The 69,758-nt window shown below is 41.6% G+C and overlaps 1 protein-coding gene and 1 long non-coding RNA gene across 5 annotated transcripts; both read left to right on the top strand.

The window, feature by feature from the left end:
- The first annotated feature begins 24,239 nt into the window (after positions 1 to 24,239).
- LOC105047953 (probable serine/threonine-protein kinase SIS8) lies at positions 24,240 to 50,089 on the top strand. 4 transcript variants are annotated; one of them, XM_010927111.4, is made up of 14 exons: positions 24,240 to 24,982; positions 26,797 to 27,237; positions 31,013 to 31,116; positions 37,740 to 37,882; positions 37,958 to 38,974; positions 41,562 to 41,617; positions 44,456 to 44,524; positions 44,644 to 44,744; positions 45,752 to 45,830; positions 45,916 to 46,014; positions 47,579 to 47,647; positions 48,518 to 48,567; positions 48,681 to 48,857; positions 49,452 to 50,089. In XM_010927111.4, the coding sequence occupies exons 1-14, from the start codon at positions 24,497 to 24,499 to the stop codon at positions 49,531 to 49,533; spliced, it is 2,973 nt and encodes a 990-aa protein (XP_010925413.1). In that variant the 5' UTR covers positions 24,240 to 24,496; the 3' UTR covers positions 49,534 to 50,089. The 4 variants fall into 4 exon arrangements, with proteins under 4 accessions (XP_010925413.1, XP_010925411.1, XP_010925410.1 ...); XM_029265442.2 differs by adding an exon at positions 26,057 to 26,131 and having other exon boundaries at positions 24,856 to 24,982; positions 37,740 to 38,974; XM_010927109.4 differs by having other exon boundaries at positions 37,740 to 38,974; positions 41,577 to 41,617.
- LOC140859104 (uncharacterized) lies at positions 46,021 to 46,460 on the top strand. The gene is made up of 2 exons (XR_012142541.1): positions 46,021 to 46,186; positions 46,314 to 46,460. It is a non-coding gene; the product is annotated as an uncharacterized lncRNA (long non-coding RNA).
- Positions 50,090 to 69,758: the final 19,669 nt, after the last annotated feature.

The following is a 69,758-nucleotide window of genomic DNA, read 5'->3' as shown; positions in this document are numbered from 1 at the left end:
ATCGAAGGGTCCCTGCCGGACACAAATCCGGTCAGTGCGGACGTTGTGTTGCAGGTGTTCATTCCTGGCAACAGATGATGGAGAGTTGGCCGTAACAGATTGGCGCGCCAGGTAGGAGGAAAGAGAGACAATATTCATCATGGCGAAAATCAGAGCCCAACATTCGACTACAATCGGATCAGTGAGACACTCTTCCCATCGGGAATAGGTTCCTCCCCCTCTTCTAGTAGCAGAGCCTAGTTCCTCGGTCTTGTGGTCACCACGGACGTTCAGATCGCTGCAGTCGTGCAATAGATGACTGTTCTTACGGAGGCGGTCAGAAGCCTCCAGCAGCAGCAGACTCAGCCACCACAGTCATCGGCGGAGCAACCTGTAGCGCAGTCGGTGCCATCCAGGCACAGCCGCCGTCATCCATGGCGATCACAATCTCCTTCACCAGAGCGGCCATTTCGGCTCTCTCATCGAGATGATCAGCGGTACTCGCGGTACTCTCGACGTGCCACCCACCATTCACGGCGTCCCTCTCCTTCTCAGTTGGATCGAACAAGGAAGGAAAAGCGACCGTGAACACCGTCTGCTTCCCCCTCTAACTCATCAGGAGGTTCTACCTCCGGAGTTTTCCAACGGCGACTTGATGATTATGAACGTAAATTTCAAGAGATCAATCGCCAACTTGCTCAGCTCCAAGTGGAAGGTCGAAAGTTCTCTAACGACTACGACTTTCACACTGTCCAGCCACTTCTCGACACATCTTGGACCAACTGATCCCATCTCGGTTCAAGATGCCTCAGGTGGACCCATACGATGGATCCATCGATCCGATTGACCACCTTGAGAGCTATAATGCTCTCATAATGATTCAGAGGGTCATCGACATCTTGTTATGCATCTACTTCCCGACAACTCTTCAAAAAACTGCTCGAGCCTGGTACTCTGGACTTTAGTCGAAAAGTATATATTCTTTCGGATAGCTGGAATATTCTTTCGTGGCTCACTTCAGCACCAATTGAAGGCCGTCATGCACTTCTGATAGTCTCTTCTCGATTAAACAAGGAGAGACTGAAACATTTTGGGATTTCATGGCTCGCTTTAATGCGGCCATGCTTGAGGTTAAAGACCTCAATGAAAACATGACTATCTCGACCATGAAAAGAGGTATGAGGAGATCTTGATTTACATATTCTTTGTATAAGACTCTCCCTCAGACTTATGCTGAACTTTTGGAGCGTGCATACAAATATATGCGCATGGAAGAAGGAGCTTCTGACTGGCGCTAGACAGAAGACAAAAGTCAGAAGAAGAAGAAACAAAAGAAGAAAGGTGCTCCGACCGAATCAAGTCGGCCACCATCTAATAAGCGGACTTCACCCCGACGATGGAGTCCAAGGTCGAGTTACGGCAGGTATAACTCCTATACTCCTCTTTTCGTCTCTCGTGCGCAGATCCTTACGGAGATTGAAGGAGCGGAATATCTACGACACCTCCCATCGATGAAAGCGTTGCCAAAGAACCACGATCGAAAGAAGTATAGTCGGTTTCATCGTGATCACGGTCACGATACCGAACAATGCATCCAGCTCAGAGACGAGATAGAAGTCGTGATTCGACGAGGCTACCTCGACAAATATCGGAGAGATCCACTGACTCAACTTCTTGCTGATCGACGATCTCAACTGCAAACTGAGGAGGCTATAAATAATCAACCGACTGCAGGGGTGATTAACATGATCTCTGGATAACTGGACAAGGGGGCAACTTCTGAAGATGAGTCGGCAAAGTGACGACGACTCGACAATGTAATAATTTTTTCGAAAGAAAATATTCGGAGAATTCAGACTCCCCATGATAATGTTGTTGTTGTTTTGGCAACAATAGTAAACTATGATATAAAAAGAATCCTTGTAGATAATGGAAGCTCGACTGATATTTTATTTTATTCGACTTTCTTTCAAATGCGACTGTCAAATGGCCGACTCAGAAGAGTTTCAATACCATTGGTCGGCTTCACACGAAATGCTGTCATAGTGGAAGGAAAAATTTCTCTCCCCTTAATCACTGGGATCGAGCTAAAACAGAGGACTGTTTTCATAACGTTCACGATAGTTCAGGTACCTTCGGCTTATAATGCCATACTCGAATGATTCGGGCTTAATGCCCTCAAAGCAGTGGTTTCAACATACCATTTGTTTGTTTGATTTCTGATAAAATATGAAGTCGGAGAGATGCATGGAGATCAACAGCTTGCCCGATGCTGCTTTCTCGTCTCCACCCAGAATAATAAATCTGAAGACTCTTTGCTTGTTGACAAGTTGGACCAAAAAAAAAATCAAGAGAGGGGTGAACCGGTTGAGCAACTGATTTCCATCCCGTTAAAAGAAGAAACTTCTGAAAAAATGGTCTGAATTGGATCACAATTGTCCGACTCAGAGCGACAATAACTAATAAAATTGCTTAGGGCCAATGCCGATATTTTTGCTTGATCGGCCACCGACATGCTCGAGATTCCTCCAGAAATAATAACTCACCGATTTAACATTAACCCAAATATTAAGCCGGTGAGATAGAAGAAACGACTTTTTGCTCCTGAAAGACAAAAGGTCATTGATGAAGAAGTCGACAAACTCCTTGTAGCAGGCTTCATCAGAGAAGCTACATATCCCGATTGGCTTGCCAATGTGGTAATGGTGAGAAAAGCTAATGGAAAGTGGAGGATCTGCATCAACTATACTGATCTGAATGTAGTTTGTCCGAAAGATAGCTTTTCATTGCCAAAGATTGATCAATTGATCGATGCGACTTTCGGCCACCGTCTTCTGAGTTTCATGGATGCCTTTGTCGGATATAACCAAATTCGTATGGCACCAGAATATGAGAAGCACACAGCTTTTGTGACCGACAAAGGCATATACTGCTACAAACTAATACCTTTCGGTCTGAAAAATACTGGCATTACCTATCAATGGCTTGTCAACAAGATCTTCAAGACGTAGATCAGATGGAATATGGAAGTATATGTGGACGACATGCTAGTGAAGAGTTTTCAAACTTTAGATCATGTTCAGGACCTGGAGGAAGCTTTCAGCATACTCTGACGGCATCAGATGAAATTAAACTCGATCAAATGTGCATTTAGAGTAACCTCCAAAAAATTTCTTAGATTTTTTGTTTCACAACGAGGGATCGAAGCTAATCCCGAAAAGATCAAAGCTATCATCGATATGAAGCACCCGAGTTCAAAAAAAAAGATACAACAACTTAATGGAAGGATTGCCACGCTCAGCCGATTTATTTCTAGGTCAATCGAGAGATGCTTGCCATTCTTCAAAACTTTACGGCAGATGAAGGATCTCTTATGATCGGATGAATACCGACAATCCTTCGAAGACTTGAAATAATACTTGGCTTCTCCACCTTTGCTCACAAAACTAAGGGTCAGAGAGACATTGTATCTCTACTTGGCAACTTTGGTAGAAGCAGTCAGTTCGGTGCTCATCCAGGAGGATAAGAACCAAATTCATCGATCCATCTATTACACTAGCAAAGAACTTTACAATGTCGAAGTTTGTACTCAAGGACAGAGAAAATGATCTACGCTCTGATTATATCAGCACAACGATTTTATCCATACTTCCAGGCCCATCCAATTATAGTTTTGACAGATCAGCCGCTGAAGGCGATCTTACACCGACCTGACACATCAGGTCAGATGGCAAAGTGGGTAGTAAAGCTTGATGAATTCGATATTCAATATCGTCCACGACCGTCCATGAAGGCACAAGTCCTAACTGATTTTATCGCCGAACGTACCATATTCGATAATAAGTCAGAAGGCACAGATGAGAACACAATAAAAGAGGATACGACTCCCGACCCCAACCTAGGATCGATCTGGGTGCTGCACATTGACGGAGCATCTAATGCACAGGATAGTGGAGTCGGCCTTATACTCACAAATTTTGAAGGGGTAGTCACCGAATACGTTCTTTGGTTCAATTTTAAAGCATCAAATAACTAAGCCGAAATATGAAACACTTTTGGACAGCTTGAAGATAGCCAAAGAGCTCGAGATCGATAGTTTGAAGGTCTTCATCGACTCACAGTTGATTGCTAGACATATCAAGGGTGAATTTGAAGCCCGAGATCTTACTATGATGAAGTACCTTCAAAAGATAAAAAATATTACGGCAAGCTTGAAATATTTCGAGATCTTTCACATCCCTAGAATCGAAAATTTTCAGACCGGCATACTTTTACGATCGGCTACTACTGCTTTCAACTCGCTGGGTCGAACATTTGTTGAATGTCTCGAGTAGCCGAGCATTGACAAAGTCGAGGAAGTATTGCAGCCTACTATCGAATCGAGCTGGATGGATCCGATCGTCCAATACCTAACTGATAGGATCCTTCCCGTGGATTCCTCAGAGGCTAAATGACTTCGATGGACAGCCTCTCAATATATGATAATAAATAGTCATCTATACAAAAGGTCCTTCTTTCTCCCCTAACTGAAGTATTTGGGATCTACATATGCCGACTATGCACTTAGAGAAGTACACGAAGAAATTTATGAAAATCACTTGGGGGGCAAGTCTCTAGCTTATAAAGTTCTACGACAAGGATATTATTAGCCCACCATGAAAAAAGATACAGCTGAACTCATCCGAAGATGTGAACCATGTCAAAAGTATGCGAATATACAACATCAACTGGCTAGTCAGCTGACATTGATTGTTGCACCATGACCTTTCGTACAATGAGGGCTTGACATACTTGGTCCTTTTCCTCCGACATCTGGTCAGAGAAAATTCATAGTGATCACTATCGACTACTTTATCAAATGGATAGAAGCCGAACCTCTAGCGCAAATCACCGATGCAAGATGGAAGACTTCATTCAGAAATTCATCATTTACAGATTCAATTTGCTACACACCATCATCACTGACAATGGTCGACAATTTGACAACCAAAAATTTAGAGAATTTTGTACGAAGTTTCATATTACGCACAAACTTACTTCGGTCGGCTATCCGCAGTCAAATGGTGAAGTGGAAGTAACCAACCGGACAATCCTGCATGGGCTAAAAATCCGACTGAATGAAATCAAAGGCCTCTGGATGGAAGAGCTATATCCGGTCTTATAGGCGTATCGGACAACTCTCCGCATACCGATAGAAGAATTCTTTTTCAATTTAGCTTATGGAATAGAAGCAATGATACCGCTCGAGATCGGATTGCCATCAACAAAGGTCGAACAATATTATGAACTGAGCAACTCTGAATGTCGAAGAGTCGATTTAGATCTCCTTCCAAAACTCCGACAGCATGCTCAAATTCGGATGGCTGCATATTGACAAAGGATAGCCTAGAATTATAATGCAAGAATTAAGCTGAAGGTCTTCCAGACAGGAGATTTGATCTTAAGAAAAGCAGAAGTATCAAAGCCTTTGGATCAAGAAAAACTATCTCCGAACTGAGAAGGACCTTACAGAATATCCGAGACTCTTAGACCAGACGCATATCGACTGTACACTCTCGAAGGGTCGATGATTCTCCGAACATAGAATGTCGATAATTTGAAGATGTATTATCAATAAAGTTGTTGATATGTACATTATTTAAAATACAATCAAAATTTCAGAATCATAAGTCTTTGACAAGTTTTATCAACTACTGACTAAATGTCGGCTTTCATTCCCAAAGCCGAGTTGTTTCCTATACTTAGACATGAAGAATCAACTACTTCATTGACAACTGTATCTCGGTTCTCCTGCAATAACTGCCATCGACTACAGGCTTCGCTACAAGAATCGAACTGCCGACTATATTTCGGTTCTCAATGTCGGCTTTTCATTGCAAAAGCTGACTATAATCGAAAGATTAATATGCCGACTTAGTCCCAACTAAGCAGAACGGAAAATGCCAAAATATCCAAGATCGGATTGGAATTATACCAACTAGGCTATGGTCAGTCGAAAGATATTCGGCTTGCCACCGATTATCAGATAATTTGACATACAAGTCCGACCAAACATCAAGCACGGGATATTCGATCTACAATTATTATCCTAATTTTGTTAAGTACGTCAAATGATTATGTGACTAACGGATATTCTACAAGTCCTATCGAATGATCGAACAATCAATTAATGTTCGGTGATTATTCTATATTGCAGATATTGCAGGCATTATCAACAAGCAAAACAAGAGTCAAAATTTGGAAGAAGATGCTTTCATTCATTATCAAAAAAAGTTACAAAATTGGACCAAAGTCCGACTACAAGTGTCAGATTACAAAAAGAGAAAGCAAAATATACCGACTAAGCTTCGTCATCGTTCTTTTGCTCGAGTGTAGCATCTCCGACTTGAACAATTTCGGGCTCAGTCGGTGCTTCTTCTTGAATCGGAGCGGCTTCTTCTTTAGCAACTCCGTCTTTCGATCTTGGAGGGACGATGCTGCTCAAGTTGAGGTCCGGATATAATTTTTCGATCGCATCTCGACCGTCTTCATACCCGACATAATATGAAGTGAAGCCATTTTTAAGGATCTTTTCTTTGTATTCTTCTGAACCTCGAATATCCTCAACTACCTGACCCAGTGCTTCTCTTGCCGACTCTGCTTCCACCTTGGCCAAATCTGCATTGGCTCGAGCAGAGGACAATTCTTCTTTGGTCTGTGCCAACCTTTCCAGGCTGGCCCGATGACGTCCATGTTCGGCTTCGAGCTCTTCAATGCATCCATCTCGCTCTCGTCGAAGTCGGTGGATAGAATACTTCTTGCTCTTGACCTGTGATTCAAGAGCCGAAATTGCCCCTGAGCCGATGCAAATTCAGCCCCCGAGGATGCCAAGTCGTTAGTGAGTCAAAAAATCTCCTCCTGAAGTTTGGCTTTCCGCTCTGCTGCCAACTTGAGTTATTCAAGTGCAGTCATTTTCTCAACATCGGTGGCTGCCACCTTATTCTTCCATGCACTGCGGATGTCGGCGAACTTCGTATAGCCGACCTCCAGGTCAGACATGTGGTAAATCAACTGCAGACAGAGGATAAGTTGGGTTATTAAAAAAAAAAGAAGAAAAGAAGAGAGAAAGTTTATCAAAGAGACTTACCCCGATGATGGTTGGGTAAAAGGATGAAAATATTTCAACCACCGATCATTTCCTCCGACGCTTTCGATCGACCGGAAGGAGAGTCACCTGGCATAGTCGCTTGGCTAGTACAAAATTAGCCAAGGCCGATTCATCGACAGGCACTTGGAGGTCGAAGTGCACCGCATGGCCCTCTGATACTGCATCATCCGCCGACACCATCGGAGCTTTCCCCCGGTCCGTTGTCGACGGCCCTACGTTTGAAAGCGAGGGGAAGCTTGAGCTTGACTGTGCCCGGACTGAAGGAGCAACTGGTGCAGCTGTGGATTGTTCGGGCTCTCTTGCCTCAGCCTGAACCTTTTCAGGTGGTGGGACTATCGATGTTGTTTCGATAGCCCCCTTGCCGTCCTTTCCTCGGACGACGCAGCAGGGAGCACTGTCGGAGCCGATAATGTCAGAACAGGTTCAGGAACCGATGCTGATGGGACATCATGTAGCGAAAATTTAGTGCAGGGGCAAAATGGTAATTTTAAATCTTTTTCAAAATTATTATTTTACAACAAAATTATTAATTAATCTCATTAATTAATACTAATTAACCCTACACTAGAATCTAAATATGATACAACAGCATGCATTTAAATTTGGAATTCAAATTTGAATCAGTAAACCTTTTACAGTACTGTGTTCAGAACACATCACCATTTGCGGGTAGTCGATCATCGTAATCTGATCACCATCGGAGGGCTCTGATCATCACGTCACAGCCACATAAATGTTTGGCCTCTGCGGATCGTCCACACGAAGCTCCCGTCTGATCAGCTCCTCACGAATGCTAGTTCGTGATTTCACCCTTTTGATGGCAGATGTTGATCGAACTCCTTCGATCAATGTGTGCCGACTCCTCGGATGCTCCAGATCATTTGCACGATTGCTTGAGAGGCTGATGGATCTCTCCCTAAAATTTGGTGGACTCACGACACTCGTGGCATACCAATCTCACTTCCCAAACCCTAGGTAGAAACCCTAGAGTACACACTAGAAACCCTGCGCTCAATTTTCTTTTTTTTCTTTCTTTTTCTCTCGGAAGGTTTTGGACCTTCACCTTGTGCACAAACTTTTCTCACGCCCCAAAGTTTCTCTCCTAAAATTTTTACGCACGTCCCACCTTTTTCCTCTTTTTAAAACAACATCGAACGTGTCTTATCCGCGTGAGAGGATAAAGATAAGTGGTTGCACATTTGAATTCAAATCAAATTTGAATTCAAATGCAAAACCAACTCATCCCTATCCACTTGTGCATGAGAAGAGAAGGGGTGTGAGTTGATTTGTGCATGGATAGTTTACACGAGAAATATTTTCTCGTGTAAAATATGGGGCGCACAAGATAAGACCATGGCGCATGGATTAGTTGGTTGCTCATTCAAATTCAAACTTTCTTTTGAATTTGAATGGCCAACCAACTTATTTTTATCCAGATATTTGGCGCACAAGGGTGGGCATGGGATGGCTTCTGCATGGAGAAAATTTACGAGAAGTTGCTTCTCGTGAATTTAAATATGCATAGAAGAAGTGAGGTGGCGCAGGGAGAAAAGTCAAGGTGGTTTGAACCTAATTGAGCCAACCTAATCTAAATAGGTTAAGCACAATTAGAATAAATTAAATCTAACTTAATTAGGCTTAATTAGGCTTAATAAAATCCTAATCAAATCAGAAATTAACTAAACCTAACCCCTGATCAAATCAGGGACTAAACCACCTTAGCGATTAGGTCAACATTTAACCTAATCGGGTCAATCCAAACTGAATCCAATTCAATTGGACTTGATCCAAAAATAATTACTCAATCAAATTGAGTTAATTAGTGATCAAATCACTAATTAAACCTCTCATAAATATTGAGTCCAAATCCGATGGGCAATCAGGCATCAGAGACCATCGATATGAAACCCTGATCAAAGAGTTCAAATTTCAAATTCAAAATTTAAAATTCAAAATTTTGATCCCGGTACCCAAAATGTGTGGAACTCATGATCAGAGAATCCTAATTCTCAATCATAGAGTCCCAGACACATAAGATTCATAATCAGCCATCTGATCAGAAAGGAACCACTAATGTGTGTGACCCCGCAGGTTCGAACCTAAGCCGGTAGCACAGGAACCAATTCCTGTACTAATCGAAGTGACCATCTAGCAATGGTACCTGATGATCGGATAGGTTGAATAATCGCAATCGCAACATTCAGAACCTATGTGAATATGGTTACCGTATAATTCATCCCTTTTGACCCCTGTGTTTAGGACGACTCAGGGTTAAACTGTCAACCCTGATGATATCATCCGAATCGTGCTCAACTCAATTAGTCCTGTGTCTCCTCACTAGGACTACCCTGGCCAAGATTTTGCTAAATTGAAACACGACTGTACACAGCTCCTAAACTGGAGTGATCAATCCCATCTTGACACACGCACCGACAAGTCAAGTACTTGACTACACCCAGCAGCCTTCCGTCATTGAATTAGAAATTCAGGTAGTCCAGTGTCTAAGTGCAGTGAGTTGCTTGCAAGTCACCGTGACGGTCTCAGGTCGGAGGGACATTTATACCCATATCCCATCGGAGCAAATCTTGACAGCAGAAATAGCTCCGGAGTTGGTCATGTTCAGTGCAGATGTACCATTACATCTCACCTGTATGCCATACCAGTGTCTCCATACTCTTTGGTTATGAGGACAACCAACCCATATGGCACACAACGACCTATGCTCGATAAACGTTATCGTCCTTGGTAACAACGTATCATTTGGTCGCGAACATGTTTAAAGACTAAGCGACAAATCCTCCTTTGTCGAGTCTAAATAGTCCTAAGGACTTCACCACAATACAGGAGTTCATTAGAAGATGAAACATTTGTGATGAAAAAATATCAAAATAACTTTTATTTATTTATAATTCATATACTAATACAAAAGGAGCACAACCGTCAACAGGCTGACGATTGGCTTTGGGACACTATTCCCAACAATCTCCCACTTGGCCTAAAGCCTATCGGTGCAGTATCTAATACCCATCTTCGATTTGTAGTCGTTGAACTCCTTCACCACAATGGCTTTAGTGAATGGGTCGGCCAGGTTCTCCTTCCCGTCGATCTTCTGAAGGTCGACGTCACCTCGATCCACGATCTCCCGGATGAGATGGTAGCGGCGCAGAATATGCTTCGTCCGCTGGTGTGCCTTTGGTTCCTTCGCCTGAGCAATGGCTCCAGAGCTGTCGCAGTAGAGCAGAACTGGACCAACAAGGGAGGGTGCTACTCCGAGCTCGATGATGAATTTTCTCAGCCACACCGCTTCTTTGACAGCATCTGATGCATCAATATACTCCGCCTCGCATACTGAATCAGCCACAGTGTGCTGCTTGAAACTCTTCCAGCAGACAGCCCCACCATTAAAGGTAAAAATAAATCCTAACACACTCTTGCTATCATCGCGATCAGACTGGAAACTAGAGTCTGTAAACCCTATAAGTCTCAAATCCGATTCACCATATATAAGCCACTGGTCCTTAGTATTTCTTAAATACTTCAGGATGGTTTTAACAATCTTCCAGTGATTCTCTCCTGGATCAGATTGGTATCTACTCACTACCCCTAGTGAGTATGCCACATCTGGTCGTGTACATGTCATAGCGTACATGATAGATCCCACTGCCGAAGCATATGAAATCTTACCCATACGCTCTCTCTCTTGAGGTGTTGTCGGACAATCCCTCTTCGAGAGAGAAATTCCATGGCCTATCGGTTGATAGCCTTTCTTGAAATTTTTCATGCTGAACTTTTTCAGCATAGTATCAATGTACGTGGACTGGGATAAGCCAAGCAATTTTTTTGGATCTATCCCTATAGATCCTCATCCCTAGGATGTAGAAAGCTTCTCCCAGATCCTTCATGGAGAACTGTGATGATAGCCAAATCTTTATTCCCTATAATGCAGGGACATCATTCCCGATTAAGAGAATGTCATCCACATACAATACAAGAAATACTACTACTGGACCATTAGCCCACTTATAAATGCAGGGCTCTTCTCCGTTCTTAACGAAGCCATACGTTTTGATCGTCCTATCAAAACGTATGTTCCAACTCCGAGATGCCTACTTAAGTCCATAAATGGACCTCTATAGCTTGCACACCTTAGACTCATCTGTGGATGTGAACCCTTCAGGTTGTATCATATACACCTCTTCGTTCAGCTCTCCGTTTAGGAAAGCTGTCTTCACATCCATCTGCCAGATTTCATAGTCCAGATGGGCAGCTATCGCAAGCATAATCCGAATGGATTTGAGCATTGCCACAGGAGAAAACGTCTCGTCATAGTCTATACCATAACGTTGACGATATCTTTTGACAACCAGACAGGCTTTATAGGTCTCCACCTTTCCGTCTGCACCCCTCCTCCTTTTGAAGACCCACTTACACCCTATGGGTTTTACTCCTTCGGGTGGGTCAACCAATATCCACACATCGTTGACCTTCATGGACTCCATTTTAGATTTTATGACCTCTAGCCATTTCTCAGAGTCAGGTCTCTGCATTGCATCCATGTAGGTGATCGGATCCTCATCATTTTCATCAAGTTCGACAGGATCACCATCCCGGACCAAGAAACCATAGTATCTGTCCGGTTGATGTGGTACTCTACCAGACCGCCTTAAGGGTGCATAATCAATGGGCTCCGGATCTGATCTAATCAAATTCGGCTCAGGTTCAGTAATATGTGTCGGTTTTTCCACCTGTCGAACTTCGTCATGTTCGACCTTAGAGACAACAGTTTTTTCACTAAGGAACTCCTTTTCTAAAAAAATTGCCTTAAGGCTGACAAACACCTTTTGCTCATCCGCAAGGTAGAAATAATATCCTTTGGTCTCTTTTGGGTACCCTATAAAATTACACTTGTCAGACCTAGGTCCAAGCTTGTCTGTAATTAAACGTTTAACATAAGCCGGACACCCCCAAACCCTAAGGTGCGAGAGTACTGGCTTACGTCCTATCCATATCTCATATGGCATTTTGGCTACAGACTTACTCGGAACTCTATTTAGAAGGTAACAAGTCGATTCGAACGCATATCCCCAGAGGGAGATCGACAGACCAGCAAACTCCATCATGGATCGAACCATGTCTAACAGGGTCCGATTCCTCCTTTCAGACACACCATTATGCTGTGGTGTTCCAGGAGGAGTCCACTGAGAGAGAATCTCATTCTCCCCTAGATACGTCAGAAACTCATTGGAAAGGTATTCACCTCTTCGATCAGATCGAAGAGGTTTAATACACTTTCCAGTTTATTTTTCTACCTCATTTCAGAATAGTTTGAACATTTCAAATGATTCCGACTTATGCTTCATTAAATAGACATACCAATACCTAGATAGGTCGTCTGTGAAGGTTATGAAGTAGAAAAATCCACCTCTTGCACTTGAGCTCATGGGTCCACATACATCAGAATGTGCTAGACCTAAGAGTTTACTGGCTCGCTCACCTTTTTCAGTAAAAGGTGACTTGGTCATCTTCCCAAAAAGACAGGACTCACAGGTTGGAAGTGATTCACAATCACTAACTTCAAGAATTCCTTTTTGAGCCAACCTGTTTATCCTGTTCTTATTGATATGACCTAGCCTACAGTGCCAAAGGTAGACTTCTGACACATTATCTATTCTAGAGCGTTTACCGAAGTTTTGAACCACATTAACAGGCTGTGATAGTAAGTAAATTCTATTATTTAATTGTCCAACAAATATTGTAACACCATTCAAAATGATATTGCAAATATTTTTTTTTATTAAAAAATCATAACCGTACATGGCCAAAAGGCCTACAGAAATAATATTTAATAAAAAACTTGGACAATAGTGACATTCACTCAGAATTACATTACGAGAATTGATTACAAGACTCATGATTCCTAAAGCTAGAACTGGAACTTTACTTCCATCTCCAACGTTCAGGAACCTTTCGCTTTCATCAAATCTCCTACTGACCTGCAGACCCTGCATCGAATTACAAATATGATAAGGGCTTTCGGTATCCAATACCCAGGCAGCAGTATCACAAATCGAAAAGTTACAAAGAGTTATCATATAATTACCTTGCTTCTTCTTTGGCCTGTTCGGGTCCAGGGAGGCAATGTATTGAGGACAGTTCCTCTTCCAATGCCCCTGCTTCTTGCAAAAGAAGCACTCCGTCTGGCTCTGGTCGTGCTTGCGCTTCTTGGTCTGACCCTGTGCTACTGTCCCAGCATGAGATTGCATCTTCTTATTTTTCTTCTTCTTGTTCTTCTTCCCCTTCCCAAAGGGTTGACGACGAGAAGAAGACCCTCCCACTACATTCACCGACTCCTTATGGAGTTGGTGATCCTTCTTAAAGTTCTGCAGCAACCCCAACAATCCGTGGTAGTTTACTGCAGGCTTTGTCATTCGAAAATGAGTAAGGAATGAAAGGAAGAACTTGGGCAAAGAATTAAGGATCGCATCCTTACCGAGCTGCTCGTGCAGAGGAAAGCCCAATTTGCTTAGGCGCTCAATCATCTCGATCATGTACAGTACATGATCAGTGACTGAGGCCCCATCCCTCATCCGAGCATTGAAAATGGCACAACTAGTTTTGTGCCTTTCAACGTCGTCAGGTGTGCCAAAGGAGTCGTTCAACATTTGAAGCATCTCCTGTGGCTAGGCGTTCTCAAACCTTCGGCTGAACTCGTCATTCATTGCTGCCAGCATAATACATTGAACGGTGGTGCGGTCATTGAGCCACTTCAAGTAAGTGTCTCGGATCGTCTTACTAGCGTTCGGAGCTGGCTCCTCAGGTGCTGGATCCGTTACTACATAAAGGATCCGCTCATGCTCAAGGACGATTTTCAATTTTCGATACCAGCTATCGAAATTGGATCCCATGAGCTTGTCATTATCTAATAATGACCGGAGCGACAGGGTAGTGGCCATAGCTGCATAAAGAAAAATGAGACCTCTATTAGTACATAAATTAATACTAAAGACTTGGACTTTAGTCTAAAGTTTTTTCCAATATTTTTACGAACTGGTAGCCTCATCCTCCAATTCGAGAAATTACTTTAATTCCTTAATGGGTACTAGAATCCACACAGACTACACACGAGTCCAACTTTGGTTGGTCAACCCATGTGCATCTATGGGTAGGTTCTTAACCAGTTGTTTCTCTAAACAACTTCTAGTAATTGATTTTGCCCCAGAACCTAATCAGTAGGCTTTGGCCTCCACTGAAAAGATCTGGTTAGGTCCAACCATTAACATGACTTAATTTAGTGAATCGGACCAATAAATGATCAGGCCCAACTTTGGCCGGCCAACCTAACCACCATCAGAAAGACTCAATCAAATTATCATATTATGAATAATAATTTCATTAGCCAATGAGCACCAGGCCTTTGGGCCTCCAATGATCATTGAACTAATGGACTCATTATCATTCACTTAATGGGAGGCTATGACTTAGTTATCATTATAACTTAATCATTTTAGGGACCTAATAATTTTGAGGATTTTATTAAAGAATAGTAGAGAAGAAATCATCCAGTCAATTTCAATCCTTCCACTGACTTCACCAAGTCAGATTAAAAAAAGATTTAATTAAAGCTGGCATTAGGAGCACCTAAATCAGTCACACTGATTTACCTAATGACATGGGTGAGCACTAATCACCAAGTGATCTAATCAAAATCTAACTTACCAGATTGGCCAGGTAAGTGAGATCAGTGGTGGGGATTTGCCATTAACTCGTCAATGATCGAATCAATACGAGTAGCTCCTGCTTAAGAACCACTGGTCAAAACTGTCGAACTTACCTTAGACACCAACCGGTTCATTAGTTTTAATTTTGATCAACTTAGTAAATAGGGCTCCACCGCGTAGCCATGAATTAAGTCCATCTTGGTCTAGTTAAAGACATGGACCCATTCAACTACAACTATTGAAGTTGAGTCTAGAGTATCCTTGACCTAATCTAATTCAACTTTTGATTAGATTTGACCAATTACTCCATTTAGTCTATTTTTTAAGCTAACCTTAGGTCTAACCCAATTATGGACCTAATTCATCTAACCCATTGACCCACAAGTTTATGCAATTGTCTTAGGTCTTAATTCACAATTCTAGACCTACTAGACAACACTTAATTCTTTTAATTAAGTACTTGGGCTGATGGGTCAGGGTTTGGCATTTCAAAAACAATTTTTAAATTTTAAAAGATTTTATTTTTTGTTCACCAAATGTATTAACTCATTTCACAAACAGGTCAGCACAATTCATAAACAGCAATCCTATTGCTCATTTCATAACAGAAAATAACTTAAAATAAATCATAAATTTTTTTTAGATCTAATCTAACACATTCATGATAAATTTTTTAATTAAGTCCTTTCGCTGCTTCATCGGCATGGGATATAATTGCATCGGCACCCCTACCGCCATAGGAGACCCCATCGAATGGGAAGAGAGGGCCTTTAAACCCTACTTTTCTCCTATGACCGGACGGTCATGGCAACCAACCCAATTAGATTACTTGCTACTTGGATCAAGTATATCTAAATATACTAATTTTAAAATTTAAATTTTGAATTTCAAATTTTAAATTTCAAATTTCAAATTTTAAATTTTAAATTTGAGATTTCAACCAAATTTCAAATTTCGAATTTCCAATCTTTGAATTTTAAATTTTGAATTTCAAATTTTAAATTTCAAATTTCAAATTTAAAATTTCAAATTTGTGATTTCAACCAAATTTCAAATTTCAAATTTTGAATTTCAAATTTGAAACTTCTAACAAATTTCAAATTTCAAATTTCAAATTTTAAATTTTTTTTTGAATTTTGAATTTCGAATTTTAAATTTTAAATTTAAACTTATAGATTACACCTTAATCTACGCATGCATATGTATATCATATTCTAGAACCATGCTCTGATACCATTTGTAGCGAAAATTTAGTGCAGGGGCAAAATGGTAATTTTAAATCTTTTTCAAAATTAATATTTTACAGCAGAATTATTAATTAATCTCATTAATTAATACTAATTAACCCTACACTAGGATCTAAAAATGATACAACAGCATGCATTTAAATTTGAAATTCAAATTTGAATCAGTAAACCTTTTACAGTACTGTGTTCAGAACACATCACCTTTTGCGGGTAGTCGATAACCGCAATCTGATCACCGTCGGGGGGCTCTGATCGTCACGTCACAGCCATACAAATATCTGGCTTCTGCGGATCGTCCACACGAAGCTCCCGTCTGATCAGCTCCTCACGAATGCTAGTTCGTGATTTCACCCTTTTGATGGCAGATGTTGATCGAACTCCTTCGATCAATGTGTGCTGACTCCTCGGATGCTCCAGATCATTTGCACGATTGCTTGAGAGGCTGATGGATCTCTTCCTAAAATTTGGTGGACTCACGACACTCGTGGCACACCAATCTCACTTCCCAAACCCTAGGTAGAAACCCTAGAGTACACACTAGAAATCCTGCGCTTAATTTTTTTTCTTTTCTTTCTTTTTCTCTCGAAAGGTTTTGGACCTTCACCTTGCGCACAAACTTTCCTTACGCCCAAAAGTTTCTCTCCTAAAATTTCTACGCACATCCCACCTTTCTCCTCCTTTTAAAATAACGTCGAACGTATCTTATCCGCGTGAGAGGATAAAGATAAGTGGTTACACATTTGAATTCAAATCAAATTTGAATTCAAATACAAAACCAACTCATCCCTATCCACTTGTGTGTGAGAAGAGAAGGGGCGTGAGTTGATTTGTACATGGAGAGTTTACACGAGAAATATTTTCTCATGTAAAATATGGGACGCACAAGATAAGACCATGGCGCATGGATTAGTTGGTTGCTCATTCAAATTCAAACTTTCTTTTGAATTTGAATGGCCAACCAACTTATTTTTATCCAGATATTTGGCGCACAAGGGTGGGCGTGGGATGGATTTTGCATGGAGAAAATTCACGAGAAGTTGCTTCTCGTGAATTTAAATATGCACAGAAGAAGTGAGATGGCGCAGGGAGAAAAGTCAAGGTGGTTTGAACCTAATTGAGCCAACCTAATCTAAATAGGTTAAGCACAATTAGAATAAATTAAATCCAACTTAATTAGGCTTAATTAGGCTGAATAAAATCTTAATCAAATCAGGAATTAACTAAACCTAACCCCTGATCAAATCAGGGACTAAACCACCTTAGCGATTAGGTCAACATTTAACTTAATCGGGTCAATCCAAACTGAATCCAATTCAATTGGACTTGATCCAAAAATAATTACTTAATCAAATTGAGTTAATTAGCGATCAAATCACTAATTAAACCTCTCATAAATATTGAGTCCAAATCCGATGGGCAATCAGGCATCAGAGACCATCGATATGAAATCCTGATCAAAGAGTTCAAATTTCAAATTCAAAATTTAAAATTCAAAATTTTGACCCCGGTACCCAAAATGTGTGGAACTCATGATCAGAGAATCCTAATTCTCAATCATAGAGTCTCAGACACATAAGATTCATAATCAGCCATCTGATCAGAAAGGAACCACTAATGTGTGTGACCCCGCAGGTTCGAACCTAAGCCGGTAGCACAGGAACCAATTCCTGTACTAATCGAAGTGACCATCTAGCAATGGTACCCGATGATCGGATAGGTCGAATAATCGCAATCGCAACATTCAGAACCTATGTGAATATGGTTACCGTATAATTCATTCCTTTTGACCCCTGTGTTTAGGACGACTCAGGGTTAAACTGTCAACCCTGATGATATCATCCGAATCGTGCTCAACTCAATTAGTCCTGTGACTCCTCACTAGGACTACCCTGGTCAAGATTTTGCTAAATCGAAACACGACTGTACACAGCTCCTAAACTGGAGTGGTCAATCCCATCTTGACACACGCACCGACAAGTCAAGTACTTGACTACACTCAGCAGCCTTCCGTCATTGAATTAGAAATTCAGGTAGTCCAGTGCCTAAGTGCAGTGAGTTGCTTGCAAGTCACCGTGGCGGTCTCAGGTCGGAGGGATATTTATTCCCATATCCCATCGGAGCAAATCCTGACAGCAGAAATAGCTCCAGAGTTGGTCACGTTCAGTGCAGATGTACCATTACATCTCACCTGTATGCCATACCAGTGTCTCCACACTCTTTGGTTATAAGGACAACCAACCCATATGGCACACAATGACCTATGCTCGATAAATGTTGTCGTCCTTGATAACAACGTATCATTTGGTCGCGAACATGTTTAAGGACTAAGCGACAAATCCTCCTTTGTCAAGTCTAAATAGTCCTAAGGACTTCACCACAACACAGGAGTTCATTAGAAGATGAAACATTTATGATGAAAAAATATCAAAATAACTTTTATTTATTTATAATTCATGTACTAATACAAAAGGAGCACAACCGTCAACAGGCTGACGATTGACTTTGGGACACTATTCCCAACACATCAGATTTCACTATCGATGCAAAAGTACTGACTGAAGCTGATGCCTATGCCTCTTCGACGGTCGTGAAGGCCCGACTTCAGATGCTGCCCTCTTTTTGGTAGCGTGTTGACGAATGTCGGTACTCGATATCCGCATTCTCTGCTGCATGGCTGCAAGTACAATAGAGATCAGTATAATTCAGCAAGTAAAAAGAAAATCAGAAATAACTGACCAGCTATACATACCTAGACGAGAAGCCGAACTAAGGATGGTGTCATAAAGGGCCTGTTCGGTTATAAGCTCTTTCTGCTTTGGCATCAATATGTCCTTCAGCCGGTGAAAGTCCTCCTGGTCGTTGACCTCTATCTAACTATTATCATTGGAGCCGGTACGAGGATCGTCCTAATGAGAAGAAAAATCTCAAGAAAGTGAAGAAGAAGCAAAGAAAAACTGGTTCTTCCATCCATGAATGAACGATGGAAGACGAGTGATAAAGAAAAAGCTTTTTCAGAGGTTGAAGAACCACCACCCTCGGACTTTTGGATGAGGTCGGAGGATAAAGAAGGCTCGAAAAAGAGAAGGACGGGGCATGGTTGGTAACATCCGACATAGCAAAACAAAACTAATTATCAGTCGGACCAAGTTCGGTGCCAGCTGAGCCGGACAAAGTCCGTAATAATCCAAAATATTTCGGACAAACTCTAAAATCAAAAATCAAAGATCCGTCCGAAGATCTTCGATGTAAAGGGCCATCTGGCCCGAAGGTGGGTTATTCACCCGACCATCAGCTGCAGGGGTGAAAAGTTGAAACTATTCTGGGATACAAAACTGCTCCCGGAGCTGTTCGATATTTGGTCCCGAAAGTAAAGAAGACTCCACATCTGGACTCGACTGGGATTCATCAGTCGGATTCTCCGACCGATCTTCTCGAGAAGGAGAAGCCCTAGCCATGAGAATTACTTTGAAGAAGACAGAAGACTTTAGAAGAAAGAAGAAAGGACTCAAAAGAAAGGTAAAGTTGGCCTGAAAGCTGGGAGCGATAACTTTGGGCATTAGGACAACAACCCGGCAGAGTCTCAGCAACACTAAAGACAGTGAAAAGTAAAAATTTGACTGAGAGCGATTCTATATATAGGATCCCTCAATGGCTGAGATGAGAGCGGTCAAATCGAAGATCCATCGGATGATGACACATGGCAACATCTGGACCGACCATTGGTCGGATGGTTCGACGCACCTGTTCCAGATTGAACTATGTCACCCCTATCCGCGTGAACAATTTCGATCTAATAACATCCGGACACGTGAAACAAATCTACTTATCCGAATCATATCATTCAATGCCGAATCAATTTTTTGAAACGATGCTTGACACTGACAACTGATACCGAATCGTCCGATCAATGTAACTGATGACTGTACCTATCAATACGATAAAGTAGTCAATCACCCGTATCTCGAAGGAAACGACGTCAAAATCGGGGCTCGATGTGATAGAACTATCTTCGTCTAACATGATAAACCACATGACAATTTATACGTTGGATCACTTTAGACTTGAGAGTGGGGGGCAACTGTTGGGATAAACCCACCGACCCCGACTTTGGTCTCTACGACTCTGACTCGACGATAGTCGACCGATCGAACGCACAACTTCGACGGAGCATTGACCGAACTGATGACTCCAACTCTTCATCAACTGATTGAACAAATATCATCAACTTATGGCCGGTGACCGACGATACAGCAGAATTATCAACTGACGGCCATGCCCGCTACCGACATACAGTCGGCTAATCTGCTCAATATGCTATAACCATCACGAACAATTATCGACCGTACATTATGGCGTCATAATTGAGAAATTAATTACTCACTACGTGATTATGACCCAATGATTTAGCACTATAAAACATAGGACCACGTCCGACGGTTACAAGAACCTCATCTATAAAAAGGGGTAAGAAAAATAGGATTGGTAAGCCACTTCTGATCAGAACTTTGTTACTCTGAATATTGACATTTACTGTTCACCAACTTCTCTTCCTAACTTAAGCATCGGAAGGTCCCCGTCGGACACAAATCCGGTCAGTACGGACGTTGTCTTGCAGGTGTTTGTTCCTGGCGATAGGCGACAGGAAGTTGGCCGCAACAGATTGATGCGCCAGATAGGGGGAAAGAGAGACAATATTCACCATGGCAAAAATCAGAGCCCAATATTCGACTGCAATCGGATCGGCGAGACACTCTTCCCGTCAAGAAGAGATTCCTCTCCCTCTTCTAGTAGCAGAGCCTAGTTCCTCACATCCTGTGGTCACCACAGACATCCAGATCGCTGCACTCATGCAGCAGATGACTGTTCTTATGGAGGTGATCAGAAGCCTCCAATAGCAGCAGACTCAGCCACCACAGCCACCGACGAAGCAACCGATAACGCAGTTGGTGCCATCCAGGCGCAGCTGCCGTCATCCATGGCGATCACAATTTCCTTCATCAGAATGGCCATCTCGGCTCTCTCATCGAGACGAGCAGTGGCACTCGCGGCACTCTCAACGCGTCACCCACCATTCACGATGTCTTTCTTGTTCTCAGTTGGATCGAGCAAGGAAGGATAAGCGATCGCGAACACTGTCTGCTTCTCCCTCTAACTCATCGGGAGGTTCTACCTCCGGAGTTTTCCAACGGTGACTTGATGATTATGAACGTGAATTTTAAGAGATCAATCACCAACTTGCTCAGCTTCAAGTGGAAGGTCAGAAGTCCTCCAACGACTACGACTTCTACATCACTCAATCATTTTCTTAGTACATCTTGAACCAATCGATCTCATTTCAATTTAAGATACCTCAGGTGAACCCATATATTGCCGTTTGAGTGCCCGTCAAAGTTCCTCATGGTTTGAACAGGGGAAATTTTTTGGTGAGTTTGGTTGGAGTATTGAAAAACTAGGAACAAGACAAAATATGTTAAATGTCGCAGCTTTGTTGCGCATTTACGCTTTTTTTTCTTTTTCTTTTTTTTAATGAAATAGGGAGGTTTTCCCATCTCGGGGATTTATGCATGTTTATGTTTTTATTGTAAAAATTTTTATAATAAATTAAAAATAACAATAAACTATCAGATTTTACAATAGAAATGCTATTGACAATTATTATATTGCACCAAACTGTATTTACTTACTACATATTAAGTATAATATAATATTATAATATTTATAATATCATAATTATTTCTTACAGCACCAAAAGAATTATAATATTTTGTGAAAGAAATACCATGTAGTATATTACATATAACATGTCATATAATACATTGTAGCATATTATAATATTATATATAATATATAGGTGAAAACAAATGAAGTAATTTTATGTCCGAATATTTCCATTTCTCGGAGAATGCCTTGATATATGGTCAGTTAGGCATCAACTGCTCTACTCTGCTTTGACCACAAGACAAATTTCCAAAATGAACTACCATCCGTGACTTGGGAGAATGCGAGAGATGAGACAAAAATCATGGAAAAAATGAGGCCCATAGCCAAACTTGGGATGTTCATGATCGAGAGACTTTGTAGCTTGGTGCATTGAGCACGATTCTATCCATGTACGAGCACGAGAACTACCTGCTTAGTCGCGAGTAATTGTGCGGAGCACGATTCTATCCGTGTACAAGCGTGAGACCTGCTTAGTCACGAGTGATTGTGCGACATATGGATGGTTTGTGATTCTATTCAACAACGAGCAGGAGAGGATCCCCATCTACACTGGACTTAAACTGTAATTTGGGCAGGATTTTAAATTACAGAGATCCCGGCTGGGGGTAGCGATCCCTAACTGACCCATTTTATCTGGTCCGGAACCGATCCACCTGACTCGACACATCAAGTTCTTGGGTTGGTTTGAGTTCGCATTGGAGTTTCCTAGCCTGTATCGAGCCATCGCGTGCAAAAAAAATAAAAATAAAAATAAAAAAAATATTGCGTCATAAAAGAAGGTTATATAATCTATATTGATATTTATATATATATTAAATTTTTTTTTGACATATGATTCAATGGTTTGGAACTCAGAGAAGAGATGAATTGCAGCACAAATGGTCCGAAAATTATATGTATATATATATAAAAAAACAGATGGACTAGGATTCGAATGGGTCGGCGAGTTGGCTGTGGTTTGATGGATTGGCTGGGAGTCGGGTTTGAGTCGGGAATTCCTAACTTGTAGGTGGGTTGGGTCGTATTTGGTTCAAGCTCTATGGGCCTCGGTGTATGAAATCAACCCATTCCAAACTCGGCCTAACTCCCTGATTTCTGCCACTAATCTTGGACTATCTCAAGGGTGGCAGACAATAGGAAGGATTAAATCTCAAAACATCCAGGTAAAATGGAAATTTGGGAAATCTGGGAAAGAACAAAGATTTTGATATCTCGCCTGAAATCTTGGTTAACATGATAAATTAAGTGATTAACTTTTATCGTACAGTATCAGTTTCAACATTTAATGCTAAGAATAATTTAAATTTTGAAAGTGGATCAGAGATTATTTTTTTCCCCCTTTTGGTCAGGTGATATGGTAGAACATATCGAATCATATCTGCCACCATAGTAACGATGGAGATATTGATTGTAACATATTGGTGAGTGTGTTATACCAACATAAAAGTGATGTCCCCATCTGAATGAGAAAAAACTTGCATTTTGATAGAATCTGCTCTCCTAAATATTGACCTGATTTACAATGAGTTGAATTTGCTTTCAAAGATTGGGCGATTTAATCCAGTCTTAGCTGACCCCATTTCCATTCATTTGACAAATAACACTTTTTTTGGGTAGGAGCTTAGCCATTTTCCACACGTCTGTCTATACGTCATGCTCTCCTTGCAAAATGATACCACCATATTTTATTTTTTTTGATATTAATAACTTATCCAATTCTAGTAGAAAAAGATCAATAAAGCACACACGAGCCTGGAGCAAAATGATACCATGCTTATCTACTTGGCAAGCATGATCCTCGTGAATGGCTCACGTCACGGAAAGGCGGCTTTTGCTTGCACGTGTGTGCGGACGTCCGGGGCTCCTCGCTCCATCATTATCACAAGTTACAGTCCTCATACACGTGCTTGCCAGAGGCTGCGAACGCTGGACGCATGAAAGCGGGGCAGCAAAAGTTAGTATTTGTCCCTGATCCACGGTCTAATCGGACCATCAAACCCGAAACGTGTCAAGTGGGTTCATTTTCTGAACCAGCTCATGTAATTTACGATTGGACCAGACCGGGTCGATTTCTGATCCGGTTCAAGTGCGGTGAAAGCTCGATCGGATTCTCTTGCAGTCGCCTTTTGTTTTATCCGCTTCTATGGTTACGCTTCTGGCCTGCCTTAATTCTGACCTACTTTAATAATAATAATAATAATAATAATAAATATATATATATATAAACATGGGCAATTGGCCTATCATCGCGCGATTTCTCATTTGTTCTACCAACCCCACCACCATCACCGCTCAAACGGTAAACAGCAATTGGGTGGACAGGCTGCCCCTAACGTGCCGCTTACTTCCACGTCACCTCGATCGTCAACGGCAAATTCCAAGAAACCAATAGTCTCCTCCTTATATTCTACTTCTGCCCGTCCAATTTTGCCTTTATCCTTGGAGTCGGAGAGCTGGCAGGAAACCGGGTATAGAAGGCACCTCCTGCTGCTAATTGTAGCGAATCCGCGAATCTTTTTTTTATTTGATTCCAGAATTAGATAAATTTAGCCGAAGCACCGCAACGCCGATTGCGATATCCCGCACCGAGAGGGAAGGTGGAAGGGAATAAAATAAGGGAATAGAGTAAAAGAGAGACAGCGAAAGAGATCGATCGAGGAGAAGGGCTTTGGATCTGATGGTCGATGTCGAGGATGAAGCACCTTCTGAGGAAACTCCACATCGGGGGTGGCGGCGGAGGAGGCGGCGCCGGCCTCGATCACCAGCACCACCACCGGCTCGACGGTGATCCAAGAACCACCCCATCGTCGTCCTCGTCGTCGTCCTCCCCACACCCCATCTCCGCGCCGCCCTCCTCCTCCTCCTCGTCGTCGTCGTCCAGGGAGAGGGTTCAAGAAGCGGTGGAGCAGAGGGGGGTCGGGTCGCGATGCGATGGCCCGCCGGCACCCGCGGCGGGCGGCGGTGATTTCAGTCTCTTCGAGGAGGAGTACCAGGTGCAGCTCGCGCTGGCTATCAGCGCATCGGATCCCGATGGTCTCGAGGATCCGGACTCGGTGCAGATCAACGCTGCGAAGAGGATGAGTTTGGGGTGCTTGGTCGTGCCTGGCGGCGGCGGCGGCGGCTGTGCGGGGGATGAGAGTCACATGGAGTTCCTCTCTCTTCGGTACCGGGTGAGACTGGAATCTTCGTCTTGTTTTCTTTGATTTTAGGGTTTTTTTGATCTATATATGGACGGCTTGGATGACTAATAATCATGTCGTCATATCAGTCTTGATCAACAGTTTTTGATGGTTTGCATTCCTTTTGTTTTTTGAATTAGTTACAATTTAAAATAGTACGTAGTGAGGAACTGGAATTCCAGAAGTGTCTTTTGGTTTGATTTTTGGAGTCATTGGTTGGCCTTTTCGAATCAATCCATGACCAAATCTTCAAAGACTTATTGTTTACTCGGTTCTTGTTTATTAATCTTATATCATCGAAAATAATTATTCTTTTGCGTCCGTGACATTTATGGGGCAGTTATGGTTTTTATGTGGTGTTTTGTGGTGTCCTATAACTTTGAAAGCTTTGTTATTTGGTATATTTTTCGTATTGTACTGATGAGAGAATACAATCACGATATGTAAACATTGACTCATATCTCTATTAGAAAGTGACCATTGTCCAAAGAAGGTTGATCCACATTAGCTATTTCTTGGGTTATGAGCAAAAGAAAGTTCAAAGGCATTTGGAAGTGGGAAACAAGTTCCCCGAATTGGGTTCCGCCCAAGTTGAAAATTATGAAGGCTGTGCCATCTGTGATTTCTATACTTTTGAAGACCAACAAATTTGTTCTGCTTCAATTCTACTTTGATGTAGTTGACATTGTTATGAAGGATTTTTTTTTTTAACCTAAAAATAGGTTTTCCTCAATTTAAGCCATCCCTGTTTCTTTTACCATTGCATGCCCGCTCTTAAGTTTCGCTTTGGTCCTTTCTTGCTCTCCTTCCCTCACTTTATTGTCTCTTGTCATTCTTGCATGTTTAGGTATCTGCTTAGGTATCTGCTTGTCATGAGCTGCACCCACCCCTTGGCACACACTCCCACTAATGTACATGGTTAGGTTGGTTTGGGGAAGACAGCACGTTCAAAGCAAAGTGTGCATCAAGTTCCATTGAGCAGGCCAAACTATATATTTACTTAGTATGCCTCTGGCTGGCTAGCAACTCACTGCATCATCTGCACACTCTTTATTGGTGATACAGGTTAGAGTCATCCAAATACTTAACTTCTGGTACTGCATCCACTGTGCAAGTGAAGCATGCCGATAATGAATACTGGTGGGTTTCATGCATCGCTTTCTGGCCCTGAGTTACTTATGTACCATATGTACCTAAAGCTCGTTTCTGTATGATCCAAAGATAATTGACTTATATTTGTTTTGTAAAAGTTGACATGGATTTTATCAAACTGGATGAGACATTATTTTTAAGTTCCTAAAGCTTGGAGCACAACCAAAAAAGTGTACATACTTATGTTTTGAAGCACCATACCGCACAACACGGAGGTGTGCTACTTATGCACCATATGTACCTAAAGCTTGTTTTTGTGTGATCCAAAGATTCTTTAAATGTACTTGTTTTGTAAAACATGACATGGATTTTATCAAACTAGTTTGGACATTATTTTTAAGTTCCTAAAGTTTGGAGCATAACAAAAAAAGTATACATATGTCTTGAAGCACCATACCTTACGACATGGAGCAATAGTGTTAATTTTGTAGTTATTTTTCTTTAATTCTTTGATCCTTTTTTTTTTAAAAATTATTTCTTTGGCTTGTTACAAGTTTGAGATCAAGTTATCTTGTTATTCAACCAAAGTTTACAATATGTTCGTCTTCTTCATCTTGTTCTTTGTTTATGTTACTCAATACATAGAACTGTAGCTAATTCTGGTATTGGTTCATGCTTGTGTTAGATGTTAAGTGGTATATGTTCTACTGCAGACTTACAATGTTGTGAACTACGATGAGAAGTTGACTGATGGGTTTTATGATGTATATGGAGTGATCTCAAATCCCAACTTACAAGATAAGATGCCTTCATTGGTTGATCTTCAAGCAGCATCAGCTACAGATAACATTGATTATGAGGTGGTTTTAGTGAAGCGATCTGTAGATCCTGCACTTCAGCAACTCGAGAGAAGAGCACAATCTATTGCTTTGGAAAGCAAATATAAAGAACATGGTCCAATTGCTAGTGGATTAGTACAGAAGATTGCTGACCTTGTTGTTGACAGTATGGGTGGACCAGTTGGTGATGCTGAGGGTATGCTAAGAAGGTGGACTATCAAGAGCTATGAATTGCGGACTTCTTTGAACAGTATTGTTCTTCCTCTTGGTTCAATTGAAGTTGGATTGTCACGTCACAGGGCCTTGCTCTTCAAGGTTGACAATGCCACATTTTTAGTTTGCATATTTGCACTTGATTTACTTAACTATGATTAACATCAATCTGACAAGCTATTATATTTATACATGCATCTTTGGTTCATGATGCATATATAACTTTGGCTTAATCAATTATGATCATTTATTAGTAGTACATTGCTTGTATTTATGATACATCATTGAATGCCTTATTTAATGACAAATTCACATCACTTTACATTTGTTACTAGATGGTTTAATAGCATGTTGAGTTAAACTTGCCAATTTGTAATTTTGTAGGGATGCAATTGGGTTATTTTTGTTATACCAATAATCTGGGAAGCATGATTGCTTGTTCATTCTGACTTTGTCACCATCATTATTATTATTATTATTTTTTGAATTTATACAACATATGAGCAATTGAAGATTTTGGTGTAAAAGGTGAAAAATCTGGCACCTTTTTATTAGATGCCATACATCATTGATTTTGTAACCATATGTTTTTTTTTGTGTGTGTTTTTTTGTAACTTGAACTTGCAGGGCTCATCCCTATCTATGTATAGGGGTGTGCACGGTTCGGTTCGGATCTGTTTGGGATCAATTTTCAAACCGAACTGGCTTGAATAGGTTTTCTAAAACCAAAACCAAAACTGAACTGACCACATAGAAAAAAGGATTCAATTCAAACCAAAAAAAATCGGTTCGGTTTGGTTTATCAGGTTGTGGGTTATTGGGCTTATGTCAAATAGGCAGCGTATGGGATGGGCTAAATGGGGCTGCTATCCATTTTAATTTTTTTCTAACCATGGTAAATAAGTAGCTTATGCGATGGCCTAAAAATAGAAGCAATGTACTGATGGGACTAGGATAAAATATAAATAAACCAGTGTCAGTTTATCCATCCATCCATCCTTCCATATACATGCATACATATATATAGACACACACACACACACACACACGCCCACTCCCACTGGTCAGTTCGGTTTAAATTAGGTTTTTCAAAATTGAAAGCAAAACTGAACCGATTTCTTCTGTTTCTAAAATTTTTAAACAGAAACCGAACCGAATCCGAGAAAGCCAATCCAAACCAAACATAAATTAGCAGTTCAGATCAGTTTTGTAGTTTGATTGGTTTGTTTGCACGCTGCTATCTATATGTGGCCAGCTTTACAAATTAGAGATGATATATTGTGTTTTTGTGAACTTCTAACATCTAGCTATTAACTCAATGTCAGACTGTGCTAGTGCAGCATTGAATATAAAGAGCATGCAGTGAAGTTAAATTAGGAAATGTTTAGATTGAAGAAGATGTAGAGGAAGAATGAAATTGTGTATAAGTCCACAACAATAAGAAAAATAACTTGTAGTTTTCATTTCCAAAATCTGCCTACAACATTTCTCATGTTGGCTTGTATAGATTTTTGATTAAGAAGAACCTCTAGCGACTTCTAATCCTCACGTATAACTACATGAAGAAATCCTGCTAATTTTGTAACTCAAATAATTAATCTGCCTAAAAGCAACATGGGAAATTGAAACAACATTAGGCCTTAAGTAAGCCCACAACGTATAAATTGATATTTTTCTCGTAAGCATGGAATTTTTGACCAAGGTTCATAATATGACACTTGTAAGTCATGAATAAATATTTCCATCAAGCATAAATCCATGGAGTTTTATGTTTGTTCGTTTCAATTCATTGAGATTATAATGGATTGGACCTGTTGATTTGAGGGAATTTGGCCTCTCCTACATCATTGTTCTCTGTGTAAAAGGACTACTTGTCAATTTGATCAGGAACTTGTTTTGCTGTGCTAACAATGTGGGTAAAGTCCAAAATTTTTTGCACAGGTTGGAGCCTACCGAACAAAATTCAAGTTTTTGTCTGTATGGATCACTATTATATTGTGTCGAAGGTACAAATATAACAGTTTATCCATCTCTGAAAAACCAAAAAAAGGGGCTAAAATTGGTTTGAGCAATGTCCTCAAAGGAACGTCCTGTCATATTGGGGAGGGTAACACTGATGCTTGATCTTTATACTTCTTAGCAGAGAAAAAGAGAAATTTTTATGGCAAAACAAAAACCTATACATGGTTGCTTTCAATTTTGAGAGGTGAGCCTTTTTCTTTTTTTAATGATGAGATAACCAAGTTACATTTTCATAGTGGGACTTTGGGAGATTGTGATGTAACTGGGTTATGGGAATTAAATGATTCACTCCCAAATGCCACGAAGTGGATAACTTACTCGGGTTAGGTGAATTCTAGATCCAACTTTAATATTAACATACCAATTCTAAAAGACTTTCTGTTTGTGGAACGTGTTGCGGCCAATCCCTGTGTGCGTCTGACTTCGATGAAGAGTGACCTGCAAAACAAGTCCACTGGTTGGAATTGTGTCCAGCGGGGATCCTCCGATGCCTAAGTCAGCGGGGAGTGGTGAATAAAAAATTTAGAGTAGAATTTGACAGAGTTTTAGCTCAGAAGTTCTCCTTATCATTGCCTGTTCCTTAACCTCCCTTTTATAGGTGATTCGGGTATAACCGTCGAGCACATGGAGTCTTGCTTTTTATGGCACTAAAGGATAGTTTACCCCTATTATCGAGTCATAATCATGGAGTTAGTGAGCAGTTTATGCCCACTAACGGTCGTGGGTATGCAGTGGTTACCCACAATTGTAGATTCCAATATACCAACTGGAGCTCGGTGATTTTGATATACCGATTGAGGATCTGTGATTCAGATATACCGACCGGCCATCAATTTCTCATATTTTGTATCGAAGAGTCATTGGTGGTAGTGTATCGGATCGGTTAGATTGGTTACCATTTGAGAAGGCAATCGGGAGTTACCGACAAGTAGTCGGCCAACCGATAGACAGTTGGCCATTAGTCGTGTCCTGTGAAGCTGATTGAGTGTCGGGGTGATGAATCCTGTAGATGCTATAATTGAATCGGTGATTTCCGTGGCGGTCTTATTTTGACCATCTGTTGCCAAAGCAGAGTCGGGGGGCCGACCTTGAATCGGGGGAAGCAGATCCGATTGTCCCAACAGAATGAATCTTGAGAATTTTTAGGTGATCAAACTTTAATATGGAATGTGCTAGTTTGTTGGAAAAATTATAGGTATTGCTTTGTATTTTGTCAAAAATCTAGTTTTAAACTATCATGCCTTTTCTAAATTCAGTTACATACTGACAGATTCATTTGTAAGCAATCTTCCTTATTCTTCCTAGTGCATAGACATTGGTATGATGATTTTATATTATCTTAGAACTCAGAATAAGCTAATAGCTATGTCATATGATCTTGATCATAAAATGTCATCATATATTTGTAAATGGGCAGAGATAATGTAAAATGATACGACATTGTCATGTTGTTAAAATGATACAGCATTCTGCACAACATTGTTATTCAATATTTCACCTGCACCCATGATCATCAATACACTATGTTAAAGATGTTTATGACTATTATACAACTTAGTGCTTATAATTATTTCACTATTACATGTAATTGATTTTCTCCTTACACGTTGGTTCTCTCAACCAACCTTTAAGATATTTCTCTAGGTTTCTTGGGTTAAAAGTTTTCTAATCGTTCACATCACCGATCATTGTACATGCAGACATAAAGTGCTGCATGTTCCTTTCAGCAAACAAACTAATTATCTGTGTTAAACAAAAAAAAACCTGCTTGGTAACCTTTTCTTTTTTGCATTATGTTAATTCTGATATTACTGCAGCAGAAAAAGGTAAAGAATGATCACGTTTTCTTTGCCAGGTACTAGCTGATAAGATAAATCTGCCTTGTAAGCTGGTGAAAGGAAGCTATTACACTGGCACTGATGAAGGAGCTGTTAACCTGATTAAAATTGATTATGACAGGTGACCTGCTTATCCTCTTCCCTACCTTTTTTTCTCTTATACTTGATACTCATGTTTCAAAATTACTGAGATTAGTTGAGTCACGGGTTGAAGTACCATGTAGTTACCCATGTTTGTAGCTTCTTTGGTTGGTGTGGTATGGTGTTGTACCGATTCATGGTACACCTCTTAGGTGCCAGAGGTGGTGTACTTTATGTCCATACAAACTGGTATTGAGGAACATCCTGGTACCAGTATCGAGGTGTATACTAATAACAGTACGTTACTGTACAAACCAAATATTAAATCCTTGAGTGCTATTGCTTTCTTTTGTGCTATACTTTCACACGCACTTCTGACACAAGTAATGATTTCTGAGACTGAAGTACTGAACTATTCAACTAGTTATTTTAAGCAGGATGCAGGTAATTACTATAAAATTTGAAGTTACTTCTTTGTAACAAGGACCGTAATATTTTGACACCATTGCTGAAATATCTTACTAGTAAAATGAAAATAGAAAGTGCTTGGAAAAGAATGGCAGTAGACAGCATCGTGTCGGAGAAATAGGAAAGGCTATACCCTTGAGGAGTTTCCTCCATGTATACAATGATTGAGGTAGATATTTGGATAGGTTTTCAAGATTAATCAACTATTCTGTAGCCAGATTGTCTTCAAGTTGTTAGCTATGTAGTTTTGAATCTTGCATATAATATCTTGTAGTAGATTTTTTTTTGAGACGTTTTTGGATGTGTAGCTAGTTGCTCTTGTATATTTATTAAAGCTATTAAAAATTGTTTGTGGTCTTGATATTGTAAACTTATCCGAAGCCTTAGGTTAATGCCGTATATACCTTAAAACCATTCTATTATTGTTTCTAAGATTTTTTGAGGAATATGCTTAAGTAAACTTGCTGCATAGAACTTGCAAAAGAATTATAGTATATATTAAATTTCTGGAGATTTGGTTTATAAGATTAAAGAATTTTTTCAGCATAATTTAATAGTGAGATTAAATGCTGATAAATTGTTTCGGTATCAACATGGATATGAGCAAGGTTAGCAAAATTAATGCCGTGACTCATACAAGTCAAGTACTTAGTTGATATGGTATTGCATCGTACTGTACTGGCACGTGGTACACATGTTGGCACCGATTAGATGCCGATGAGAGCGAATAACGAGAAAGAAAGGTGGAGAGAGTGAGAAGGAAAGGAATGACATACTAGAGAAAATGAGATGGATCAAGGGCTGGAGCTCATTGATTGGTTCACAACTCCGTGATTGAGGGTTGCAGGTTGCCGATCGAAGCTGGAGACATAGATGAGGCCCCTCTTGTTGTCATCATAGAAGATGAGGGGATAGGAGGGTGAGGCGGATGGATCGGGGAAGAGAGAGGATGATGGCCAGGGTGTCGAAGAGAGATCGACCGCATCCAAGTTGAGGTTTTACAAATGGGCCTGTTTCAGCTAGGGCAAACTGGTCAAAACTATCTTGAGATTGGGCAAAATGAGTTTGTTCAGCCCAGTTCTAACTGATTCTATCCATCTCAATTTGGGTGACCGAATCATCTTAGTTCCTGACTAGTTTGATTCGATACATATTGAATCAAGGTTTTAAACCCCATGGGATGAGGCTGTCTCGATTTTTTATGGAATGGGTGCGCCGTAGTTCCATCTTATCTCGAAACTTGGGACAGAGGATGTTCCAAGGCATCTTGATCGGGACGTTAGGACGCTAGAGAGACGGCCTTGTCCCGACTCATGGGATGGTATTTCGTCCCGGTATACCGCGGGATATCCCGTTGGGACCTAAATCCTTGCATTGAATTGCTTGATTCAGGATGGTTCAGCAAACCTTGGAAATGAGCATCAGTGTGGAGGAATTCAAGTTATATAAATTGTGTTAGTACCCTTACACTATTAGTGTTATTTCTTTCTTAACTAAGCTTGATTTACACTATTAGTGTTATTTCTTTCTTAACTAAGCTTGATTAACATGATTTCCATTCACCTATCTGCAGATTTTTCTTTACTTGTTGCAAACACCATCTCCATCAACCTTCAATTTTCTAGTAGAAATATTTAGAGTTCTGATATTTAAGTTTTTATAGCAGTTGTAACTACAATTATATTCATGTAAGTTTGATTACATTCAGTGTTTTAAAAGGTACCCGTGGTACGCGAGCAATTGAGGGACTGCATGGTGCATTTGCAGCATGCTAGCCGGACATGTGGGTTCTTATGCAGTGGTTATAAATATAAATAAAATACATTACATACAGTAAAAACAACAATAACGATGTTTATAACTTTCGATAAAGAATAGCAATTTAAATAACACCAAGCAATAGTTAGTGCGTGCCATTTAATAATTAATACCTGATAGCAATAGTTATAATATGATTAATATATTGACATTACTAATACCTGTGTTTGACCGACTTGAGCTTGAAATTGATTCATCTGCATGGTCCTACCTAAGAGTCGGTTGCGTATGTTGGCCCTAGAATGCTAAGTGAGCTACATATGCAGCTGTGTAATGTTAAGCAGGCCTCATATGCACCAACATGGTACTAAGTGCACTGCCTTGATAGCCTATATAGTATAACAGCATGTTGTATCCGCATATAGGCAATGCAGTGTGGTTTAGGTACCACTCCCGCATGCATGGAAATGTATGTAGTTGCATGCTATTCTTTTTAAAATATTTATTGGAGTCTATATATCATGCTTTATCAAGTGGTCATTTTGGAGATTTCTACTGGATTGTGTGCAGGGATGTCAATGGGTTGGGTTCTGGTTGCTTTTGGCAAAAGCCATACCCAAACCTGCAATGTATGTGTTAGAATCCAAACTCAAACAAATAACACTCTATACTCGTACCCGATATAGAACCAAGAAGATCTGGTATTAGGTTGAGTGCCAGTAGAAATTTGGCATTCAACGAGTTACCTAAAACAGCACCTCTTGAATTGAGAGATTAAAAATGATAATGATATAAAGTTTGAAAGTTTGTTCTTAAAAGAAGGAATTCTACTCATTTATTGCTTTTGTCCCTAAGCATCCATGGAACCAAAAGAATGAGGAAAAGTCTCACAATAATCAAGCTCAGTAAATGTCAGATCACAACAAATATATTGTAAAAAGACTAATTCATGAGTAACAACTAACAACTACTAACCATAACCACGCATGGCAAAGATAAAATATAGGGGAACAAGATGGGTTATAGTTCGAATCCTAACTATTTAATTTTTCTTATTTTTTGTGATCAAAGAAAGATTAATATTATGCACATGCATATATATACATATATGTACGTATGTATATATGTGTGTATATATTTATATGTATGTATATGTACAGATATATGTAATATAATGTATATATGTAACATATAAATATACATATGTATGTCTATATGTATCTATATATATATACACACACACACACACATAAATGCATACATAATGTATATATGTATACGTATATGCATACAGATGAATGTATGTATGTATATATGTATGTATGTATGTATGTATGTATATGCAATATATATAATATGGCAAAGTTATGTAACCCCATTTCTTCAGCTAGTATGGCACAATGAGTTGGACTGTGCAACTCTTTCCACTAGGGCTCATGAGCAATCCCATCGCGGTCAACAATTTACCTACTTATCGAACAAAACCTGGAAAGGGGAATGAGGGAGCTGCGGTTTTAGCTTAGTCGTTTACAAACATCCTCACTGAACCTATATAAATTGCCAAGCTTTCAAGACAACTGTTGTTCCACCAACAGAATCTTTGGCTGAAGGGACATGGGGATCCCTTTTGTCTACTGATTGAATGTAGAGAATCCCAACCAATAGACAGGAGGTCAACTTATATTTAGTTTTCTCTATAAATGCCTATGTACATGCATATACACATATAGGGGTTCTGGTTATGGATCCATCTAAACCTAAACCCACACCAATAAGACTTCAGGTCTAATTTTTTTTTGGGACCCAAAGCCAACCCAATAGCTCAATGGGTTTATTTTTCATCCCCAAACCCTAATTCGGTTGGTTCAGCGGATTTTTTCCCTCCATTGACACCCCTAATTATGTGTCAAGAGATAAAGGAAGATCTGTTTGATGGATTTTTAGTGGAACAAGGAAATTGAAAAATCAACTTTCAAAGTTCTCTGGCAAAAGAAAAAGACAAATCAACTATAAAATGTGAATGATATTCTTCTGTTCTGTGTGGATGGCATTGGTCAGTGATCTTCAACTTCAACCTGGTTTAGTGGACATTGAGCTAATAAGTGTATGGTTAGTAAGTTTTCTATTTATTATTAAAAACTGTTACTATGTAAGGTGGATAGTTTATATTGATAAATGAGAATCTATTACCCAGAGTTTTGACAGGAGGTTAGTGAGGCACAAAAGTAAGGTTATCTCCTTAGGGTGTATGGTAGCTGTATTAAGGCTATCATGATGCATAATGATTTTTGTTGCCTGCCTTTACTAGTTGAATTCTTCTACTTAGTATGCCATAACAACTCGAGAATCTTGAAATCTTTTCAGCACCATCTTAATCAGTGTTCTAAATTCCTTTTGCTGTATTAGCAAAGCATTTTCTTTGTTACTCTATAATATTCTATCTTATTGGATGCTTCCTATGTATGTTCACGTCTGAATTTTTTTTCAAGATTTCTGCTCCCTCATACCCTTCCACCTGAATTGCCTCACATCCATTCCCAACTTAGGCAGTTAGGCATCAGTGCAAGTTTATCTCTACAGAGGCTTTGGATGATGAAAAATGATTCTTATTGAGAGAATACAGAGAAAGCAAGCAGGGTACAGTGAGATGGTTCCATTATGTTGCATTCTGGAGTAACAATATGGAGTATGTGGTTACAGATTTATGGAATAAAGATTGCCTTCTTAAAGATGTGGATTTGAAGTTTGGACAGTAAATGATGGAATTTGAACAATGTTGGAGAAGATAAATATTTTCATAAATGGTGGATGGGTTAGGAAGAGATAGCTAAAGAACAGTGTTAAGGAGCCTTGGAAAGAGGTTGTGAGACCTGAGCTAGGGAAAGATAGCTAAGGAGCAATTTTAAGGAACTTTGGAAAGAAATTGTGCGAGGGATTAATTGATATGGAATGAAGATTAGGTTTAAGGGAGGAAAGGGGAAAATTTAGCTTATCATTAGATTGTTGCTGTGGATATATTGTATTGGTGGAACTATTTCTAAGCTTTTAAAGAATTGCTTGTTGTTTTGGTGCTGTTTCTGGAGATTACTAGGGAAGGGAGAGAGACTGGGGGGAGTAGTGCTCGCTAGTTACTGTATACACATAAACAAACAAAATGAACAAGTCCATGCTTGCATTAGTTAGCTCAGAGAGAGATTGGATGGTTTCAGATTAAGAAAACTCAATGTCGTTAGATTTTCAAAGCATAATTAATAGTGCAAGTTCTTATTTTCTGGAATTTGTGAGGGAAACAAATCTGATTTTATTTCCAAGATGAGGAATGAGCTATCAAAATACCTTAAAGAAACTAATGGGAAAGATAAATAGATAACTTAGAAAAAATAGGGAGAGCATGACTAACCAGTTCCTGTATAGTTTCACTGGAGTATCTTGTGTGTTTTGCATATATGCATCAGTTGTTTTCTGCTTTACAAACTTTTCTCAATGCTCGCATCCTGCATCCATTTTCTGCCAACTTTCTCCTAGTTGCAATCATGGTTTGTGATCAAATTGCTATTTTGCTTCTAGTATTTTGACGGTATTGACCTGCAAATGAAGATGATTTGAAAGCCTTAACTGCCATGTTGATGTAAGAATTATTACAATTAAGCATTACTTCTGGCTGGATCCTCCAATTGAAGGATATTGCCACTAGGAAAGTTAGTTGCCGATGATTGTGTCCACTTTCACTAGGAGGATGAGATGCTTGACCATACTTTTCTTTATCCAGAACTCATTGGAGATCCAAGATCTGGATCTTGGATTTCATTTATAATCTAATGTGCATATGAATAGATGTGCATCCTGTTTATTTGCTCGGAGTTTTTGTGACCATTCGAAGAAAGATATCCCATATTGGGGCTTGGTTCTGCAGGAGTATAATATGTTTAAAGTTCAGGGAACTATTTTTTGGATTGGTAGGTGTTGATCTAGGGTGGTGGTTTCTAAATCAAGACTGATCAAATGAGATTTTTTTTTTCTTGTTTGTTTTCCTGTATTTGATTTTTATAACCTTCAATGGAGCTGCCCCAGCTTCGACTTGGCTTCCTAAATGCCTTTTAATTCAAAGAAGGCAGGAATGATGATGATAGTTTTGTTTTATCCTTTTCCTCATTTCTTTGCACTCACTGCAAGATAAGGTTAAAAATAATTAGTGCACTCCTTTTGTTTACATTTTAATGATTGTTTTACTGTCTAAAGAAATGTAGTTTAGTATTAGCCAGCTAAAACATCTTTCTTATCTTTGTCAATCATCTTCTTCTTCTTTTTGAATTGTAATTTTTTTCTGCTTCCAGTAAAAATTTCACATTCTGATAAAAATTTTACATTGTAGTGATTATGCTAGTGCAACATGAGCCTAATTAATAGGGTGACTGACCTCATGTTTATTCATGACAGTGAATATATTGTCGATCTTATGGGAGCTCCAGGTACATTAATTCCTGCGGAGAATCCAAGTGTTTATCTTCAAACTTCTGGAAACTTTCTACTTAGTTCTGATGCTATTGAACAGACTGTCAAAGACATATGCTTGTCCCTTGGTAAGGATAGCTTTCAGTTTGAGAAGAAAAACAATATGTCAGAAGCAAGTTCTTCTGATAACAACTCTGTTTCAGGACATGTTGGTTTACAGCCAGAAGAGAAGTCAAGAGTAGGTTCTCCATCAGAAGATGTTTGTGTTAATGTTCCTGAAAATAATCAAGGTGGTATAACCAAAAGTGAATTTGGGAAGCTTAGACCTCAAGCAGATGCTTTAGGAACTAGACAAGGCGTATCACCTGCTCAGCAAATGAAAGTTAATGATCTTTCCAAATATGTAGTCACTGCAGCAAAGAACCCAGAGTTTGCACAGAAATTGCATGCTGTTCTGTTGGAGAGTGGTGCATCACCACCCCCAGATTTGTTTTCTGATCTAAATTCTTCACAGGATCATGTAGAACAAAAGGACCTTGGGAAGAGCATTTGCATGGTGAGAACGGAGGGGGGAAAGGAAGGTCAATTGCCTGAGGTTAATTTGCTTTCACCCTTCCAGCCTTCTCTTGCACCCTATTTGGATGCAGAATCTTCAAGGCATTCTGATGGAAAAAGAAGGCAGCATTCTTTTGTCGATGAAATTACCCATAAGCAAGGCAAAAGCTCTGATTTCATTACCAATCCCATTAATATTGGCGCATCTTCACCTTTTGCAGCACCCAATGAATGGTTGATGGTCAATGATACTCAGGCTAATGTAAGTACCTTAGATGATTCTGGGGCTAAATGCACTGGTCCAGTTCCTGATACTGCAGTTGTACCTGTAGTTTCATGCCTGAAACAAATTAATTTATCTTCTGCGCCATATGAAGCTGGCTCAAGCCAAACAAAGTGTGCAAGTAATCCTAAATTGGCAGGTGGTATGCAATGCTCCCAGGAAAATGCAGGAAGAATCATACACAATACAGACACACAGTGGAACATTCCTTCTAAAGGTTGTCAAAAGGGTTTAACTGGGGTCAAATTTTTAGGACTGGATAATAATGATCAGCTCAACGTAAGTGGTCCTGAGAGTGAAAGGATCAAACCAATACTAGATGGTGTTGCTGAATGGGAGATACCATGGGAAGATCTCCAGATCGGGGAACGAATTGGTCTGGGTAAGCATAACTTTCAAAGTCATTGTTTTCAGATTATGTGCACTCAGTGAGGTGTGGCTTATTATGTGTACTTTTGTTTTCTTAGATGTTAAGACTGTTCACAGAGTCATTCTTAATTTTGCACATACATTTAGATGATGATTGCCTTTCTTTTTTACTTCCAGCTTGTTTAACTAACGAAACTGCTCACCTATATTTCAAATGCAACAGATAAGAATTTTTGTTCTCTTTTTCGGCTCTAGTTGGAAATATTATATTGTATTAATCACAAAAGTAAGATTTCACGATGTGCCAGTAGGACTCTCTGGATGCCTTGATCAGGACTTTGGCACCAAGTCAGAAGACCAACATCATGTTAATAGCCAGTAGTAAACCTTTTATAGGATTTAATAGATCATGCTGGATCTTTACTCTGAGCTCATACAGATGGCATGAGGCTTGGTTTTTATGTTCAGAGTGTTGGTTAGGTTAGAAAGTAAACTTGCATTTTGACTCAAAAAAATCATTTTCATGATATTATACTAAACTTGGATCATATTTGAAACTTTATAATACATTTATTCGGTAGTGAGTTTGTCTTCCCCTCCCCCAACCCCCAAGCTGCCCCCAAAAACCCCATGTTTCCATTTCAGATGCTCCATATTCACCCAATTAGGTTCATGTCTAGGCTGCCATTCTGGAATTTGTAAAATCCAATATACTCAGTTTGTGTTTTCCTTTAATCCGCAGGGGAATCTTCCACCAAAGTCTTCAATGCATATCTGTGCATAAAACTTAGATATTTAGTCTTGTTGATGGAATACTGGATAAAGAGTCCTTTCAAAGTTTGTGATTCATGATCAGTTTTCAGAGTGCTTAGAACATCCAGTCATGATAATTTTTATGCTATTCTTCACCATTTGACCCATAAAAAAATGTTTTTTAAAAGTAGTTTTAATTCTTGGCAAGTCAGCCAAAAGTTCATGCTTTATTTTAATTTTCTAGATTTTAAATGGCTAAAATTCTATGCTTCAAAGTAATAAATATTGCTTGTATGATTCTGTCAAAATAGTAGACCTCAAGGTTTAAAAAAGTGATCACAGTATGTAAGTGGTCAAGGTCCTGTATAGCACATATGCATTATGCAAGTATACATGCAGGCATCTATGCAGTTGATATTTTAGAAAATATTTAAAAATAAATAAAACTCATAAAATAGATGAAAATACATGAAATATCAGAAATAAACAAATAAATAATCAGAAAATAAGAAAAATTCAAGCGTATACTTCTGAACTTATTTGGGAGCCTATTTTAGTATAATATAACATGCTAACATTAAAAAAAAAATATTTCCCTAAAAGATTAAAAACTGCGCTCAAATTTTAAATTCTCTAATGCAGCAAACAAGTTTATAAATTACCAATGATAAAATCAAAAGAGTAGCAATAAAGATGCACGACTTATAGGTAAGTTTAAAGACTCTAGGTAATTAGCAAGACTTGTAGTATTTAAGTGATCAACTCTCAACAGTAATCTTTTTCGTTGGAAGTGACTTATCATCCATGATTATCAAAATCAATTTATGTCTGCGCTGCATATATGAGCTGCATAGGCCTAGGTAAGTGCCTAATGGGCGCACTGTGCAGTTTGACCCCAATGTGGAGTGGTCGCTAAGCCGCATCTGTATGTGAGGGTGCATATGCAGCCGCATGAAGAGTTCAGATTAAGTTATCCTTAAAATCTAGGTGTAATTAGTATAGATAGTATTACATAAGGCCAAATTGACTTTTAACCATCCTTCATAATGGTATGCCTAGTTTGTACATTTGTCTGAAACAACAAAAAATTCATTTGCAGTTTGCACATTGATGGAAGAAAATCCATTGCTTATGTACATCCCGTGAAATGAAATGTCATGTTGATGAATTATATGTTGTTTGTGCTTTTTGTTTCCGAATTAATCAAGGCTTTTTCATTAAACATGGAAATCTTTTCTACATATTATTAATTCTTGAATTAATCTTGTCCTATATTTTACATGATCTAATGTTTTCTCCCAGATGCGGGAAATGCAGACCCTTGGTGCTTCCCTTCCCTTCCCCCATCCACATCTCTGTTTGACTGACTGTATCTTATACTTGATTGCTCAATGATTGTTGAAAGTAGGTGGGTCCCACATGTCATACATGTGTCAGCTGTGTGTCAGTCATGAAAGGGTTTGATGTGCACCAACCACAACATGTGCAGGGGAATTACATCTTATCAATTCACTTTTGTGACTCCTTTTCAATTACATTGTTCATTTGTTTCCAACCCCATTGTTCTTGTTGTTTTTGTACTTTTGTTTTTCATATATATGTGTTTCTCCTTTTCCACTCATTGAACTCGATTCCTCTGTTTTTGCACATCAATGTACTAGGTTGTTGTTGAATGCCAATTTATATTTTTGGGGTAGTTGGCTTTAGAGAGATGCCTGGGAAACCATATTGAACCTGGCTTTCTTTTGTAAAGTTAAATAGGTTGGCTTGCTTCATATTGTGTCATCAATACTGGTAGTTTCTTTTGATCTGTGGTGACTTGATAACTGTTCATCATTTATTTACAGCTTTTCACATTTCAGGTTCATATGGAGAGGTTTATCATGCAGATTGGAATGGCACTGTAAGTAATCTTTCTTTATACCAAATCATTATTTTAGATAATTTATCTGACACTATGCCATTTAGACTGGACTTAGTATCATTTTGAACATGTGGAAGAATGGAATGGCTTTCTGACGTCACTTGTTTACTCTCTGAAGAAAATTAGAATTCCTGTGGTAGATGTAGATAGAATTAGGTTGTTGTTTAGCAGCCAGAATTATTTGGGTGCATTCTGATGTTTGCTGTGTAGCGGAAAATGAATTCTGAATCACAAAAGTCACTGAAGTTGTTGGAATGACTTCACTATGGTAGTACTTGTAGTATCTAGGCAGTAAGTTCTCTTGTACAGCTTTATTTTGATGCCATATTCTTTCATTTACATAGTAGACTGGATATCTAGAAATTAGAACTGTTCAGTTATTGAAGGAAGTATCATGTAAATAGTTGTTGTGGGACTAAATGGAACTAGCACCCTTCAACCATTTTGATCCCAACATTTGTAGGTCATCCAATCAAACATCAACAACAGCGAGACCACACCCCGATGTGTGTGCGTGCGTGCGTGCGCGGTGTGAAGCTTTTAAGGCTTTAACCCTAGCCGTTGCTCTCGCTGATCCACTTTGGTCGAAATCCAACTTGCTCCCTAGTAGTCCTCCAGCAGCTTCACCGACATAGTTGACTCTCTGTTAATGTTGACCAACTACACCTAGCCTCGTGACTACCCCTTCCCTTGGACAGTTGGACTTGTGTCGTTCTTGAGCTCTCCATCTCCTCCTCTGACCTCCAGAAGGACCGTGTCTTTGCCATCTGGATCAATGGTGTGGAGATCCTCCACATTGCCACACCACACCCCATGGTCTCTGGCACCTTCTGTTGTGTCTGCAAGGACATCACTTGTTATGCCATTACCTTTCGCAGCATCGCCAATGGCGGCGGCGAGACCGTGTTCATGATGCTTGCGAACTTCAACAACGTCCTCCCTGGCATCTTCTCTGCCAACATCTCCCTCCACTTCTACCATGGTGCCCTTTTCCCCTTCCCTCACAACCTTGCTGCTGGCTTTGCCGCCCACCCCTCCATCAAAGACCTCCACTCTGAGCTGAAAGATCTTATCCTTTTGATTTCCAATCCCAACATCTTCAACCTTTATGGCTTCTGGTTTTGAATCAAGAAGTGGTTGGGCTGGCCTTTGAGGCCCACCACCATGATGACCGCCGATCTCTTACTAATGTTGAAGCCACCAGCCCTCTCTCCTCCCTCCTTCCTCTCTCCTCCTCGCCCTCTCTCTTCCTCTTCCAGCCTGATAAACCAAATCAAATTTTTTGGTGTCAATTTGAACCGGTTTTTGTATTAGGTCGGTATGGTTTCAATTTCATTTTTAGAAAACTGATTTAAGTCAGTTTAGTTTCAAAAATACCCCACAAACCAACCTGACCCAAATCGTGTACGCCCCTACATGTTGTGCTGATGCTAGGTGCATGCTAGTGCCCTATGGTCATGGTTTCTGTGGCACTTGCATGATTTGGCAAGTGTGGGCATGAGCAAGTTTGGAGTTTTCTTTTTCAAGTGCGGTACTTTTAAATTTTTCTTGATGTTGTTCAGTGTTGTATATAAAAGGAGGCCCAGTGCTATAGACTCCCTCTATCATGGGTCTAAGGAGAGGCAAACGTGTGCAGCTTACTCTTATGTGACGAGAGGCTGTTTCTATGCTTTGAACCTGTGACCTTTAGATCATAATGGAGCATCCTTACCATCAAGCCAAGGCTCTCTCTCTCTGTCTTTTTTAGAGTTGTTTCATGCATTAAAATGATAGTTCAAAACTAAATATGGTGTCATAGAATCAATATGGAGACATGTATGCATGTTGGATGCTGTGCAGTGCATCTTTTAAACCAGTGACATCCTAATAATTCTTTGACAATATTTTAATGACAAGCATTGATAAAGATAGACAATAATCCATCAAGACAAAACACATGGTACCATGAATATTAGAGTATGAACAATTAATCTCTTAAAACTAAGATTTGTGTTGGTTTTACAACATTATATCTTTGACTTTGATCCATTGAAAGCCCGATATTGGAGGCTTGGATTTGTGCAGTCCTTTCTATCAGCTCCCCGCATACAAAACTTGTCAGGAATGGTTTCGAGTGGAAAAGAGGGGGCTTCTTTTGTTTTTCATATTAAGCAGTGTCAAGCCATTTTGAACCATGTTCAACCTGCAAGTCTGATAAAAAGTGATGCTGGCCGCTGCCCAGCAGTTTGCTTTTGACACTTGGCACCTCCCATCTGCCCCATGCTGGTCCATGCTTGTCACAGTACGTGCCAGGTGTCATGGACCGGCACAGTCAGTACCTTGATCTTCCCTTGGATTTGAATGTTAAATTAAATTATAAATTCTTTTAATTCCTCGCTTCCCCTTCTTACACTAACATTATGATGCACTTAAATTTTCATCCCCTAAGGAAGACCTTGATAGGAGAGGGGAGAGCTTTTCATGGAAGACAATAGTTGAAGATGATTTATAGGATCATTACTTGGGCTAGTAAGAAATAAGAGCCTTAAGGATTACCAATTATGCATGTTGTGACTGGAGGCATTGCTGAAGGTGCCTTGGCACCTCTTCCAGGCTAACAAATTGTGCAGGTGTTTAGATGTGACCGATCTGTAATTGTATGCAATAAGCAATGATGCTGTTATTGGTGATAATATGACATTGCCAGTCAAAATAATAATCCTGTTAATATGTGCTTGAAGCGAAAAGTTTGTTCTTCCCTATTTTACAAAAAATTAAAATTGTAGATTGCTATGATAATCTCATTAGATTCCTAATGTAGTCAACCTTGCCTTACAGGAGGTTGCTGTTAAGAAATTTTTGGATCAGGATTTGTCAGGTGATGCATTAGAGCAATTTAGGTGTGAGGTAAGCTTTAGATGACTTCAAAATTTGACATCTTGCACTTAACATTTCAGGTATGGTACCTCCAGTCTTTTTTTAGTTTTTACATGTTCCGAACAAAATCTCTCTACATTGTGGTACAGGTGAAAATCATGTCAAGACTACGTCATCCAAATGTTGTTCTTTTTATGGGAGCTGTAACTCGTCCTCCTAACCTCTCAATTTTGACAGAGTTTCTTCCAAGGTTTGTTTAGTTTACATTCCTACAGGTATTGTTGGCATGGCCACTGTTTTTTGTTAAAGAATGAAGGAGGACATGTTGCCTGGAAATTTTATAGGGGAATATGCATATGGATGCTATGAATGAATGGTTATAATGCCATACTATCCTTTCCAAACATAACTTTCTAAAATGTTATCTCACATTGGAAACATTTTATATAGCATTTTGAAGATTGAAGATTTTATTATAGTATCTGCATTAAGGAATGTGGAAGCATCCTGAACCACCTAGTTTGGGGTGTATTGAGCCATATTGGTGGCAGATCCAAATGGTTCTGGCATTCAAAACGAGATACCGGCAAAGGAGGGGGGAGGGCGAGAGGAAGAGAGAGAGAGGGGAAGTGAGGGAGGGTTGCCAAAGTGCTGTAGAGGCTGTGGAAGCCGTGATGCCGACTTCACTTAATATTCGCAAAATAAAGAAAAAAGAGGCCCAATGTATCCTTGTTTCAATCATTTGAAGGGTGGAGCCCCTCCTTTGGTCCTCTGTGGCAACCTCTACAGTGCTCCAGTGGCCCTCCCTCCTTCTCCGCCTCCTCTTTCTCTCTCTCTCTTCCTCCCTCATGTTATTCCTCTCCTTGTTCTCTTTGCCGTGTTAGGCCATGCTCTGCTAGCTGTCACGATCTCTCCCTCTCCCCCCCCCATCTCTCTTCCCCTCCCTTGTTCTTCCTCGCCCCCACCCTCTCTACTATGTCGGTAAGGGCCTGGCATGGAACAGCACGGGGGCATACTAAACCATACCGCCAAATGACCATTCTAGGCCCAATACCGGCACAACGAACCTTGATTTGTGTAAAACAAAACCATATAAACATGCAAGAAGCCTTGTTTCTGTTGACATAGTCAAATGCATGCAAATATTGTTTTTTCTTATGTTATTGCCTGGACTTGTTTGATTTGCATTGATTTACATCTAACTTACATGCTTAATTTTATTCTAACGATTAAAAAAACAAAACTTGTTTTTTCCAGGGGGAGTTTATATAGGTTGCTGCATCGCCCCAATGTTCATCTTGATGAAAAGCGACGATTGAAAATGGCACTGGATGTGGTACAGTTTTGACTATTTTATATTGTTCATGTGGTTTGTTTTAGCTTATTTTCGATTTTCACCTGAGCCTGGGTCATTCTTACAGGCCAAAGGGATGAATTACTTGCACACGAGCCATCCAACAATTGTGCATCGGGATCTGAAGTCCCCAAATCTTCTTGTTGATAAAAATTGGGTGGTCAAGGTACTTTCATAACCAATATTTGTGAGCATTTATTTTGATATTGTGAAATGTGGCCAATTGTCCCATATGAATTGCTGGTACTGATGTGAAACTTTATGTTCAGTTAACGAATAAACTTCTGTGTGCTTATAATTTCTGAAGCATGGATGGTTGTCCAAGGTTTAATGCATTGGTATGGTAACTTTGCCACCATATAGTTGAGTTTTTTATCTTGTAAATGCAGTTTGAGATGGAATTGAGAAATTCTTATTCCAATGCAAAGCTATGATCCATGGATCTCTTTTGTTTTACTTGAACAGCAAGAGCATATTGGAGCAGATCCTTTTGCATTAATCATCAATACATCTAGCTGCAAGAAATATGGCTATCCTTTCTCCCACTTTCTGTAATTTCAAGTTGTTGGGTCATATTTGACCAAATAGGCAAAGTTTTAAGGTTCCTAAAGATCATATTGCAGAGCTCATTCTCATACCAAGAATATCATGTACTGGCCAAAATTGCAATGATAAATCATGGGTCAGCTCAATAGAATGTTGGACGACTCTTGAATGAGTCAGGTGTGTGTCAATATATGGGGCTGAGTTTTAATCAAGGTTAAATTCTTATCGGACCTACTATCACAACATCAAAGATGCTGACAGGCTGGTGAGATTTGTTGTACTTATTCCTTATCGCTGCGATTAGGGTAGGTTGAATCTTCCTATCCAAATCATTGACCTTTTCGTATGCTTCTCTTGAATCTGACTACGTCCATGTGAAAAATAATTTGGTAAAAGTTTTTCCCAGAAGCAGCAATGTCGGTTCACATCTGATGTATGGTGCATTTTCTTATATCATGTATATCAGATTCACTTTCTGCTGTTATTGATGAAAATAAGGCCTGGTCTTCTTCTTGATGGGTTGGTTTGGTCATCATTTTAAAAGAAAAAAAAAAAATAAAAAGAGAGTTAGGACCGCAAAATTTAATTATCTATTTTAAGCTGTAACCTACCTGAGTTATTCAAATCATCTATCACTAATTTTCATTCAACATCAGAGATCTTACATTAGAATGGTAGTCTTGCTTTTTAGACTGATAGAGTGATTTAGGGTTGCCACCTAAGAGATTCAGTCTCATGTCAAGATTTAAAAGTAGTTCACCAATAGGCTTAGAACTCAAGAAGCAGACATTAAAATAAAAAAGTACTTGAAAATAAAAGTGAAGCATTCTGCCTAAGTTCAAATCTAGCCATATATCTGGTGCCTTGGCCATGACTAAACTTTTCTAGTATACCTGATTCATTTCATAACCTAGTCTTTTGAAGATAGAAAATCACATACATACTCGAGTTGTTCGTATTTGTCTACAGAGAAATTAAAGAAGAGATAAAGCAGGTCATCGAGGATGATGTAATAGAACATGTAGATTGGCTTTTCAGGAGAGCTAGTTATGTGGTTGTTCTTTGTTCTACCTTCCTTTAAAATGAACAATGTTAATTTATATTGATACTTCTATTGAACTTCTTGTGCTCTCTCTCCCAGCCAGAAGATAACCATGTTATATGAAATTTGAATTTGTCTGCAGGTCTGTGATTTTGGCTTGTCAAGGTTGAAGCATCATACATTCTTGTCTTCAAAATCAACAGCAGGAACAGTAAGTCTTTCAAGCTTTTATATTTGCCGTGCTTTTTATAACCTTCCGCTCACCTTCTTAATCTTTCCTCATTACGTCTGATCTTTTTGATGGGTTTGTCCTCTCTGTTTCCCTCCCTTGATCCATGAATATCTTTCAGTTTGGATGTCATAGAAAAATTCATGTTCTTGGGAAGGTTTTAGAGAGGATAGCAAATTAAATCAATATAAAATAATATAACTATTAGTCTTTTACCATATTATATGTTTCCAAACTACACTTCAATGCTAGTGTGACGTGAACTTGCACATTTCAGACTCTGATGCATTACCTTTTCCATTCTCATTTTTGTTCATATGCAATATAGGCTGTCAGTAAGAAGGATGCACATAAAAGAGATACATGTTGTCTCTTACTCTTAGTTATTAAATTGTTGCTCAACATACCATGTGATGGTAAAAATCTCATTTCGTTTTCATAATACGTGTACGTCATATTAGCTTCTAACTATAGTAATAAGACTTCTTGGAACTGTCCTATTTAACTTCTGGCAGTACTATCATGTATCTTTCAAGTTCCAAGTTCTTAGTACTCTATATTTTATCTCTGTGATTTGGCTTGCTTCCTGATGCTATCGTGCCAGGAGGTGGATGGGTCCCACAGGAGCATGGAGCAAGGAATCAAATGGGGCATGGTTCACAAGGCCACTAGATTCCGCTCGACACCCTGTTGTGCCCATTCAATCCTGATGTGGTCGCATCAAGATGCGAACTAAACCATTTTGACAGAAAAAAGACTGGCTGTGTGAACTAAACCATTTTGCTATAATCCAAGATTTCACTATTTTATACTGGACTGTCATTCCGATTGTTGTTTCTTTTTGGGCTGCAGCCAGAATGGATGGCACCAGAGGTCTTACGAAATGAACCATCAAATGAGAAGTGAGACTGGAGAGCCAGCTTAACTTTTATTCTCTTCTTATGATTTATTCTATTCTTATGAGGCCTAGTTTTTGCCTTTAAAATATATCCGTTGCCTCTTCTGTCTGCTTCAGGTGTGATGTTTATAGTTTTGGTGTCATACTGTGGGAGTTAGCTACCTTGCGTATGCCATGGAGTGGAATGAACCCAATGCAAGTTGTTGGAGCTGTTGGGTTCCAAAATAGACGCCTTGACATACCCAAAGAGGTTGATCCAGTGCTTGCACAAATAATTTCTGATTGTTGGGAAAGGTGAGCCTGCACCGATGTTCATTTAAATAGTCTCAGCCAACACTCCAGAACAGGATTTGAGTCCAACAGTTAATTGATGGTACTTTTGTGTTCCTTAGAGGTTCAGCATTTGAAAACAAAACTAATGATGATTATTCTGAACATATTTGAAAAAAGGGGGGAATTGCTTGATAAAGAGTGTTCTAGCATTTTTAGCAACCTCCTTTTTTCCTTTTCTTTTGTTGATGAAAGCATTTGTCATAACTTCTAACAGCCATGCAGTCAAAGTAAGCTTAAATTTTAAGTTAAGCTATTTAAACCGTTTCTCTGTTAGGATGTAATAATTGTTAAAAAAAAAAAAAAGATGATTAGGGGTTGCAAGCATTTAAAGTTGGCTTTATATGAAAGATGGGTGGAATTGTACATGGTTGCTTGTGAAATTCATCTGGGCAAGGCGGCATCTGTCTATTATCTTAAGACTAGAAACAATTCCTGAAAAAATGCTGAAGGGACATGTAGTCAAGTTATTACGTTCATTTATCTATTTGAAACGTATGTCCTGTATCAATACAAAATAACTTGATACCATGCTGACAATTTTGGTTGCCTGTGCAGCGAACCGAGTAAACGTCCCTCTTTTGCTCAGCTTATGTCATCTCTAAAGCAGTTGCAGAGGTTGGTTGTCACGGTCAGTTGAAGATACCAAGACATTGATCAAAACAAAGAGTGACAAAGAGTCATAGCTTGCCATCTGTATATCAACAATTTGTGTCCCGGCTGGAACAGCAGTAGCACAAGTAGTTGTACAGTATGTTTATTCTAAAGGACTCAAGAATTGTTCAAAGTGGAGATTTCATTAGAGGCTGCCAACTAAAATGGTCTTCAGCCAATGAGACGTATTCTCTCTCTGAAGCTGTGCGAAGTGCAGCGGAGGAAGCATGCATGAGAGAACTCCTGGAGCATGGGAGCAGTGCTAAAAGCACAGCACCATAGTATATAATTTTATATTTTTGTTTCAGATTCATAAATCAAAGAATCTGAGGAATGTTGGAATTGTATACATCGGATGGAATTGTCATTATTGTTGCCATGAAAGGAAAAGGAGGTACAGGAAAGAAAATGTTTGGGACGCACAAGCCGCTGTCCCTTGTTTACGCACTTCATAAGATGATTGTTGTGTCCTTGAACCGGCAGTATTTGTTCTATAACATTTTAAAAATAATCATGAAGTTGGAATCCCGAGATCCTGAAAATGTGGATTATCATCTCGTAACTCTCTATTTTGAAAACTGATATCTATTTTCATATGGTTGTATGCCTGCATCCATGGAATCCTCTTGTATCAAACAAGATTTTTATCTTGATATCTCTGTTTGTATCGCTACCAGACATTTGTTAATATAACATATACAAAAATTCTCGGCTGTATTATCTCGACTGATATAAATAGATAAAATTTGAGAAATCAATTGGTAAGATATAATTATTTTGGCCGATAGTTTTTAACAACTTTTTACTTTCTTGAATAATTTGTATTTAATGATTTAAAACTATTGTTTAAATATACTTCTTAATCTTGAATTTATTGTATTGGTTAAGATTTCGATATCATAGGTTGAAAGTATTTGTTATGTTCTCTCTAAATTTTTGTTAGTTACCATACCGACCTAGACTAAAGGAGATGTTAGTTCAATCACATCGATATGTCAATCTAGAGGCTTTTGTACTACTTTAACGGCTGTTGCATGCATTGGGAGCCAGTTCAAGTGTGAGGGTTGAACTCCTAAAGAAACTTTTCTTGGTCTTTGTTGCGGATGAAAACGATGGCATCTTGTGGGGAGCATACAACAAAGTAGTGTTTGGTGAGCTAAATAGAATCTTCAAAATGATCTTAGATCATTGATGATCTTTATCGTGAAGTAATCTGATTTTTAATAATCTAACATCATTGCATTTAGTATACTATATTTGAATTATTAAACATCCTCAAGTATTCCCGAGCAATCTATTTGATATTTTATGAGAATTCAAAATCACTAACTATATAATACTAAAACTACTCTCGATATATTCTATAAAATATATTTATCAATCAAATAAAATATATTATAATAATTATTTATATATTTAAATATATTAATTATTAATATATTTTATAAAAAATTTGTTAATCCTATAAAAATATATTAATGCTTATAAGAGAATTAATATTTTATTTATGCTTATAATATATTATTATTTTAAAATAAATTTTATTTTAATTAGAAAAATAAGGCAAATCGAAGTAATATATTAAATATAAGAAGAAATTTCATGATTAAAATATAAATTATAATAGTTTATTTTTAATATAATTTAAGATTATAATTGAATGATAACATGAAAATAATATGATTAATAATATATTATAGTATAATAACATCATAAGTAAAATATATGTAATATCAATGTAATATAATATACTATATATAATATTGATATAATATATTAAATATATTGACATACCAAATTTTTTCACTGGATTGAGAGTACTTTTGTCTCCAAATTTTAGTTTAAAATCAATGTCTAGTGGTGATCTTGGATACCCAATCTCAATGATAGATTTTCCATTACTGAATAAGGAGGTGATTTGGGATCAAAATTCATAGGATCATCATTGTGCATTTAAACATGCCGATCTCATTGCTTTCACTCATATCATCCTTGATCTAAAGTGATACAAACTATGAGGACTAGGCACATTCTGTTTTGTGGCATATTTGGTTTACTATGCATGACCTAAATTAGACCATGATTATAACTGCATCCTTGTGTGGTTAGCCTCCTATATACTCGTGGTTTGCTGCTATTTTTTGTTTTCTTTCTTTATTTTTTTGATTAAGAAAAAGAAAAGCACTCAATATACCTCATGAACGACAAATCTTGCTATATAGAAAAATTAATAGTGGAAATATAAAAGAAAATGAATGATTGGTGTGATTGCAAAATTTTTTGAAATTTTGCTAATACAAAGTATTTCAATGGACCGGATATTAAAGTACTAGGTGTTGTCATGCAATAATGAATCAAGGACATATTTGGTTGGCAGGAATTAGAGTCTACCATCAGAATGGGAATGAAATGGCTCATATTCTAACTACTTGGTTGAGGATAATATTTTTCCTATTCTAATTTTAGGAGCAATAGGAATTCTCCAACCCTCCAAAATATATGATATTTAAATTTTATTGTGATTATGATTCTGTATTCAATTATAAATCAAGTATATTGGAGGATATGACCATCCTGATCCATTTCAATTTTAATTTTCACTGGTATCACCCTTGATAACCGGATACCAAAAGACCACCTAAAGTCACCAACCGCATCAACATATGGATGGCTTAGTTTAATATCGATTTGGCTGTCACGGGCAGTCGGCAGACAACAACATCAGCATCAAGGGCGGGAGAAATAGATGAAGTCGGGGAAAAGTAGTGATTGTGATGGAACTTGGGGCGAAGCGCACACGCACCCGTCTATTTCCCACCTTATCCCCCTCCCACGCATTGCCTGGGCAGCATCTGCGTTGGGGGCGTGTGTCCTCCACGTCCGCCAATTCCTATAAATTAAGATAATCTTTAGGATATTCATTCTCGGGGATAACGTTTTGAGTCGCGGATATCAACATCTCGAAAGTTTGGTCAAGCGATAAGCATCTCTAAACTTTGTTATACTTCTTGTTGCGGTCAATCGTCTCATCATCCGATCATCGAGAAGCGTGCACCTGCAAAAGAAAATTCGCGCTGACCGGAGGCGGCTCCGGTCGGGGACCCTCCGACGGTCAAGTCAGAGAGGTGACTGGGCAACAGTGAAATGCAGACGGAGAGCTCGATCGAGAGAGAGAGTGAGAGAGAGAGAGGAGCGAGCCTGCGTATGTGAGAGAGACGGGCGGATCGATCCTTTGCACTGTTGCCTTCCCCGGTATATATAGTGGAGCACGGTATGGCGCCGTCATTAATAGTGCGGACAAGTGAGGAACTATCAACTCACTGTGGGCTGTCAGAGTCGCCGTGAAGATGTCACATCACCGCGGGGGCTGTCAAATCATCAGGGTTGACAATGCCCCAAAATGGCCGGCCGCATGTTGCTGTCAGAGCTGACAAGGTCTGGCGGTTGTACGGCGGTTGGAGGAGTCGGCCGACCCTAGGTCGGCGGCCAGCAGAGTGGCGTCGGGTTCCTCCGTCGGTCGGCGAGTTTTCCATAAGTCGGCCATCAGGCTTCTGGGCCTCTGGGTCCAGTCGGTCGGGGGGAGATACGTCCGACATATCCTCAATCGGCGATGGACCGTTGAATGGCCGGTAGTGGCGTCCGTCAGTCGGGCGCTCCCGGCCGTCGGTCGTTTGGTCGGTCCGACCGTCAATCGGTCGGTACGTCCGTCGGTCGGTCGGTCGGTTGGTCGGTCGGTCGGTATCCCCCAACAGTTGCCCCCCTCCACTCCTAAGTCGGACGGTGAGCTGGCGACTAGGAGTGGACTTGTCGTACGCGAGGATCCGACCGTACCGCCGGTTGATGCGGTGTCAGGCGCCTCATAAATGTCGAGAGGCTTGCTGGCGTCCGTCGTCTTAGTCGGCGTCAGACGTCTCGTCCTGTCAGCATCAGGTGTCATGTCGGCGCCGGACGCTCCGTCGTGTCGGATGTCCTGCTGGTGTCAGCGATAAAACCGGCGCCAGGTGTCATGTCCCATCGGGAAGTGGAACCGTCGCGTCCCATTGGGAAGTGGAACCGTCGTTCCCGCCGTCTCTTCGGGAACACCAAACGTCGCGTCCCATCACGCCACGTGGCGTGTGGCCGCTGGTTCACGTTCGGTGGAGCGGATGGAGGTGACGTGGCGCAATCTGAAGGGAGGTGCGTCGAACCGTCGGGCCGTCGAACGGCCCTGATGACGCCACGCGGCGAAATCTGGGGAGCCTTCGTTGGCCGTGCCTTCATCTCGACCGTTGGGGGGCACTATATATACAAAGTTACCCCCACATGGTTTTTTACCTCTCTCATTTTTACAGTCGAGACTCTGCCCGCTTTAGCCTCCGTTTCAGGTACTTCTCCGCTCTGTCCCCCATTCGCGATTCTTTCCTTCCAAGGGTTAGAGTAGCTTTCCCCCCCTTTCTTTCCTTTCTTCCTTGCCATTCCTTTGAACTCATGGCTAGGACGTCCCCACGAGGTAGTCGGTCGGGAGAACCGACCGAAGACACTCGGTCGTCCCCGGAGGTGGAGGCTTCTTCACTTTTGGGGCCGAACGTCGATCGGCTCCGGGAGCAGTACTGCGTCCCGGAGCAGTTTCGGCTGTTCGTCCCCGGCGCCGATGGTCGGGTTAATAGCCCGCCCGAGGGTCAGGTGGCGTTCTATCTGGAGGATCTCCGGGCCGGCCTTCGATTCCCGGTTATGGAGTTCGTCCGGAACGTTCTGGACTATTACGGGCTATGCCCGGCACAACTTGCGCCGAACTCGGTTCGACTGATAGTCAGCTTCGCCCTCCTGTGTCGGCTTTTGCCGACCGAACCTCGGATCTCTCTTTTTCGAGTTTTCTTCATCCTCCGCCCCCACCCTAAAGCCCGAGGGTGGTGGTACTTCATCCCTCGGAAAGGGCTCTCTTTCATTACTGGTCTTCCGACATCCATTCACGGATGGAAGAACCAGTTCTTCTTCGCGTCGTCCTCTGCCCCTTGGGGGTTTCCCGTCCGTTGGGAGAATCCCCGAACCGATCCAAATGAGAACAGTCGGGTGGAGGCCGATGATCGGGAGGACTTCCATCGGCTAAAAGATATCTCGGTGCCGAAGCAGAGCGAGCTCGTCACCGAGCAGGCCTTGTACGACGCCGGTCTTAGCCCGGTCCCCCGTTTAGGTCGGTTTGCATTCTCCCGACATCTTCATTTTCTTTTCTGCCTTCTTCTTTAGCTCTGACCTTTAGTCGTCTTTTTCAGATATGCCGCCGAGGACGCGACTGTCGGCAGCCGACATACGTCAGCATGCCGTGAGGAAGAGGCCGACGGCAGGTGCCGGACCGTCGCAGCCTCCCAAGAGGCCCCGCGTGGTTCCGCCGAGCGAACCAGCCGGGTCGGAGGCGGAGCCGGTGATCGCACTGTCGGCGCCGACAGTGCTTGCAGACGTCCCGTCCGAGGGATCGTCAGTCGGGGGAGCTGCTTCGCCCGACCGTCGAGCGGCTGATTCTGCCGGGGGCACACCGACCGCCCAGCAGATTCCAGAGGTTCGGGAGGAGGTCCGCGAACCTGAGCGGCCGACGCATGCCACCGCCGCGCCGTCTGCCGAGACTCGGTCGGGTTCGAGCTTGCTGTCGATCTCCGACGTCAGGGCCTGGACGGCTAGCCGAGGTAAGGCTCCAATGGCGTCGGGTGACGAAGGTCGGTCGGCGGGCGGGTCGGCCGACTTTCCGCTTCCTGAGGGTGCGTCGGGCCTGGCCAACCACGACTTGGCCAGGAAACTATGCCAAGCACTCCTTCTTCCCGCCGACATCGAAGCGATGAAGAACCAGCGTGTCTCCGACATGCTGTCGTCCTTCTATCCGATGATGATTCGGGTAAATTCCCCTTCTCTCTGTTTTTAATTGTAGCCTTGCAAGTTCGGCTTACTAACAGTCGGTTCTTTTTCGTGCAGCTGGTCTTCAACATATCCGAGCTGGAGGCCGGATATCGGAAGTTCGGGGACATGCGCGCGGCCTGGAGAGATAAGGTCGCGGGGCTCGAAGCCGAGAAGGCCACCCTTCTCGACCAGTTCCAGCAGTCGGTCGACCGGGAGAACCGACTCGAGGGGGAGGTCTCCCGACTTTCAGAGGAGGTCTCCGGACTCAAGGAGACCAAGGCGTCGTTGGAGTCGGAGCTTAAGTCGGCGAAGGATGACGCGGCCAAGAAATCCCGAACCATCCGTCGGCTCCGACACGAGCGAGACAGTGTCGGCAAAGAGCTAGAGGCCGAGCGCGAGCAACTCCGAGCAAGTCTCGGGAACCTCGCCAAGGCTGAAGAAGGCTGTGCCGCCGTGCAGGCCGACGCGGACGTCGCCAAAGCCGAGGCAGAGTCGGCAAAGGAGGCTTTGGGTCGGGCGATTGAGGTCTTCCGGGACTCGGAGGAGTACCGCGAAGAGCTCCTGGAGAGCGGCTACCTTTCGTACCAAGTCGGGTACGAGGATGCTCGGGAAGCCGTTCGGAGCTTGTACCCCGAACTCGATCTCAGCGGTGTGGTTCTGCCAGAGTCGGAGGCCCCTGCTGTGGAGGAGACGGCTGGACCAGCATCGGAAGGTCTCTCCACCAGGGCGAAAGCCGAAGACGTCACAGAGCCGGTCGCCGAAGATCAGTCGGCCCCGACGGCTGAAGTCGGAGCAGAACCACCGACCAATTCGCATCGTCGTCCAGTGGAGGACGTTGATTCCGACGATTAGTCGGTTTTGTTTTGTCTTATGTTTTGCTTTGACTTGTAATCGGGCTTCGGCCTTTTCCTTGTAGACTTTCTTTTATCTATGGACAAAACTTCTTTAAGTCTTGAATGAAATCTTCTTTTACCTTCTCCCCTTGTTTGTAATGTCGAGTATTGCTGCGGTGTCGATCGTTAGTCGCTAACTTAAGTAAGTCGCCGACTCACGTAAGTCGGTAAGACTTCGACAAATTGTGCAGCCCCGAAAGTCGAATGCGTCCCGACTTTAGGTCGGCTTCCAATAATCGAAGTCGTCAGTCGGGCACGTTTGTTGAGTCGGGAGCCGACCGAACCCAGTAAAGGTTCGGCAGTCGAGCTCCCATAGATGCGTTTAGTTGGTCGCCATCCGATGCAGTGCCAGGGGAACGATAGTAAGTCAGGTTCCCATGCTCTTGCGTCGGGTTCTGTGTCTTCCGACATAAGGTAGTAAGCCGAATGCCGTTCAGCCGGCCGTTGGTCGGTCGGCAAGTCGCAGATGCGACTAGGGTCGCGCTGTGCGATAGACGGTGGTGAGCCGAATATCCCTCGACCGGCCGTAGCCAGGTCGAAAGTCGCGACAATAGTCGCGTGGGCGTTTAGCCTTTCTTTGGTCGGGGCCCGATCGACCTGTCGGCCGATGGTTTGGCCCGAAAATTCGACCGTAGAGGGAGTATGAACTCCCGTCGCAACAGATGCATCGGCCTTTGTCAGGGGCGGATGTGTTGCCGAAAGTCGAAGGAGCGTAACTCCCGTTTATAAGAGTCCGTCGGCCCTTGTGAGGGTCCGACACGTCGTCGAAGGAGTGTTAACTCCCGCCATTGTAGATGCGTTGGTGCCCGCAAGAGTCCGATGCGTTACCGACGATGAGGTCGTCGGTTTTAGGTGGATGCTAAGTCCATGTCAATACGTCGAGGTTTGACCTTGATGAGCACCGATCACTAGTCGAAGAGTTAAAACTCCGAACTTTCAAACTGGACTTGTGTTCCGACTGTTGAGTTACAAAATTCACTGGTAATACAGCTTCAAATTGTCGGCGTTCCAAGTCCGTGGAATAGGCTTTCCCTCAAGGGTCTCCAGCCGATAGGCTCTCGGCCCGAAGGTGTCTGCAACCTTGTAGGGTCCTTCCCAATTGGGAGCCAGCTTCCCTTGGTCCAAGGGCTTCGACACTTCTGCCTTCCTCAAGACCAGGTCGTCAGGCCTGAAGAGCTTTGGTCTGACCTTGGCGTTGTAGTACCGGGCGACCCTCTGTCGGTATGAAGCCATTCGGATTTGAGCCTCATCTCGTAGCTCGGGGAGGAGGTCTAGGTCGGCCCTCCGACTCTCGGAGTTGTCTGGCTCTCGGTACTGCTCGACCCTTGAAGATGGTAGGCCAATTTCGAGCGGGATCATCGCCTCTGTCCCGTAGGCCAAGCTGAACGGCGACTCCCCGGTCGGGACGCGGGGGGTCGTTCGGTAAGCCCACAGAACGGAGCCCAGCTCGTCGACCCAGAGACCTTTGGCTTCGTTGAGTCGGGTCTTGAGTCCATGGAGCAAGGTCCGGTTGGTCACCTCAACCTCACCGTTGGACTGTGGGTGCCCGACTGAAGTCAATCGGTGCCGGATGTGGAACTTGGTGCAGAAGTCTTTGAAGTCTTGGTTGTCGAATTACCGTCCGTTGTCGGTGATGATGGTGTGTGGCAATCCGAACCTGAAGATGATGGACTTTTGGATGAAGTCCTCCATCTTCCGCTCGGTGATCTGCGCCAAGGGCTCGGCCTCGACCCACTTCGTGAAGTAGTCGATGGCGACAACGATGAACTTCCTTTGGCCCGACGCTGGTGGGAATGGACCGAGAATATCGACTCCCCACTGGGCGAAGGGCCATGGGGCGACAATGGGAGCGATTTGGTTGGCCGGTTGGTGCTGAATATTGGCATACTTTTGGCATGGCTCGCACCTCCGGACCAACTCTGCCGCATCCTTCTTCATGGTTGGCCAGTAGTAGCCTTGTCGCAGGACCTTGAAGGCTAGGGACTTGCCCCCCAAGTGGTTTCCACAGATTCCTTCGTGCACCTCTCGGAGAGCATAGTCGGCGTCGGTCGGCCTCAAGCACCTGAGCAAAGGGAGGGAAAACGACTTTTGTAGAGCCCGCCGTCCATGATCACATATTGCGAAGCCGACCAACGGAGCCGCTTGGCCTCCACGGGATCTTCGGGACTGATCCCGTCGGTCAGGTACCGGACGATCGGGTCCATCCAACTTGGTTCGGACGTTAGCTGCTGCACTTCTTCGATCCGATCGATGCTCGGTTGCTGGAGGTTTTCGACGAACGTCCGACCCAAAGAGTCATAGGCCGACGTTGCCAATCTGGAGAGAGCATCGGCACGGGCATTCTCCGTCCTGGGGATGTGGGAGATCTCAAAATACTCGAGGCGTGCCACGAGGTCCTTCACTTTCTGAAGGTACTTGATCATGGTCGGATCTCGTGCCTCGAAGTCGCCCTTGACCTGCCCTACGATCAGCTGAGAGTCGGAGAATGCCCGGAGGCTGTCGATGCCCAGCTCCTTCGCCATCCTCAAGCCAGCGAGGAGTGCCTCGTATTCGGCTTGATTGTTGGAGGCCTTGAAGTCAAACCGGAGGGCGTATTCGGTGACCACCCCATCCGAATTCGTGAGCAGGAGCCCAGCCCCGCTTCCCTGAGCGTTGGAGGCTCCATCGATGTGGAGTACCCAGGTGGAGATCGGGTCTGGCTCAGAGACCGCATCTCGTCCCAGGTCTTCAGCTCCCGACCCTTGGTCGGTCGTCGGGCATTCGGCGATGAAGTCGGCCAAGACCTGGGCTTTCAGGGCAGGCCTCGGCCGGTACTGAATATCGAACTCGCCAAGCTTCATCGCCCACTTAGCGAGTCGTCCGGATGTGTCGGGTCGGCGCAGTATTGCCCTCAGGGGCTGGTTGGTGAGTACCACGATGGCGTGGGCCTGGAAGTATGGTCGAAGCCGTTGCGCGGAGACGGTCAGGGCGAAAATCATCTTTTTCGTCTCCGAATATCTGGCTTCGGCGCCGTGGAGCACTTTGCTGGTGTAGTAGATGGGCTGATGAGTTCGGCACTCGTTTTCCCGAACGAGCACCGAACTGATTGCCTAGGAAGATGTGGCCAAGTAGAGATACAAGATCTCCCCGACCTGCGGCTTTACGAGCAGCGGCGGGGAAGCCAAGTACCTTTTCAGGTCTTCGAAGGCCTGTTCGCACTCATCCGACCAAGAGAAATCGTTCACTTGACGCAGAATCTTGAAGAACGGGAGGCACCTTTCAGCCGACCGGGAAATGAATCGGCTAAGAGCGACGATTCTTCCGTTCAGCTGTTGGACCTCCTTCTTGATGTTCGGATGACGCATGTCGAGGATTGCTTTTATCTTCTCAGGGTTGGCCTCGATCCCTCTCTGAGAAACGAAGAATCCGAGGAACTTCCCTGAGGTCACCCCGAACGCACACTTGGTCGGGTTGAGCTTTATTTGGTGTCGTCGAAGAGTGCAGAAGGTCTCCTCGAGATCCTGAACATGGTCCGGGATCTGCGTGCTCTTTATCAGCATGTCGTCCACGTACACTTCCATGTTACGCCCGATCTGGTCTTTAAAGACCTTATTGACGAGTCGCTGGTAGATGGCGCCGGCGTTCTTCAGTCCGAAGGGCATCACCCGATAACAGTAGAGACCCTTGGGAGTTACGAACGCGGTGTGCTCCTCGTCTTCAGGCGCCATCCGGATCTGGTTGTACCCGGTGAAGGCGTCCATGAAACTGAGTAGTCGAAATTCGGACGTCGCATCCACCAGTTGGTCGATCTTCGGAAGTGGAAAGCTATCCTTCGGGCAGGCTCGGTTGAGGTCGGTGTAGTCAATGCAAATCCTCCACTTCCGTTGGCTTTCTTGACCATGACGACATTGGCGAGCCAATCGGGATACGTGGATTCTCGAATGAAGCCTGCTTCGAGTAGCTTGTCCACTTCTTCGTCGATGGCCATCTGTCTTTCTGGGGCGAAGGACCTTTTCTTCTACCTCACCGGCTTCATCGTCGGGTCGATGTTGAGTCGGTGAGTTATCGTTTCCGAAGGGATGCCCGACATATCTGCTGCTGACCAAGCAAATATGTCGGCATTGGCCGTCAGCAGCTCCGTCAGTCGGCGTCGTTCGGCGTCGGGCAATTGAGATCCGATCCAAACTTTTCTGTCGGGATTTTCTCCTATCGGGATCGCCTCGAGCTGCTCGGCGGGCGAACCTCGTTCTTCCTCTTCCCTTTGGTCCAGCTTGTCGATTGTCAGAGGATCCTTCGTCTCATCGCTTTGAGTGGAGATTTGGAATCATCGTCGGGCGAGCTGTTGATCTCCGCGCATCTCTCCGACTCCATTTTTGGTCGGGAATCGAACAAGGAGATGGTACGTCGAGACGATCGCCTTAAGGGCGTTCAGTCTGGGTCGCCCAAGTATGACGTTGTAGGCCGAAGGAACTTGGACGACCGCGAAAGTGAGGAAGACCGTGCTTTGCCGTGGTTCGGTGCCGACCGTCACGGACAGGGTGATTTCTCCTTCTGTCGTGACGGTGTCTCCGGCAAAGCCGATCAGGGGCGCAGGGACCCTCCTAAGTCGGTCAATTGACAGTCGCATTCGGGAGAAGATCGAGTAAAACAAAATATTTGTCGAGCTTTCATTATCAACAAAAATTCGTTTTACATCATAATTGGCTATTGTCGCCGACACAACAACAGCGTCGTCGTGGGGGGTCTGGATGCCCCGAACGTCGTCTTCCGTGAAGGTGATTACGTCGTCCGGGCGTGGCCTTTTCGTCGGCTCCCCTCCTGCAGTCGTCCCCGGGCCCAGCCGTTTGGAGATCATGTTGATGACTCCAGCCGTCGGCTGGTTGGTCGGCGCCTCTTCAGTCGGCTTGGGGCGTCGATCGGCAATCGGTTGGGTCGGCGGGCCCTTCCGGAATTTGCCGAGGTACCCCCGGCGGATGAGGTCTTCAATCTCGTCCTTCAACTGGATGCACTGCTCGGTGTCGTGGCTGTGGCTTCGATGGAACCGGCAGTACTTCCGACGATCGAGGCCTTTTGCCTTCAGAGGCGGAGGCCGTCGCAGGTATTCCTTTCCCTCGATCTCCATCAGGATCTGCGCACGGGGAGCGGAGAGAGGAGTGTATGAGTCGTACCTGAGATGCACCGACCTCGGAGTCTGTCGCCGGGGCGATTTTTGGATCTGTCGGGGTGGAGAAAGCCGACTATCGGTCGGGGGCCTGCTTGGTTCGGCGGGCTCCCGACCTTTCCTCCGCTTCTCCTTCCGGCCTCTGGGCTCGGCCAAGCGTCGGTCGGACGCTCCTTCGTCCGCGCGCATATACTTGTATGCGCGCTCCAGTAGTTCGGCATAAGTCCGGAGGAGGGTCTTGTCCAGAGAATAAGTGAATCGGGACGCCCTCAAGCCCCGCTTCATGGCTGAAACAGCCATGTCTTCGTTGAGGTCCCGGACCTCGAGCGTGGCCGCGTTGAATCGCGCCACGAAGTGTCGGAGCGTCTAGTTTTCCCCCTGCTTGAGGGAGAAAAGGCTGTCCGACGTTCGCGGCGGCTTTCGGCTAGTGCTGAAATGGGCCACGAACGAGTGCTCGAACTGTCCGAAGGAATGGATACTTCCCGTTCGGAGACCGGAGTACCAGGCCCTGGCAGCCTTGCGGAGCGTGGCGGGGAAGCCGATGCAGAAAAGAGCGTCGGTTGCCCCTTGGATTGTCATGAGAGCTTTATAGCTCTCGAGATGGTCGACTGGGTCGGTGGAGCTGTCGTATGGCTCCACGTGCGGCATCTTGAACCGACTGGAAATCGGCTCGTCGAGAACCAGTCGGGAGAGAGGTTGGGCGGTCTGGAAGTCGACGTCGTTCGAAGACTTCTGGCCGTCCGTCTGCAATTGGGTGAGTCGGCGGTCGATTTCCTCGAACCGTCGCTCGTAGTCGTCCGCTCGTCGATGCTGGGAGACCCCAGGAGTGGAGTCTCTGGAAGATTCCGAAAGGGAGGCCGACGGTGTGCGCGGCCGCTTCTCCTTCCTTGCCCGTTCCAACGGGGAGGGAGAGGGCCGCTGGGACCGTCGGTCGTCGCGCCGTGGTCGTCCCTCCTCCTCTCCGTGGGAGCGCTGTTGGGAGCGCTCGCATGGGGGCGACGGGGATCGGCGCGGTCGGCGGCGGCTGGTCCTGGAAGGCATAGGTCGAGCCGCCGGCTGCTGCTGGAGGCTTTTGACTGCATCGGTCAGTACGGTCATCTGCCGTACGATGGCCGTGATCTGGGCCTCTGTGGTCACTGCAGGGCGCGGAGAGCTAGGCTCCGCCGCCGGTGGGGGCGGGGAGGCCTCTTCCCGACGGGAAGAGCGCCTCGCCGACCCGGTGACTCTCGATCGTTGAGCTCTTATCTTTGTCATGCTGTGTACCCCCCTACCTGGCGCGCCAATCTGTTGCGGCCAATCGCCTCGTCGTCCGATCGCCGGGAAGCGTGCATCTGTAAAAGGAAGTCCGCGCTGACCGGAGGCGGCTCCGATCGAGGACCCTCCGACGGTCAAGTCAGAGAGGTGACTGGGCAACAGTGAAATGCAGACGGAGAGCTCGATCGAGAGAGAGAGTGAGAGAGAGAGAGGAGCGAGCCTGCGTATGTGGGAGAGACGGGCGGATCGATCCTTTGCACTGTTGCCTTCCCCGGTATATATAGTGGAGCACGGTATGGCGCCGTCATTAATGGCGCGGACAAGTGAGAAACTGTCAACTCACTGTGGGCTGTCAGAATCGCCGTGAAGATGTCACATCGCCGCGGGGGCTGTCAAATCATCAGGGTTGACAATGCCCCAAAATGGCCGTGCCGCATGTTGCTGTCAGAGCTGACAAGGTCTGGCGGTTGTACGGCGGTTGGAGGAGTCAGCCGACCCTAGGTCGGCGGCCAGCAGAGTGGCGTCGGGTTCCTCCGTCGGTCGGCGAGTTTTCCATAAGTCGGCCATCAGGCCTCTGGGCCTCTGGGTCCAGTCGGTCGGGGGGAGATACGTCCGACATATCCTCAGTCGGCGATGGACCGTTGAATGGCCGGTAGTGGCGTCCGTCAGTCGGGCGCTCCCGGCCGTCGGTCGTTTGGTCGGTCCGACCGTCAATCGGTCGGTACGTCCGTCGGTCGGTCGGTCGGTCGGTCGGTATCCCCCAACACTTCTTCATCTATAATTAAGCAGCTGCTCCTCTTTCTACCAAAAAGAAAATCAAAGTGATAGGGGAGAGAAAATTACTTTATCCTCTTAAAATTAAGAAAAAAATCAACAAAAAAAAAAAAAAATCGAGCAGTTCATGTCATGAAATGTCATCAATAAATTTTCACTTCTCATATAACACTTTTAATGCTAAAAAACTGTCCAATTAGAAATACTACCTTGATTTGTATTTGAGAGAGACGAAACCTTCCAACTCTTAGCCTCGACGGAGTGCATATTGATGGCATAATCTACTTCGAAGGCTTTGCAGATATAGTAGCCGCTTGAGATGGACAGGACTGTTACCAACGTAGTGATCAGAGATCTCTTTTCCCGTGATACTGCACTTGAGTTGCCGAATCAACTTCAGAAGTAACCAGATGTGGGTCGGGGAGGATAAGATCTTAATCAGAATTTGAGATAAGGCAGCGAGCTAGATGGAGTTTATACAGGACTCTCACTAGCTTTCTTGGTTATTTACGAAGCACTAGAGGGGCTGTGAGGGAGAAACCTATCTATGCCAAGACCTTGGAGCTAGCCAAATTCAAGGTTCCAAGGACGGTATACGCCGCTTCGATCTGAGTAAGTGTCATGACGAGCAAAGGTGGCACAATTTTGCTGCCAAAGCCAAGCTGGTACCTGAAGAAGAAATCTTGATGAGCACTTGGGTATCTTTTACTACAAGAAACAGCAAGAAAGGAGATAAATGCAAGGCAAAAACGAAGAGAAGGCAGCCTACCAAGGCGTTCTATGCTCTCATTTATTTTATTTTTCTACTTCCATCCAATACCTTCTTCTGTCCTAATACTCAACAGATAATACACCTATATGTATCTCTTTTTTTATTTATTATCTAATATAATATACTCGTGACTAATATAGCTAATGCACATTAGTCTCCTCGGTCAAAATTAAAATAAAATAAAATAAAGAAGAAGAAGTAACATGCTCATTTTTTGTCCTATATGATTTTAGATCCCGTATGATAGTATCTTTAAGCTTTTTGTTATCTCACTCTATCCATCTCAAGTAATAACTATATCAAAAATCAGTTAGTTTCTACTGAACAATATCATCAAAATCCTAACTAAAGTGCCGGCTAGTAGATTGAAAAAGGTGGCGTGGGAATTGGTGGACCAATCAGCTTCCTTAGCTGGTACTTCTAACTACTTTTGGATGCTCATGTTCTCCATTCGCTGGTGCAAGAAAGCTAAGGAGGAAGCTCTGGTGTGCAACCTAGATTCCAAGGAAGTCTATGGTATGGTTGGACGGGAATTTCTAATTATATGCTTGCTAAAGCATAGAGAATTTGGAGATGGATGGGCTGGGTTGATTCATGTTGTCGATCTACTAGAACTATAATTATTATTAATGGAGTCCCTGGGAGTCACAGGGGCTCGGATTGGGAGATCCCGTCCTCTTACATTTATGTGCTGAGGTTGATGTACTTGGTAAGGTCTTACACTAGGCTGTAGAGGAGGGCTCTATTAGAAGTGCTTTTACTTTCGAATGAGGTATGAAGGTCTGCGGATTCAGTTTGCAAATGATGCTCTGTAGGGATGATGTGAATAGCATTGAGGCTCTCAAGGTCATGCTACCAGGGTTTGAGCTGATGTCCAGGCTGAGAATTAACCTAACCAAGAACTCATTATCATAATTTGGGTCTAACAGGCGGTTGTTGTAATAACTCATGATCTCATGTAAAAACATTAGTCAAGAGGTACCATTGGATTCCTTAGTCCTATATAAGCATCCAAAATCTCTCTTATGAATAAATGATATGGAACTAAATATACGCCCATACAGATCCTCACACACTTTCTCTGTTTAAGTCCTGACGTTCTTGTTAGGTTAAAGATTTAAATCTATTAAAATTCAATCATAAATACCGCGATCAACTCATGATCAACCCAAATAAGCTTATGTTGCAGTGTCCTCTAGTTTAGATAGGTCATTGGTCGGATCCATTCTGATACCATTTGTAACAATATAGGATTTCATCTAAAAAGATTAGTCATAAGCTATTATTCGGATTCTTTGACCTTATATAAGTATTCAAGATCTCTTCAATGAATAAACAATGTGGAACTAAACGGATGCTTGTATAGTTCTTTATAGTTGTCAAGGAGTAATCAGAGCAACTGGGTTGTCAGAAGAGTTTTCTTTTTTTAATTCTTTTTTATTTGATGAAAGTTATAAGAGTTTTTCCTCAAGTATTTGGGCTTGTCACTCATCATTCAAAGATTATAAGGGAGGATTGGCTTCTTCTAATTGACATTATGAGAAGAAATTAGTTGGTTGGATAAAGAAGTTCTTACTTATGAGAGGAAGGCTAGTGTAATTAGTAAACTCATGTACATGCTGATAGAGAAGCTTGGCCAGAGACCATTAAGTATAATGAATGGAAGGTCAACTATTTGGCCAAAATTCATGTGCATGCTGATGAGAAGGAATAATGAGAAGGCACGTAAATCCTTCAGCATGTCATCGTAAATAGAGTCAGTGAAGATGGAACCGAATTAGAGCACTATCGAGATTTATTGCCAAGTCTCAATCTAATTAGAATTTTATTTTTAGTTGATCATCAGTTGTAACGACTTTATTATATTCCTAGTATTACTCTATTTTAATTATTTTCTTCTAAATATTATTAGAATTTTTGTTAGAGTGAATTTTAGATTTTGAGTTAAGGTAGGAGTCAAACTCCCACCCACGTGATGCTCTATTTAAATAGATCTTTAGTGTCTGCTTTGTGTGGAAGATGGTGAAACCATATGAAAAATGGTGTGGAAGAGTGTGATAGTGGTGGAAAAAGAGAGAGAGGTATCTCTTTGTTGAAGCATGATAGAACTTTCTTGTATGGCTCGATTATCTTTTAGTAAAGATTTTTTTCTCTCCTAAATTTATTTTTCTTCCAACATTTATTTTTTATTATTATTTTATATTTATTTTGGATCTTGAGCCGGCACATTCGATCTACTATAGGAAACATGCCATTCTACATAATATCAAAGCTAAGATCCTAAGATTGATGGCCTGCATGTTTGTGGTTCTACAAAATATCATAATGAAGGTTTTGATATTTATGGCTTTACGTGGTATTAGAATCGGATTTTGATATTGGTGGCTCATATATGTACTTGTGGCTGTATATGGTATTAGAGTTATATACTTGGAGAGTGGTTGAGCAGTCTATGGCTTCGATCAGACTTATTCAAAGTACGATCCTTTTGGACTGATAACTTGATTATTGGTGGCTGTCATATTCATAACTCGACGTGGTTGAAGAGTTTTCAGTAATTATTTTATGGTGGTGCAAATATACGAACTTTTGTTTGCTGATTCAAGAGGTGGATCATTATGACTGATGCTATTACTGTCTTTATTAACGGATTTAGTTATAAGATATCAAAAGGCTACTTTTAATATTACACTTCTCTTTGTAAGTTGACCAACATATATATATTATCCATACTGAAAGGCTCATGTTAGATCTTATTTGCAAGGCTAAGAATTATAAGATATCTAGGATGAGTCTATAACGATACCAATAGATGAGATTGTGAGAAGAAAGTGGAATGTAAAATCCAGAAAGATAATGTGGATCCTTTAAAATTTAGTTTACAAAGAAAATTATCTCTTTATTCAAGATGTAAAAGAGCCTAAGGAAGCGTGGAATATTCTTGCAACTGTCCATTCAAGTTCTAGTAAGGTGATGCATCCTAAGCAAAAATTATCTGAAGAGTGGATTCTGATTTCAAACTTTTTTAAAGATTTAAAAGAAGGACAAAATTAGTTTAAAGATGAAAATTTTAAAATAGGAGAAGCCTGATCAATTAGAGAGTGGATTAATTTATGAAGATTTAGAGTATGATAAGCTTAATCAGCTTGACGATCAATCAAATTCAAAAGAGAATTTGAAGCAAGAAAAGCTTGATCAGATGGCTACTATATATATCAAGTTCAGAAAAGATCATGATTGAAAAATTCATTGATTTTAAAATTACTCAAGAAGAGTTAGAGGATGCTAATCTGATTAAAGAGATCCATGTTGAGGAATTAAATTATGTAGAGAAGTCTTATGCTGAAGTTATTTAGGATCTGGATATTTCATGTAGAGATTTAATCAGTCATGAGAATGAAAAGTTAATTAATTTTGAAGTAGTTTCAAAGATCAAGTAGGAAGAAAATATGCTTTGTGAAGATGATTCTTTTGATGTTCGACAAAGTTTTTGGTACTTCAATTAATCTTGAAGCTACTTCAAAGTTCGAGCGGCTAGAAGATTATATAATAAAGATTTGATTTCATATATAGAAGCCAATAGTTTGCAGATAATTAGAGCTATTTAACCTGAAGTATACAAAGATGACCAAAGTTTTGTTTTTGATTTTATTTATATATGCAAGTAATGCCAATGCTTATAGTTATTACAACCGATAATTTAATGCTTGTTGGGATAAGTTAGATACTCGAAGAAATTTTGACATCATGATCATGAAGTTAGTGCCGAAAAAAAGTACTGGAGGATATCGTTGATTTCAATATATATATCAAAAAGGACGAGCTAGCTAGCAAAAAAATTAATGTTCAAGCCAATAAAAGAGCTCCATTATTCAATTATTGGTTCAACAAGTTGTTATATATTATTAATAATGTGGCAATGATGGAGATGGCTGCTATGGTATTTTATGATATTGACAAAGTCAGCATTGTCAGTATGGAATTGTAATGAGGGGGGTGTTGGGATTCATTGCCAAGTTCCAATCTAATTAGGATGCCATTTTTAGTTGGTTATTAGTTTTAATAACTTTAAAATTATATTCTTAGTATAACTCTATTTTAATTATTTTCTTCTAAAGGTTGTTAGAGTTTGTATTTGAGTGGATTTTAGATTTTTAAGTTAAGATAGGAGTCAAGCTCCCACTCATATGATGCTTTATTTAAAGGAATCTTTAGGACTTATTTAGTTTGCAAAAAGAACTTTTCTTTCTAAAAAATAACTTTCTGAGAATAAGATTTTAATATATTTAGTTGATCATAAAAAAGTGACTTATTACAGAGTAGCTGATATTTAGTTGAACATCCATTTTTCTATGAAAACTATACAAAATACCTATTATACCCTTAGTAGATATAAGACGATACTTTTTTGCTCCTAAACTTATATAAATATTAATATTATTAATATAAATATAATATTAATATATTACCGTATGATACTAGATCATAATAATTTATTATATTAATATTTTAATTTAATAAATTTATTATTATAAATATAAATATAATATTAAATATAATAATATATTAATATAAATATTATATTAATATTAATAAAAATATTATATCCGTTTAAATATTAAAATAATATTATAATATAAAAATATTATAATATTAATATTATATTATATTATTATAAATATTAAGATAATATTGATATAATATTATATTATCACTATTCAGTATTTCATCCTAATCATCTTTTGATATTTTGTAAAATCTTAATCATGGATCTTAAAATGATATTTTTGAAAAGAAAAAAATATCATCACTTCCCATCCCATGGGAAGTGCCAAAAACCCACCTCTCTTATGGGTTCTACTTCTCATGAAATATGGAAAGTGAGTCAAGTGACTTTTTATCGGAAGAATTTTTTTATTTTCTTTCTTAAAACTCCAACCAAATAAGAGGCCCGGTCCCTCTCTACTTCCCAGGTAGTGCCTCTTCCTCCCTCCACTTCTTGCGAACCAAACGGATCTTTAGTGTCTGCTTTGTATATGGAAAATGGTGGAATTGTGTGGAAAAAGATGTGGAAGAGTATGAGTAGTGGGAAGAGAGAGAGAGAGTTAGAGGTCTCATTTTTGTTGAGGTGTGAGGAAGTTTTCTTATATGGCTCAATTATCTTTTAAAGAGATCATCTCTCCTATATTTATTTTTTTTTTATTTTTTTTAATATCATCTTCGATCTATTCTAGTGCTTTCCTACATACGCGCATTCTCTTCTAAAGCTTCTGTGGTTAATTAATTATTGGTTAATAACAAACTTCTGACGACGTTAAGTTGATAAGGAGGGATTGACTAGTAGCATCTGCAAGCACTTCAAGCACATCATTAATATTTGTTAATTAAAAACCTTGGAACTTAGCGGATTTGTTTGGCAGCTGGACTCAGAGGCATACAGGGCCAGTTGCAGAGAAGGACGGACAACTGCTGCTGCAGTGTGCCGGCAAGTCTGCTCCAAGATCAAATAAACC

This window comes from Elaeis guineensis, chromosome 7 (genome assembly GCF_000442705.2).
Source record: "Elaeis guineensis isolate ETL-2024a chromosome 7, EG11, whole genome shotgun sequence".
Taxonomy (NCBI): Eukaryota; Viridiplantae; Streptophyta; class Magnoliopsida; order Arecales; family Arecaceae; genus Elaeis; species Elaeis guineensis.
The sequence above is the reverse complement of the archived record's forward strand: the minus strand, read 5'-3'. Positions and strand labels throughout refer to the sequence as shown.

Coding starts and splice junctions, on each gene's coding strand:
- LOC105047953 (XM_010927108.4), top strand. CDS start 24,497: ATGTCGAGGATGAAGCACCTTCTGAGGAAACTCCACATCGGGGGTGGC. Junction 41,618..44,455: donor ATGCAGATTGGAATGGCACT/GTAAGTAATCTT, acceptor CTTGCCTTACAG/GAGGTTGCTGTTAAGAAATT. Junction 44,525..44,643: donor TAGAGCAATTTAGGTGTGAG/GTAAGCTTTAGA, acceptor ATTGTGGTACAG/GTGAAAATCATGTCAAGACT.